The following is a 72,089-nucleotide window of genomic DNA, read 5'->3' as shown; positions in this document are numbered from 1 at the left end:
TTAGGGCAGTGTGCAGTGTGGTTGCGATTGCGTCGTCGCGATTGCGTCGTCTGTGGACCTATTGGGGCGGTAAGCAAATTGGAGTGGGGCTAGGGTGTCAGGTAGGGTGGAGGTGATATGGTCCTTGACTAGTCTCTCAAAGCACTTCATGATGACGGAAGTGAGTGCTACGGGGCGGTAGTCGTTTAGCTCAGTTACCTTAGCTTTCTTGGGAACAGGAACAATGGTGGCCCTCTTGAAGCATGTGGGAACAGCAGACTGGGATAAGGATTGACTGAATATGTCCGTAAACACAACAGCCAGCTAGTCTGCGCATGATCTACGCGGCTGGGGATGTTGTCTGGGCCTGCAGCCTTGCGAGGGTTAACACATTTAAATGTTTTACTCACGTCGGCTGCAGTGGAGGATAGTCCACAGGTTTTGGTAGCGGGCCGTGTCAGTGGCACTGTATTGTCCTCAAAGCGAGCAAAGAAGTTGTTTAGTCTGTCTGGGAGCAAGACATCCTGGTCCGCGACGGGGCTGGTTTTCTTTTTGTAATCCGTGATAGACTGTAGACCCTGCCACATACCTTTTGTGTCTGAGCCGTTGAATTGCGACTCTACTTTGTCTCTATACTGACGCTTAGCTTGTTTGATTGCCTTGCGGAGGGAATAGCTACACTGCTACACAGTCACTAAGTAACTGTATGACTGTGCTCCTTAAGAACAAGGCACACAATGGCTAACAGTCAATGGTATACATAGAAGCCTCAATCATGCTAGTTCATTTTGCTGTGCTGATCATTTGTATCATTGTCATGGGTTTACAAACGATTGAGTTATCACAGGTCGGTTTTCAAAGGTATCAGGATGAATCAACTTCATAAATGTTTTGTGTCCTCGATTGAGGGCATATAGACACTTTCAAGTAAAAACAAACAGGAATGTTTGGAATATACAGTGCTGCGATTACCTTGAAGATGATGCGATTGTGATAACATGACTTCTTTTGTGGTCTTTGTGTGTAAAATGTGAAGCTGACATCATGTTAATGATCATTCAATTGTCAAACATCAAAATATCAGTATTGCATTAACTTTTTTAGGATAGGGGGCAGCATTTTCACTTTTGGATGAATAGCGTGCCCAGAGTGAACTGTCTCCTACTCTGTCCCAGATGGTAATATATGCATATTATTATTACTATTGGATAGAAAACACTCTGACGTTTCTAAAACAGTTTGAATGATGTCTGTGAGTATAACAGAACTCATACGGCAGGTGAAATCCTGAGAAAAATCTAACCAGGAAGTGGGATATCTGAGGTTGGTCGATTTTTCAACTCAGTCCCTATTGAATGCACAGTAGGATATGGATCTGTTTGCACTTCCTACGGCTTCCAGATGTCAACCGTCTTTAGAAACTTGAATGAGGCTTCTACTGTGTTGTGGGGCTCAATAAGAGGGGAATGAGTCAGTGGTCTGGCAGAGAGCCAGGTCCTGGTCACGCGCATTTCACATGATAGCGACTTGCGTTCCATTACTTCTCTAGACACAAAGGAATTCTCCAGTTGGAACGTTATTGAATATTTATGATAACAACATCCTAAAGATTGATTATATGCTTAGTTTGAAATGTTTCTTCGACCTGTAATATAACTTTTTGAAGTTTTTGTCTGAAGTTATGCGGGACCTGCACGAGCGTTTAGATATGTGTACTAAAAGTGCTAAAAAAAGTAGCTACTTGGACATAAATAATGGACATTATCGAACAAAACAACAATTTATTGTGGAACTAGGATTCCTGGGAGGGCATTCTAATGAAGATCATCAAAGGTAAGGGAATATTTATATTATAATTTCTGATTTCTGTTGACTCCAACATGGCGGAGAATTTTCTTTTCTTTCTGAGTGCCGTCTCAGATTATTGCATGGTTTGCTTTTTCCGTAAAGTTCTTTTGAAATCTGACACAGCGGTTGCATTAAGAACAAGTGTATCTTTAATTCTATGTAAAACATGTATCTTTCATCAAAGTTTATGATGAGTATTTCTGTTATTTGATGTGGCTCTCTGCAATTTCTCCGGATATTTTGAAGGCATTTCTGAACATGGCGCCAATGTAAACTGAGATTTTTGGATATAAATATGCACATTATCGAACAAAACATACATGTATTGTGTAACATGATGTCCTATGAGTGTCATCTGAGGAAGATCATCAAAGGTTAGTGATTAATTTTATCTATATTTCTGCTTTTTGTGACTCCTATCTTTGCCTGGAGAAATGGCTGTTTTTTTGACTTGGTGGTGATCTAACAAAATCATATGTTGTGCTTTCGCTGTAAAGCATTTTTTAAATCGGACACGATGGGTAGATTAACAATATGTTTATCTTTCATTTGCCGTATTGGACTTGTTAATGTGTGAAAGTTACATATTTCGGAAAAATATTTTTGAATTTCCCGCGCTGCCTTTTCAGCGGAATGTTGTCGAGGGCTTCCACATGTCCTAGACAGGTTTTAACCGTAATATGATCCTGTGTTCATTATTGTGATGCCACCCACATTCACCTTTTGATTTACTTTCATTCATGAATCTTGAGTGAGAAGTAACCTGGTCCCAGATCTGTTTGTGCTATCATGTCAACTCCTTGTCATCTTTGGCATGACAAAAAGTGGCAAGGAGTGGCATGATGGCAAAAACAGACTGTTACCCAGGCTAAGTGGAAAGGTATTGTAGTGTATTCCAGTTGTGCATATGTGAAATGTATGTATTCGCGTGTAATAACTGGACATTCAATGGAGTCTCTCTTTAAAACTTCTTAAGGCTAGGGGGCAGTATTCGGCAGTTCGGATGAGTGACGTGTCCAAAGTAAACTTTCTCTTACTCAGGCTCAGAAGCTAGGATATGCATATAATTGGTAGCATTGGGTAGAAAACACTCTGACGTTTCTACAACTGTTAAAATAATGTCTGTGAGTATAACAAAACTGATATGGTAGGCGAAAACCTGAGGAGAATCTATCCAGATTTTTTTTTTTGAGGTCACCACCCATTCAATTGCTTGTGTATGGGATATTTAAAGGAATTCCTCTCAGATTGCAGTTCCTATGGCTTACACTAGATGTCAACCGTCTTTAGAAAGGGTTTCAGGCTTGTTTTTTGAAAAATTTGTTAGTAATTGTAGTTTTTCAAGGTGGTTCGTGGATGAGGGCGTGCACTTCGTTATTTATCTCCGGTATTGAACATACTACATTCCGTCTTAAATTGTATAATTTATTTACATATTAGGGTACCTGAGGAATGATTAGAAATGCTGTTTGACTTGTTTGGACGAAGTTTATTGGTAACTTTTGGGATTCCTTTGTATGCATGGAGAAAGGGTGGATTACTGAATCAAACGTGTCAACTAAACTGACTTTTTTCTATATAAAGAAATGGACTTTATCCAACAAACGACCATTTGTTGTGTAGCTGGGACCCTTGGGATTGCAAAAAGAGGAAGATCTTCAAAGGTAAGTGATTTATTTTATCGCTATTTCTGACTTTCGTGATGCCTCTGTAACAGGGTTATATTGGTGATTCCCCTTGCCACTTTATTGTTAAGCCAATGGGTTTTTGGTTTTAGTTTTGTCTTGCCTTCACCTACTCAACATTGCATCTTATTGGCTGGTTTGCGTAGCTTGCTTACGAGGGAGGATGTTTCAGTTAGAATCATCCCAGTGAACAAGTACCAAACCAGCGGTAAGTTGTTGGTTGCAAAGCACTGTACGTCAAAAGTGATTTTTATAATCCCAAGTGATGATTTAAATGTACAATTTATATCAATTTGTTTGTAAATGTTATTCGAACATCACACATAAGATGCAGCGTTTTTTGGTGAATATTTGTTGTGCATTTTGTTGTAGAGAATTCCCGCAAATACTAGCTAGCAACTTACTGTGTCTGGTGGGGTCGTTCGTATATTTTGTACAGTGCGTGAGTGCAGAGTTGGATGGTGAGCCGTGCATTGCATGACGTGCAATTTTGTGCTGTTTCTATCAGAATAAAGCTCCATGACTGGTGATACAAGTTGGAGTTTGTGTCGATGATTGATTGTACACAACGCAAGAAGAGTACTGTTACACCTCTGCTGGTTTGGAAAATGTTTTTAATGCTTTTGCATGCGGGGCGCTGTCCTCAGATAATCGCATGGTATGCTTTCGCTGTAAAGCATTTTTGAAATCTGACAAAGCTGTTGGATTAACAAAAAGTTAAGCTTTTAAACGATGTAAGACACTTGTATTTCCATGAATGTTTAATGTTACGATTTTTGTACTTTCAATTTTGCACTCTGCAATTTCACCAGATGTTGTCGAGGTGGGTCACTAGCGCCCCACCTAGCCCAAAGAGGTTTTATCCGTTTGAATAACAAGCAATGCAACATTACTTTTGGTCATAACCTATAGACAACTTATTGATTGTTGAAAATCCCATTATTAGAAAAACCAGAGTGCACACCCACCCAGAACCTTGAACTGATATCTAAGGCCAGATCACTGCTAGATTCATCAATGTACAATACTTATAAGTAGGCCTATGACGTGAACAGCAGCAATTGTGGAGGTCAAATATTTTTATTGACCCAACAATGGTTGTTGTGATTTTTGTTAGATACTGTATATTAATAGCTGTTTATTATCTGTAAATGTAATTCTCTCATATATTGTCTACATTTGTTGTAAATATAATAATATATCTAATAATTGTTCCAAATTAAGCAGCAGCAGCTGAAAAGATGAGCTCCTACAAATATTGAAATTTAAATGTTTTTTTTAGAGTAAAGTACATCGAAAAAAAATCAAAAGAAAACTGCAAACTGAATAGGAGACCAAACAAGCAGCAAACAAAGAAGAAAGGCTTTTGAAAAAGTAACAATTTTTCATAAAATTATACKGTTTTCTTAGCTAGCTAAGTTGTTTACCTGTTGCTAGGCAGTTGCTAGGGACATTCCTGAAAGAAGCTAGCTAGCTAACAAGGAGTGTCTAGTTGGCAGAAGAGAAGAAGGGACAAAGGACAAAATAAGGACAGAAGAAAAGGGAAAGGGGACATTAAGGTGAAGGCAGTCCTCTAAGACACAAAAGACAATATCAAGAAACAACACTTCTATGTCTCTCCCTCTACGATACGCACTCCCGGTTTGGTTTGGAGCGAGTAGTTGCATTCCGCTTTGCTCCACAGGTAGTATACAGGTAGTAATACATTTAATTTCATTACAGTACAACAGTTTGATTTGTTTGATCTTAGCTGGCTACATAGCCGTCTTTGTATCCAAGATAATTGTGTAGTCTAGAGTAATTGTCGAGGTTACCTAGCCAGTAGAGGTTACCTAGCCAGCCTACACTTTCAAACAAAGTCAACCAGCGCAGCCACGCTAGCTAGCCCATTTCACCAGCCAGCAGTACTATATCATTTTAGTCAAAGATTTTTGCAACGTAAGCTTAACTTTCTGAACATTCGAGACGTGTAGTCCACTTGTCATTCCAATCTCCTTTGCATTAGCGTAGCCCTCTCTGTAGCCTGTCAACTATGTGTCTGTCTATCCCTGTTCTCTCTCTCTGCACAGACCATACAAACGCTTCACACCGCGTGGCCGCTGCTACTCTAACTGGTGGTCCCAGCGCGCACGACCCACGTGGAGTTCCAGGTCTCAGGCAGCCTGGAACTGCCGATCTGCGGCCACACAGGCAGAGGTTCATCTCCAAGGACCTATGCTCTCCGCCTCACTCAGCTCCCCTTGACGTTCCTAGGCACTTTCGGATTAAAAGCAATTGGATGACCTTAGATATCAGTCGTTCTCACTCTTCTTTTCTGCTATCTCTCCTGTTTTCTGGCCCACGTGTATCTGGCACGACCCGAGTAAAGATATCCTGGTCTGTGAAGCTCAAGAGATTTGGGTGGGTGGCCTGAGGGACATACATACATACAATTACTCCCTAAGATGGATTCGATTCTTCCAGCATACATGTATCGTCTCTTAATTCAACTTATCTGTTCTCGTATAGGCTGTGTACCTTTGATGATTCCTAGGCATGTCCAGCTTTACTCATCCCAGTTGTCGAGGCTTATAACATCCTCTACCAATACATTTATCGCCCCTCAGGTTCTCGCGTGTGGTGAGTGTTCGATTCAGAGTGAGCTTGACAGCCACAATGATAAGTTCTCACTCCTTTGCCTGAGTATGGGAAAAGCACTCAACCTCTCACAGTTCTGGCACGTGACTTGTCCACCCGTTGAAGCCCCCAACAGTGTCCCTAAGACCAATATGGTTGGGGACTCGAATTGCAGCCTCCTCTGTACCATACTCAGTCGTTCGTTTTACACTCCTTCCTCATTACTGTGTAGCCTCAGCCCTCCTCAGCCAGTTACCACCCCTACATCACAAGCAGCAATCGCTTGACCTCATCTTTTAACGGCCCCCATGCTGTTCTATCACTACATCTGCATTAGGCGACAAAGAACTCCCCTCCCAAGTCTGCAGGGGGGAGGAGCACCCGGTGGCTCAGAGACACAACTACTACCTCTTGTCATAGACCTTTATCCCAGGGCTCCTAACGCCTCTACGGATAGCCAAAACACATTCCCCCACTGCCCCTGACTCGGATGAGTGTAGAATATCGCGGACCGTACCTAATCCTTCAGCTGCCTCTCTCCCCGCTCATCTTCTCCTCTTCCATCCATTATCTCTTCCCTCATGCTCAACCTTCTCCAACCTATTCCTGATTCTAGCCTCCTCACCCTCTCTCCTCCCTTTCTGCATCCTTTGACTCTCTATGTCCCCTAACTCCTCAGCGCCGCTCGGTCCTCCCCTCTGTCCGTGCTCGACACTCATGCGAGCTCACAGAACAGGGCTCCGGGCAGCAGCGGAAATAGCGAGGAAACTGCTCTCCTGCGGACCTGGCATCTGGTTCACTCTTCCTCTTCTCAATATCTCTTTCGGTGGCTCTCTGCTCGTCTGATAGAGCGCAATTTTCTACCACCGTCTATATAAATATCCACAATGGAGCCCCATATCTGACCTCGGTGAGCCCTGGAAATGAGCCCTCTATTGGCCACCTAGGTCTGCCTCCACTCACTGGAATCTCCAATCCGCCCTCCTACCAACCCCTACGCCTCTTTCTCGCATGGCAGACCCTTCAAGCGAGCCTCACTCCACAGTTGTTGCCAGACCAGAGGAAGCGTCGTACGGGAGCAAACCCGATGGCCCTACGTTTGCTAACGTGCCAGCGACAGCCCTGCTCTGTTCCTCGCACCCTTGCACCACTGCGCGCTGATCACCTTGCTGGGCTATTAACCCATCTCTGTCTCCCATACTCGCTCACACGATGACAATCCCTCCCGCTGTCTTGCTATGGAGGCGGCCGCGCGAGCCCACATGGGGCACCGACAACCCCTGCCCTGGCATTAGCACCTACGTACCCTCCCTCCATCGTCTCTCGCAGACCCCTTTCGCGGAGACCATCTCCTCTTACTCACCTCGCTCGATCAAAGCTCATCCTATGGACCGCTGGCACTCCTTCCTCACGCCACTCAAAGAGACGAGACTTGCCCCCTTCTGAAAAAACCTACACGATCGATCCCTCCGATGTCAACAACTACAGCCAGATATTCCTTCTTTCTTTCTCATCCTAAAACTCTTGAACGTGCCGTCCTTCCGGCAGCTCTCCTGCTATCTCTGTCTCAGATATGACCTTCTTATGCATAAATCAGTCAGGTCAAGACTAGTCATTCAACTGAACTGCTCTCTCTGTGTCACGGAGGCGCTCGCACTGCTAAGCTAAACTCTCTCTCCTCTGTCTCATCCTTCTAAGACCTATCGGCTGCCTTTGATCACTGTGAACCATCAGATCCTCCTCTCCCTCTCCGAGCGCTGGGCATCTCCGGCGCGGCCCACGCTTGGGATTGCGTCCTACTGACAGGTCCTACCACCTACAGGTGGTCGCTGCGAGAATCTGTCTCCGCCACCACGTGCTCTCAACCCACTGGTGTCCCCCAGGGCTCTTGTTCTAGGCCCTCTCCTATTCTCGCTAATACACCAAGTCACTTGGCTCTGTCATATCCTCACATGTCTCTCCTTCATTGCTATGCAGACGACCACACATTAATCTTCTCCTTTCCCCCCTCTGGATAACCAGGTGGTGAATCGCATCTGCATTGTCTGGCAGACATATCAGTGTGGATGACGGATCACCACCTCAAGCGAACCTTCGGCAAGAACGGAGCTGCTCTCTCCCGGGGAAGGACTGCCCGTTCCATGATCTCGCTCACCACGGTTGACAACTCCATTGTGTCCTCCTCCCAGAGTGCTAAGAACCTTGGCGTGATCCTGGACAACACCCTGTCGTTCTCAACTAACATCAAGGCGGTGACCCGTTTCCTGTAGGTTCATGCTTACAACATTCGCAGAGTACGACCCTGCCTCACGCAGGGAGCGGCGCAGGTCCTAATCCAGGCACTTGTCATCTCCCGTCTGGATTACTGCAACTCGCTGTTGGCTGGGCTCGCCCTGCCTGTGCCATTAACCCCTACAACTCATCCAGAACGCCGCAGCCCGTCTGGTGTTCAACTTTCCCAAGTTCTCTCACGTCACCCCGTCCTCCGCTCCCTCCACTGGCTTCCAGTTGAAGCTCGCATCCGTTACAAGACCATGGTGCTTGCCTACGGAGCTGTGAGGGGAACGGCACTCCGTACCTTCAGGCTCTGATCAGGCCCTACACCCAAACAAGGGCACTGCGTTCATCCACCTCTGGCCTGCTCGCCTCCCTACCTCTGAGGAGTACAGTCGTCCCGCTCAGCCCAGTCAAAACTGTTCTGCTCTGGCACCCAATGGTGGAACAAACTCTCACGACGCCAGGTCAGCGGAGTCAATCACACACTTCCGGAGACACCTGAAACCCCACCTCTTTAAGGAATACCTAGGATAGGATAAAGATAACCTTCTAACCCCCCCCCCCCCCTTAAAAGAGTTAGATGCCACTATTGTAAAGTGGTGTTCCACTGGATATCATAAGGTGAATGCACCAATTTGTAAGTCGCTCTGGATAAGAGCGTCTGCTAAATGACTTAAATGTAAATGTAATCTCAATGATTCAAAATTAAAACAATGGTCACATTTATATAACTTATATATGACTAGTAGGCCAGATATTTGTAATTTCTTCTAGGAAAATGTGCTCCTCCTTTTTAAAAGTGCACATTTAATTGAGGAACCACTGTATATATGAATCTGAGAACATGTCTAAAAAACATTTCAAAATCAACCAAAATATGATGTCTTTACAACCGACCTGTGCCTGTTGGGATACAGTCTAACGTGAGGTATGGGGGGGTGTTAAGTGCCAGAATTAAGCCTTGTGAAGCTACTGATACCTCTCACCAAGTCACCTAATGTCTTCCTAGCGCCATAAAATACCGCTATGAATTACCATGGACTGTCAATGGAGACTCGTTTTTTTCTAAGGCGTCAAACTGCCGATGCGTTCACGTCACGTGATTGTTTAGTTTATTATTAAAGATCTCACCATGAACGCCTTACAAACGTCTACATGTAGATTTTTTTTTTCATTGCCAGAGTAATCTAATCAATTTCATTTGTCAATTTAGTTAAAATAGGCATATCACCTAAATACAAAAATTATTAGGCTAGTTGATATTTCAGCCAGCCACCATTACTGTGTAGATATGCCTATTTCTCACATCAATACAGACACAAGGGCTTCTTTGTTGGAGGTAGCCCTATTCAGAAATAAGGGATAGCCAAGGTCTCTAGTTGCACATTCAAAACAACTCGGAAATCGTCAATCTCTGACTTCCGACTTCTGTGGTTCAAGACAACAGGGAACTCTGAAAAAAACGAGCTCAGACTGGGATTTTATTTTTTGGAATGGTCATCCAACTCAGAATTACAATCCAGAAACTCTGGCATCTTTCTCTGACCTGAAAATCACTGATATCATGATTTGACCTCGTCCCCCCCCCCCCCCCAGAGTTCCCAGTTTACCGGATTAACAGCCACAATCACTGTCACCATGCAATCCTTAGGCTATACATTGCGGTGGAGATGTCTTATGGTTAAAAGCAGGGCTCGAATTGAGGGTGTATGTGAAGATATAGGCCTAACCCTTGTTATAGAGATGGGCAAAAAGCATGTTTGCTTAGCCTTAGAAAAAACAACGGTCCAGATTATATAATGCGATCTAGGCTATAATAATTATTTCCACATAGTCTACTAGCCTATCGAAGGTCTTGCTCAGCCTCAACATCACAGTAAAATGTGGTTGGTTTATTAAATGCTCCGCAATTGAGGAATATTAGTGGTAGGCTGTGCCTACCGCAAAATACCAAAAAGATAGAATCGTATGGGTCTATGCATAGACCAAACAGCTTAACAGATAAATACTTTTTTGCATTGAATCAGGCTATTCATTTCAGTGTAGTTGCATTCTTACGCATAACTTTAGCCTAAACAGAACCTAAAACACCCCAGCCTGTTTTGATCACAGATCACGATGAAGCTTGAACACTTCAGCTGTTTGTCATCGATTTAGCCTACAATTGCCTACAGATTTGATACACATGAAGACCTATATTTAATCTGGATTTGACAAACAACAGCCTGACTAGGATCCAGGGCCCTCATTTATCAATGTTGCTTAGAAAAGCTTCTAAATGAACTCGTATGAACATTTTGAGTGTTCGCAAGTACAAAAGTTAGTATTTATCAATTGCTCATAAATCTGTCTGATAAATCAGACACGTTCTGAAACACTGTGCTAGTGCACGTGAAGTCTCATTTACATAAAGAACTGCCCTAAATGACTATTTATGGTCACAAACCTTCCCTTTAAAGCTGCAAGAAATGTCACTAATTCCTATCCGCCAACATGGAGAAATCAAAGAAGACAAAGAAAAAAAAATTGGACGCAAAAATAGAACTTTTGATCACTAAAGTGGAAGCAAACACAAGCCATACTTTCTGCAGTCCTCAGCAATGGATTGACAAATAAGATAAAAATTATATTGCTTGGGAGCAGGTTAGAGCTGTCGTAAATTAACAGTTAATGAAATTAAAAAGAAATAGTTTGATTTGAAAACATATGCAAAAAAAATATATGATCCACAAAAGGAACATAAGTGCAACAGGAAGAGGGCAGAGTGACTCTTCACTGTCTGCTGTGGACCAGCCCATTGGCAGCATAATTGGAGAGACCTCAGTGTCTGGCATCATTTGTGTTGGTGATACTGAGGACCCTGTCCAATACCCTGACGGAATACCAGACACACCAACTGATGGTAAGTCAAGCTTTATTTTTGCAACCATATTCAGACATGCACCACATCTAAATATTTTTATATGTAACAAAATAAATATAACAAAACATGAAGTCTTCACAGAGATGTTTGATTTGCCTGACCCCTCAGCCATCTCCAGGCCTACAAGAAGGGTGTCCTCGTTGGTGAGCGCTTCAGCTGCTTTGGCTGACGCAGTCCTGAAACAACAAGAGATCAACACATCAATTCTCAGATTCAAACAGCAACTGGTGGATGTTCGCAACAGCCTGAGAGAGGAATCAATAATTGAAAGAACTTGTTGATTGTGTCAAACGTGAGAGAAATTCTGGTGCAATGTAAATGTGTTTTCCTTGTCGATTTGATTATATTTGGAAGAACAGATACCTAAAACTGTTGTATGATATTGACTCTTGTCCTCTTGTGGAGCGCACTGCAAGCCTTGACAATGTAGCAAACCTAAAAAGGAATTTGCACATTCTATTACATTCACGTAATGGCATTTGAAGGAATGTCATTTGAGGCAAACCTTGCTAGGCTGGTATTGCTGTCCCAGACAAGCACAGCCAACGCCATTTTAGCAGGCCTATGGTGCGCTCCAGTGTTATTATGCGTGCGTGGGCTTGGTTGTACGTTGCCTCTTGTTGGTTTGAGGGGTTTGTGAGGGGAGTCATCAGCCATGTTTTTAATGGGTAGCCCCGGTCTCCTGCAGTTATGAACACAACATTCAGATAGTTTCCCAGCAGAGGTCTAACATGGCAAATAAAACCTTGCAAATGAAATGTGTTGCTTACCAATAAGCCATCCATCCTCAACAGCTCCTTCCTGGAGGTTAAGGCCAACTGAACTGTTCTGCACAATGAATGAATTATGTGTCCCACCTGGCCGTTTGGCCACTACATTCAACAAAGCCAAATGTGAATCACAAATGACCTGCACATTGACAGAATGGAAACCTTTTCTGTTGACGAAGTTGAATTTGTTCAATGATGGTGCTTTTATTGTGATGTGGTTGCAGTCAATTTCTCCAATGACAATGGGAATTCCAGCTATGGTATGGAAATCCCTTTTCACTCTGGCCTGTTGCACGGAAACTGTATGTATTGTGGGGTCAATTAAATAATGCCATGAGGACTGCAGGCAATAATCGGCTCATGGTTGGTTGTGAAATGCCAGACCGATCCGCATTCTCCCGTTGGAATGTTCCAGTGGCCAAAAATCCCAGTGTGGAGAGGACTTCGGTATGCACTGGGATGGCATTGGTGTGTTTCATCTGCCTTTCTAAAATGCCTTGAAAACGAAATCTAATAGGTCAAGCGTCGCACTCAGCAAAAAAATCTGCACGCTCATTGAAAATACGCTCCCTGCATAATGCAGCTTGTGCCAGATCCTCCAGCAATGCACGATTTGCCATTTTGGACAAGTCACAATGCCTCAGTGTTTCCTTTTATATTATTTAACTGGTTTAACTAAATTGCCTCCAACCTTACATTCCATTCTCTTTCTAATTAACTTTATTATTCAATTAGGCTTAAATGGTTTCATGTTTATGAATTCGATAGCACCCCATCGATAGCTGATCACAAAGTCGTCTAATTTCCACTCCATTCATATGCAAATACATTCGATTCATATACTGGCTTGTCTGGCTGGCATGTTTTCATTTTAAACAGGCCTTCCCTTATCTACACAGAAATAATATTATGATTTTTTACAAATCATAGCTACAACAATGAATAATATTGAACTAACAAATACCAAAGGATACATTACAATTTACAATAATAAACACCTTATGAAACACCTGTGAAAACCGATCTGGCAATATTTGAAATTTAAATATATAAACATTTATATTTTTTTGGTACGTGTGTACACTCACATGGCAATCAGACTGAAATACTGAATTCTGGTGTGTGGAATGGAGAGGAGGTGGGTGCTGTGTGGATGGGAGATTCAGCCTGTCACTTATTTTCAACAGGCAGTCAGTCTCGGAAGGGGGACTCGAAGAGGGAAACTGCAAAGTCCAGGCGCTGCTGCTCTCTTTGTTCTAAGTGTTTGCAGTGCTAGTGTTTTTAGCTTATCTGTGCATCTCACATTATGTGCCCAGTATGATAGTTTTCTTGCCCTTTCTTAGCAGATAATGACAACATGACAATAAGAGTAGCTGATGTAATGAAAAGTTGGAGGGTGGTTGGTAATGGAGGGTCAGGTTGATCCATGTCTGGGTTTTAGGTAGAACCCCTAGGTCCTGGACAACAGGAGCAGAGTTAAGGGAACAAGGTAGGAGACAGACGTAAACAAGCAAACACACAGGTTACAGGTTTATCAGGTATGTAAAAATACAGTTATTGAATGATTTAATTTAAATGTTTGATGAGATATGCAATAATGTTAAAGGCAGACAAAAGAAAGGATACCTGTCTGTCATGTTTTTATGTCAGTGGGCTTGATGTGGGAGGTAAGGGATGGTCCCTGGAAAAGATTGAGAGATGAGTTGTGAGAGAAACTCCAGGGTGGTGTCATGACCACTGGAGTCATACACCTTAACAGTACCTACCTGGAAGCGGCAGTTACTTAACGTGACCGAGTGGTTAGCCTTGAGATTGACTGACAGTATGACGATGCCACCCAATACGAGAAGGCAAATGCAAATAGTTATCATCTGAGATTTTTATATTTACCTTAACGGATGGTGACCCCAGCTAGAAGCGAAAGAGCAGCAAGGTTTCCCAGGTCTCGCCTTCCTTTTGTCCTTCTTCCTAGCCAAGTCATTCGCCCAGATGTCGAAGCACTTGGTCCCCTTGATTCTCATCTGGTGGCTTTCCTTCTGTTTCTCCTGCAACTTGTCCCATGTACAGTCTCACCTTGATTGATAATAGAAATAAATGCAATTATATTTCATATTATTACAAATACATCTCTTATATATCTCTTGGAAGGCCAGAAAATAAATAACTGCGGACAATCATTTTTACCTGGTCAAAAATCTCCACATCCTTCTCAGCCCATGCCTGAAGGTGGTCCTCGAAGGCATTCTGATCTGGTTTGACAACTTCCACCACATCAGGTGGAGTTTCAGTGACCTCAAAGTACGTTATACAAAAATAGCAATCGAAAAAACACGAACGCTAAGTCAATCACACAATTTTTATACTACAGTATATACAATAATTGTATATACAATTGCATTGTCTACCTCAGTAAACAGCTGTGGCTCCTGTCCGTACATGAGGTGATAGGGTGAGAACTCTGGAGGCCTGGACGCTACCGTTGTGTGCAAAGATAATTACCTTCAGATTGTCCTCCCACCATTCCTGGTACCCGTCAAGGGACTTGCCCATGGCAGTCCCATTGGTCCGTACATCCAAACCTGGAGTCACCATACATCTACACATTATATATAACTCATTGTACTATCAGTGTCAATTTCAAAAACAAACGCTAAATTATTGGAGGCCTATGCAAAACAATGCTACAACCATTACATTATTAACCACTAACATGTAAGCTAACATTCACTGAAACCAACTAGCCTAGAGCTAACTAATACTTAGCCAAGCTCAATTTGGTTAGCATCAAGCTAGCGAACTGTTAAACTCTATTTTTGTACAAATATTGACACTAACACATTTTATCGTCACATCACATATTTACATATTACCTAAAGTAAACTGAGCCTTTGTTCATAGAAAATAAAACTTTGGTGAAAAAAAGTACAGAAAGTTCTGACGCCATCTTAATCCCTTCTCTTACATGTAAACCATTAGCAACCTAGGAAACCCCATTAACGTAAACTCACCCCATTCCGTACAAATGTGCGTAACCGCGACATTCAAACGAGGCTACAAAGAAAACTAACGGGACTGTAGCGACTGTGTTGACTTCAAAATCGGGGTGTGAACTAGGTTTCTATTCAAGCGTTGATCGACATGGTAATGGCTCTATAGTATTGGAGAAAAGTTGAAAAAACTTACCCTCCGTTACATCTTGACGTGTCATGTCGTAACGTACAGCACGCATAAAGCAACTATTTCTGTCTTACAATCTCTCTCCACCAGGTGTAGCACTTCTCTCATCGTTTAAAAACAAGAAATGGACAGTGACGGGGGTAAGGGGGGATACCTAGTCATTTTTTCCGTCATCATTGCATGCGATCATCATTCTCAAAGCCGCTGTTTACTTCTAAGATCACTTTAGCACCGCCCTAAAAACCCGATTCAAATTCGACACAAACCTTCAAATAGGTATGTAATGACACATTATATAAACTCTTTATAGTCTTTTATTTGCATTTTAGAAGCGATAAGTTGATAAGTTGGACAGATCGAGTGAAAAAAGCAATTGTCCCACACGACATCTGTCCTTCTCACTACCACGCATTAGTTTCGCTTCCCCACCCGCCATTTATAAAAAGACCCGACGTGGCTCATTGCCTGCTTGAATTATGCAGAAACGGGCAGTGTTTAGGTCATGTAATCTATTTTGTTGGAAAGGGGAGAAATTGTGTTTTACAATGGTATTGACATTACAGTTTATCTGGAAGTATTACGTTTTTGGGGCGCTAAAATAAGGGCAATTGTACGGACCAAGGCGATGTACGAGTTTACGTTACTTACAATGGGAAAAATACCAACCAGTTTTTCACTCTGTGAAAACTCCCTTTAATTGCCTTCAAACATCACAAACTCATGGTCTATCTAATTAACCATGTTACCTCAATATTTTGAGTCATATGGCACTTTTGCACATTACATACCTGAATTAATAGGGTAAAATGATGAGACGGAGAAATTTTCATTTTCAGTAGTAGTCATTCTCCAAGATTGAAGAAGAAATCTCTAAGATCTCACTAACTCACTCCATTGACGTCACAGCTCCCCCTAGCGGAAGTAATCATATACATACATTAAATGTAAACACCTGGGAGGCCTAGAAAATGATACAAGGATGGCTTCATAAAATAACAAACAAAATAAAACATAAAAAATATGACCATACATATTTGTGTGTGTCACATACACATGGCATATGCTTGGGTACCACCTTGACATCTCTGATCTGCTTGCCTCAATAAATGAAAGCTAGAACATTGGTAGCCAGGATCAGCTATTTTTATGTAGTCTCCTAATAATTGCATAACGGTGCAAGTTAAACACATGTTATCTTTTGTTTGCATGTGAGCATGTCTTTTTTTGTCAGTCCTGTCAATGTTAAGTGATCACACATGCCTCAACACACATAGGTTACTTTGCCCGCTTGCAAATGTGTGCTAAAAGTGGGGATGTTTCATAGTAATTCTGATTATCTAAACTCCCGCCAACACCAATGACATTTGTATATATCTTTTTTAAAGAAAACCACAGAACCACCACTGCAATATAGGCCTACACTCAGAAAAAAAAGTGCTATCTACAAACTAAATGATTCTTCCACTGTCCCCATAGGAGAACCCTTTTTGGTTACAGGTAGAACCCCTTCTGTGTCTAGGTAGAACCCTTTTGGGCTCCATTCCACAGAGGGTTCTACATGGAACCAAAAAGTGTTCTCCTTTGGTGACAGCCAAAGAACCATGTTGGAACCCCTTTCTCAAAGCGGGTACTCAACAAGTTTAACCTGTTAAGTTTACACCATTTAATTCTGTACTCAAACATCTGCCTGGTATTCAAGATAATCCCAAGGGGTCTTTATTTTCATACTGTATGCTCTCACTCTCATCACTATCTCCTTTGTCATCTTCTCGTGTCTTTTCTTGGAACGCCATCCATACACAACACACACTACTGTAGCATCTTGTTTACATTTCTCACATTTTAGGCTTCCAGCTTTGACCTTGGATGGATCATGTTGCAATGAGATGGGCACAGAGGTATGTATGTACAGTCCTTTTCAGTGTGGCGGCAAATTAATTGAACAGGAGAAGAGGATGTGGTTGCTTGTAGAGGGAGAGCTGTGTGGGTGGTGGGTAGAACAGCTACAGTGACACTGATTGGTTGCTATGGCTCATCACTTCTTGGCTAAAAGAAAGATAGATTTAGAAATTTGTTTGATCTTGCCATAGTTCAACAGCTGAAAAGCCTTCATTAACATACTCCCAGAGATAGCAAGACATTCAATATTCACTGAATGAAGTAGCCTACCCATCCCCATTTACAATTTCATTCATCAATGAAAAAAGTTATACTATAGCACATTCAATTACATTATTATTGGAGACTATAGGCTACTCCTGTATCTTTATTTATTTTTTATTTTACCTTTATTTAACAACGCAAGCTCAGTTAAGAACAATTTCTTATTTTGAATGACGGCCTAGGAACAGTGGGTTAACTGCCTTGTTCAGGGGCAGAACAACAGATTTTTACCTTGTCAGCTCGGGGATTCGATCTTGCAACCTTTTGGTTGCTAGTCCAACACTCTAACGACTAGGCTAGCTGCCGCCCCTACCTTGTACAATACCGTAATAATTGAATGAAGTAGGGTACCCATCCACATTTCCAATTAAATTCATAATTTAGATGAATAATACAAGCACATACAGTTACATTATTGTAGAATAGGCTACTCTTGCATCCACACTATATTAGGACACTGTTATGATTTCATTGGTCTTGTCAGGCATGATTTTAAGGTCTTCGATCGAAGTTGTATATCGTACCTTGTTCCAATCTTCAGTGAAAAGTAGTTATGCATCCCCCATTCAATATAGTTTGAGTGTGAATGTGTAGGCCTAGTGACAATTGAAAAATAAACCCATAGCTCCAGCACACAATGACTTGTAGGGGTAGTGTATTACAATGTAAAATATGTATATATCCTATTGCACCACGTCTGTATATGTCTTATGTAGCAACGTTTGAAAGTGTGTTTTTTACATTAGATAAAAGTAGAGACTCAGAGCTATAAAATTGTAAATCATACAGTTGAGGAACAATGAGAACATAATTTTGCTTTGAAAGTTGATAAACTTAATCTCACTTTTGAGGAAATGGCCTTTGAATAGTTTGGTACTACTACTGGAGAGAGCTTCTTTGTCTACACCCATCCATTGTTCACACCTCATAAGGATCGGACCCTTTAAAAAACATTTTTGCCTAAGATTACATACGTACTCAAATCTAACTGCCTGTAGCTAGGACCTGAAGCAAGGATATGCATAGTCTTGATACCACTTGAAAGGAAACACTTTGAAGTTCGTGGAAATGTGAAATCAATGTAGGAGAATATAACACATTAGATATGGTAAAAGATAATACAACATTTTCTTCCCCCATCGTCTTTGAAATGCAAGAGAAAGGCCATAACATCACATAGTAGATTAGGTGCAATTTAGATGTTGGCCACTAGAACAGCAGTGTGTGTGCAAAGTTTCAGACTGATTCAGTGGAGCATTACATTACTGCACAACATTTCGAATCAAGTCTGCTCAAATGTGCCGAATTGGTCAATTGATACATTTCCAAGTACATAACTATAGAGAACATACAAAAATCTTATGGTAATAAAACATGTACATTTACACACTCCCAGGATGTGGGGCCATAAAAGAAGGGGCTTCAAACTGTAGAACCCAGTTCCTACATTTGAATATAAAAATGGATTTTATCAAACAAAACTAGGCCACTTTTTATCTCTGGGACCCTCAGGATGACAAATCAGAGCAAGATTACTGAATGTAAGTACATTATTTACCTTTAGAGGTGAACGTATCAAACCAGTTACAGTGATAAAAGTTTGTTGTTGTGCACTCTCCTCAAACAATAGCATGGTATTTTTTCACTATAATAGCTACTGTAAATTGGACAGTGCAGTTAGATTAACAAGAATTTAAGCTTTCTGCACATTTAAGACATGTCTGTCCTGGGATTTTGTCCTGGAAAATAGGCTGTTACTTACAACGTCATTCTAGTCACATTAGCAACAACCGTCCTTTAAAACATTTAAAAGTGTCCCATACAATAAGGGGATCTGCTATACCTATGTTGTCTGAAAAAGTCAGTTATAAATTCTTCTGTCCTAGTTCTAAACAATTTATAATCTAGTAGGCTTTGATTAAATTTCCAATATCCTCGCCCACGTGGAAATTCTGTAAGAGTAATATATATGCCAATTATGTAATGATCCGACCACATTCTGTCCCCTATCAACACTTTTTAAACTTTTGGTGCCAGAGAGAATGGCATAAGAAAGTAGTCAAGACGACTAGCTTGATTAAGCCTTCGCCATGTATATCTCACTAGGTCAGGGTATTTAAGTCTCCATATAGCCACTAACTACAATATATCCATGACATTCATGATTTCCTTAAGTGCCTGAGGGTGATAGTTAGTTGTAGTGTGATTTCACTTCCCTGTTCATAGAGGTATTTAAGACCGTATTAAAATCTCCCACCATAATAATAGAGTCTAGTGTTGCTTGTAGAGTTGATCAATTCTTATATATATTTTCAAAGAAGCTTGGATCATCATTATTTGGACCGTATAGGTTAATAAGCCATATCTGTTTTTTGTCCAATAACATATTTAAATTAATCCATCTACCTTGATGATGTTTGGACAATTTGTACATTTGGATCAAATTTACTGTTAATTAAAACCATCACTCACCCCTTTTGAATTTCCTTTCCCATGAGAGAAATATTTTTCGCCCCCCAGTCCTTTTTCAACAAAACATCATCTAAAATTGTTGAATGAGTTTCCTGTAAACAATAGATATTATAATTCCTTCTCTTTTAGCCAGGTAAATACTGATCTTCTGTTCTTATTATCTGCTAAGCCATTACAATTGTAACTGGCTATACTTATTTCACCACTTACCATAATGAGACACAACTTTCAATTCTATTTATCAAAATATATATTTGTAAACATATCATTAAAAAGTAAGATGATGATTGAGTGTCTATATAGCTGTACCATGATATTTGATTTGCTACTAAGTAAACCTCCAATTGGTCCCCACTATTCCACCCACTAAAAGCCCTCCTCATCCCGAGTTGGGTTGTCATCCCAATGCCCGGTAGACCACCCCGACCCCCCGACCCCCCGTATCCCATAGCCCTGAAAAGACTGGGATCCATCCTTCGAAAAGAGCACACAGTGCCATTTACAGAACAGAAGTATATCAACTGCCAAATGCATTTCCATTGCCCTCACTTCGATTTGTATTTTTTTATAGCCATCAAAAATATATATACATATTTTTTAAATCCTGTTTCTTATTTTCCATAATTAGCTATTAATATTTGTAGTAATGTGGGCAATTTATGCAAAGGATTTTTACCTCTCACCATTATTGCAAGCAATTATTATATTAGCAAACAATTATTGTGAATCATCCTATATTGTCCATAACATCTTTCACTCCTTCGCAACAATTGTGGGATACGCACATACACTCACACACTCATACACACTCAACCCTTTCCCCCCACACAGCCATAGGCTCACATTCTCAACAGTTGCACCATCCAAGAGCCCAACTCAAGAAAGGTCTTGATTTACGAATGCATATACAGTTGCAGCTGTATGAGAAGGCCTGCAAGACCGTGCAAAAAAAATGGGCAGAAATGGAGAGATTTTATTAACCAATGTCACGTACTAGATGATGGAGGTCAAATATACACCTTTCCCTGAAACATCCACAACACAGTCCCCCGTATTGACCATATTCCCAAGCATCTCCATGCAGTCAGACTTTTGATTTTGTGCCACCAGGACCACAATAATATACTCCTCTCTGAATGTCCGAGTGTGACCCCCTCCCCATGGGTTACTGCAGCTAGTGTTGCCAGCACTGCCACTGCCTGGGTGGGGGCACCACACCGGAATCCCCACCGGCTAGGTACAAGGTCGTCAAGGTTCTTATTAGCAGCTTTGAGAATTTCCTTTTCCTTCTATGCTCTCCCTTTAGGGGGCTTTGGCTTTGCAGGACCAACCATGCTAAGAATCTTGAGGGGGTGGTGCTGCTCTCGGTCTCTGACTGCATTTTGGCTGCATACAGATCGCTTACAGCAGGCCCAAAAAACAGTTAGGGACATCTCCTTAGTATCTGGGTCATTCAGGTGGGTATTTAAGGTATAGGGTTGTGGACCATTCCATCAATATAGGATCATAAATAAATAAATTAGATATCATCATCATACCCATGATAGGACAATAAATAAATTAAATGTATAATTTATTTTAAAACACTGTTCCACCATAATAGGACAATAAATAAATAAGACATAATTCATTATAAAAAGTATATCCATCATCTGAACAACATTGAAAGCTCTCTCACCCCTGCTCACAGCAATACATTGGTTCTGGGATATGCAACCATTTCCTTTCTCACTCAATGCTACACTTTCCCAAACATAAAAAACACACACCACACCATCCACACATACTGTGCCTTCTGTTAAGTTTTTATCTTTACCAATTTGAATTAGTGCTTTTGTGTTCCAATTAGTTATATTTGAAGAACTTTGTAATTTTTTTAATAGCTATGGAGTAGCCTTTGTGTCTCTGAACAACTGGTTATCAATATATAGTTTATCGACGACGAGAGCTACTCATTTCCCTTTTAATCTATTTTCCTTGAAAAATGGATACAGAACTTTACGCCGTTCTGCAATTTCCTTCGGGAACTGGTCATTCATGACAATTTTGGTCCCAGCAAGTCTTTTACACAGGCTTTTAACCATTATTTTATATTTAAAGGAAGCAAATTTTGCAACGATTGGGCGTTTATACCTCTGCCCTCTCTGTCCGAAGCGGTGTACACGTTCGAGTTGGATTTTGTTGATAGCTTTGCGTGGAATCTGAAGCGCTGTAAGGAGGAACTCTCTAACTACAGATTCAGGAACTTGTCCTTCTTTCTCTTGGATACATGTAAGTACCAGATTCTCTCTCATGGATCTAGTCTGTATGTCAAGTAAGGCTTCTCTCAGAACGGTGTTCTCCTTTTTTAAGTTCATTCACTTCGGTTTCAATCTTATTGACTGTCCCTTTTAGCTTGTTTGTTTCCTTCTCCAATGTCGCAGCTTTTTCATCACTTATCTCGAGGCTTGCCTTCAACTCTTTTATATCCTTACTGACTAATTCAAGTATACCCAGTTTGTCATTTATTGATTTTAACAGAACGGTTTCGACCTTTACCATTCCCGGTGGTGAAAATATGAAATCGCTTGTGTCTGTAGAAGAGTCACATTTTCGTTTTGAAATCGGTTCCCCTGTCTTACTCTCCGTCATGTTTGGGTGTTGCTTGTTTTTGTAATATTTGTCGATAAATTTCTCTAGTCTTAAGATTTGTTTTGTGTTATTATCCAGATTGAAGGTTATCACCCACCATATTGTGTAGTGCTAATATTTAGTCTAACTTGCCGATATTGAATATTACGTTTTTATCTTGAGGTGCTCTACATAACTACGTTCAGTCCGCCATTACCTGTCTCAGTCCCGCCAGTTCTGAATAATGAATAATGACAACCTTCTGTTTGTTTGTTAACTTGCTAGCTACTTCCAGACACAAATGAGAGAACAGCTCACTGAACATTACTCGCCCTAGCAGAACTGGTTAGGCTGTTACGTTAACCAGAGCGTTGGTGACTGCCACTGTGCTGTCAGATTGTCCATTCGAAAATTCAGAGCATTTCGCTCTCAGAGCGTACACTGGACACTCTGGCCGATGAGTAGGGTTGATCCGAACGTTCTGACCATAACAGTAGTCAAGCACCCAAGCTAACCGGCTAACATTGGCTAGCTACTTCCAGACCCAAATCAGAAAACACCCCACTCTGACCATTTTACTCGCCCTAGCAGAGCTAGTTAGGCTGTTTTCACAATTTAATTGAGCTTTTTGCTGACATTTACTGACACCGACCATATTCAATGGGTGTTGTGCGTTCGTAAATTCATCAGTTATTCTGCACTCTGGCACACTCAGATGAGAGTATTTTGTTAAGACATGTAGCTAGCTAAACAATGAACCATAATCCCAGCTCATGACGTTATTACGCTGCATGAATCTGCAGGGAGCTAACCAATCAGGTTCAATGTTAGCTAGCTGGGGCAGAGGTATGAACGCCCAATCGTTGCCAAAGTTGCTTCTTTTAAAGATAAAATAATGGTTAAAAGCCTGTGTAAAAGACTTGCTGGGACCAAAATTGGCATGAATGACCAGTTCTTGAAGGAAATTGCAGAACGGCGTAAAATTTTGTATCCATTTTTTCAAGGAAAATAGATTAAAAGGGAAACGAGTAGCTCTGAGATATGAATAATAAGATCATACACGTAATGTTAGCTAGCGAGCCAGCCAACACTTTAACTTGAAATGAAACCACTTTCTTTCAAAATTTTAAACATGTCATATCTGAAAATGTAACTCGCTAGACTATCTTACCCATATACATCATGGATGGACGCGTCTCCTGTTGGATGCCATGGTTGCCCTTAGTTTGAAGATGTAATCCGGAGACAGGTTTTTTCTCCATCTCCTTAGCCATCATACTCGAATTTCACTGATTTCAAAACTCGGTCCTCCAGAATGTGGAGAGCATACACGTAACGTTAGCTAGCTAACTGTACACTCTAACTTGACATTAGGTTTATCCAGTTTTACTATGTGATACATAAAACAGCTGCGTTAGACAGGATTACCTAGACACACAGACCAGCTCAAATAGATAAATGGGTGCTATATAGCAGACCAATCCAAACTCATCTCTGGGCATGTCCAGCCCACTCATTATTTCAGCCAATCATGGCTAGCGGGAAGGTTGCTGGCTTTTTCTGTGGCTAAACCAACTAGGCTAATTTTGATTTAAAAAAAACATATGTTCAAACAGCTCTCTGTGAAGTAGTGACCTGTGACATACGCCTAGTTTCCTGAAACAGGCCACATATTTTCTGTTACAATTTAATTAATCCATGAAATAAATAATACTAGCACATCAAATTATTGCATTATTATTGTACACTAGCCTACTCCCCTATCGACACAGTAAATAATATTGCCTAAGTGCTTTCGACAATAGGTTATAAACTCGTTTTCAACAAAAAGTAATTATTTTCAAATTAACCAAAATTGCCTTATCAACACAGTAGGCCTAAATATCAACACAGTAGGCCTATATTTCCTATCGATATCACAACTTAAATATAGCCTACTTACTACTCAATTGGATCAGGGAGATCTTGATAGTTTCCTTAGAGACGTTGAAAATAATTATCTGGGGCAGACACTTTCGAAAATCGCTTCTGCCCGCTTGTAAAAAAACAAACAAATGAATGTCTGTGTCGCCGCCGAGCTCTCAAATAACATGCCCTTCTCTCACTCTATGAACGGTCACTGCAATCCAGATTCCTTTGGACGTCCCTACCCTGAATGCTAAACCCTAAACTATAACTCTTAACTAACATTAAACTTAACCATTTTATATGTATAGCTGATTGAGGGAGGGATATCCCAACAATCCTGAATAGCACGGACCCTCTGGGAACACCTATGAACACCTCTATTTGACTGAAAGCCATGGACACAACTCTTATTGGTTATCTGATGTAGGTTACTGGGAACTGGTAACAACAGAGTCTGTGATTGGCTAACAACATTTAGATCGGTATACAGCGAGATAAGATAACATACCATGAGGTGTTAGACAGATTACCTATAGATTGGACATCATCTTTTCTAGGCAATTAGCGATAACAGGATAGCGATAACAGGAAATACACAAGCCGTAGGCTACACTATAGCTCAAGGTGGCTACTTCGGAATGTCGGAATGCACGGGAAAAACTGTAAATGTCTAACATTTATGGTTGAGATTTAATTAATATGCATGTTAGTTGCACACAGATGTTAGTAAGGCGTTGGTATCATGTCAAGTCAGTCAGAAGTTCAATGGACAGCCACGTGGTTGTATGGTTGACTAGGCTTAATTCTGGCACATATCACCCCCCATAGTGCAGGTTACGTTTTTAATGTCATTACTGGCAGCTCCACAACCTGCTGAAGCGATGCGCTCCATTTCAACCACCAATTTCACGGCACCGTTTGTTTGCGCATGGCCAGTTGCTCTCGAAGTCTTTCGGTCCCCCTCGAAACAACCGGCATCTTTGCACTACAACATCTTATCACTGGAGCGTCAACGCTTGGGGGTAGGTCCATTTTTGTGTTTAATATTGATATATCAATAGAGTAGGCTGTCTTTTTTTGGATAGGATGTTTGTTGTAATATTATTGTAGGGTATGCGGTTCTTGTTGAATAGTCCTCTTTAATTGATTGATACTTAGATATAGATATGCTACCGGTCAAAATACCTAATTTAATCCAATACATAGGCTACGTTTTTGTGATGGGAATGAAGGTCATGCCAGGGTTGATTTTGCGCTGTTTTTAAAAACGATTAAACCCCTATCATGGGCTGAAATAGAAGGTATTTCATGAAATGTAAATCATATAAAAATGTGTCAGTAGCCCACTGTTCTAGGTATATGTAGCATATATTGTCACAGCTAGACCCTTATCAAACTGGTAGATAATCTGCTAATTGTAGGCTGAGCTGATAATGAAAAGGCTGTTCTTGTTAACATATCAACGTTTTTTGAAGCCTTGACTCTCTCCACCCAGTTTAATGATAATCGGAGCAGCTGTGTTACCAGTCGCACTACATGGTCTTCCTTCTAGGTTAGAGGGTGGGAGTGATGCATTCATTCCCATAAATAGCCTACAATCAGTGACTTGAGTGAAGTGTTTAAGATGCATAATGTCAGTATAAGGATAGCCTCTATATGAATTTGAGAACATATTTTGGTAAGACTTTTAATAACGCTGCTAGTTTAACTCCAAGCACAGAAATGAATTTGCTTAGAATTAATCATGCAAACACTTATTTGTTGTGGTACAGAGTCAGTGAGATTCAAAGCTATGATCTTATGTCCTCTATCCATGGAATTAATCCACTGAGACACCAGGATGGAGCTAGCATGCCATATTTTTGTAACTCATACAAAGCTGTTCATTTTAGTCTATTAAAACAGACCCCATTTCAAAGGGAAAAAGCGCTCATTAAAATCAGGTGTGGCTAATTAATGGGTGTGGCCAGCACACCTGAACACACTCAACAGGATAGAGGATAGAGTTTTGTTGACACTGAGAATGGAATGTATATGTTTTTAAATAACATTCTTATAACATTCAAATGTTTTTATGGAAACTTTTCTTAATTTTCTGAGAACATTACTTTAAATAGAACCATGAGGAACCCTGCTGAAAATGTTATGCCGAAGTACTGAAATTCCTACAGAAGAACGTTGTTTCTAAATGTTCTATAAACATTTTGAGATCATTACTTTAAACATGAGAAAACATTGTGCTGAAATTCCCACTTAAGGTTCTCAGAAGGTCATGTACTAGTTGGGATGTCTCACTCCATGACCAAGGTTGACACACTTCATCGCTTTGTTGTTTTGTTTTGGCTACATGTTATTTTATCGCTTTTGAATAAAGATATATATATGGCTTAAAATTTGATTTAAAATTGTATTTATATTTCACAAAATATTTCGGACTATTCAAATTTGAGCGGCAGACACCGCATGCATGATGCCTATGCAGCTTGTTAATGCTATTTCATAATTTAAAATATTCCTGCAGGTATTTGGCTAAATAAAGAAGGGTGGCCGAATCATGACATGAGCAGATCGACTGAATTTCAATGGAGTCTTTGAATGCCGTAGAGCTCTGTGAATTGGGGGATGGCGACAAGCCCGCTGCCTGCGAGGTCACTACAACTCCTCGAAAAGCTACCCAGTCAAGACCTCGGACAGTAGCTAGCACTGGAATCGAGAACACGTCATATCAGGACGAGGAGCACGAGACGAGGTTCAGTCACCAGGGAGCAGACAGCTCGAGTGTTCATCGGTCCACGTCTAATGACAGGGGCTATCAGTCACAACCCCAGCCTTTCCAGCGAGATGAGCTGTCACACCGCTCTGAGGGACATGAGACTGACTTTAAAAACCATTCACTCGACTACGGGTTCATATTTGCCATGGTGTTCTTGGTGAGTGGAATTGTACTGGTGGTCATTGCCTACACCATTCCCCGAGAGGCTAAGGTCAACCCAGATCTGGTGTCAGCCCGTCAGATGGAGAAACTGGAGATGTACTACACACAACTGGGCTCGCACCTCGACAAGTGTATCATAGCAGGCCTGGGACTGTTAACTCTAGGGGGAATGCTCTTGTCCATCTTGCTAATGGTGTCCATATGCAAAGGTGAGCTGTACCACCGGAGGACATTTTTCCAACCCAGGAAAACATACGGGTCGATTCACCTCCAGATGAGACAGTTTGGCAAGGTGGAAGAATCTCTGTTTGAATGTGAACTTAGCCACACTGGCACCACAGCTCTAGCCACTAGGCCTACAGATGGATCACAGGTGCATAGTGGCACCCAACAGGAGTAGCACAATATGAGCACATTTCTATCCACAGACCTATGTCAAGGGTTGTAATCATTGCTTAACGGGCTTTGTAAAAAAGTGAAGCCAGCAAGGTAAGCCGACTGTGGTTAAGACTATATGAGCACATTTGGAAATACACATCATGTATTGTTAGATGTAGGATCAAATCAGAGACTGAAATAGATAGGCTATAAAAAGCACAATGGGCACCCTTGAGGAATGCATAGAATAGGCTAACTTGACATGCTGCAAATAGATGGCTATCAGACTCTTAAGAATTGAATATACAGTATGTCTGGATATCATATCATTAATGAACAAAACATGTACAATATGTATAGGCCTACAAATCTTATTCACATTACATTTTAGTCATTTAGCAGACACTCTTATCCAGAGTGCATACATTTTTGTATTTGTTCGTACTGGTCCCCCGTGGAAATCAAACCCACAACCCTGGCGTTGCAAGTGCCATGCCCTACCAACTGAGCCACATGGGACATTATTATCATGTAAGGATACAATATGCCTTAAACTTAGTCACTGTAAACATACCAAGCTCCTGTGAGCAAATAAGCCAAGGTAAATATGTAGCAACTCAATGGAACCACTTAATCTGTTGGTTTTTATTATAACATGATATTGGTAAGAATATACAGCAGCACAAACAAAAAAATCCAAGCAAGTGAAATGTTTAGATGTGCATTAGAGGCTTTTTAAAACCGATGATTTTATTTCATAATGATGTAGAAATATATACCAAATTTGGAAAACTAGAAACAACACATTTTGATGTAAAAGTTAAGGGGAGGATGTCTGCACAATCATCCCAGTTGTTTGGACAAAAATAGCCTTTATCTTTATAAAGACATCAGAGTCATTCGGTAAAACAGTCATCTAAAGCTAATAATGGAAGTGTAGGTGTGAATTTCTCTCTCTCGCGCTCTTGCTCTCATGCTTTCTTTTTTTAAATCAGCGAGTGAAACACCAGCACATAAGTCCTTTATGTATTATAAATATTAAATCAAATCAAAGTTTGTCACTTGCGCCGAATACAACAGGTGTAGACTTGACAGTGAAATGCTTACTAACCAACAGTGCAATTTTTAAGTAAAAAATAGGTATTAGGTGAACAATAGATAAGTAAAGAAATAAAAAGACTGTGAAAAATAACAGTAGCGAGGCTATATACAGGCACTCGTTAGTCAGGCTAATTGAGGTAGTATGTACATGAAGGTATGGTTAAAGTGACTGCATATATGATAAACGGAGAGTAGCAGTAGCGTAAAAGAGGGGGTGGCGGGACACAATGCAGAGTCTGAGAGTCCTTTAGTTGCCTTTTGGCAAACTCCAAGCAGGCTGTCATGTGCCTTTACTGAGGAGTGGCTTCCATCTGGCCACTCTACCATAAAGGCCTGATTGGTGGAGTGCTGCAGAGATGGTTGTCCTTCTGGAAGGTTCTCCCATCTCCACAGAGGAACTCTGGAGCTCTGTCAGAGTGACCATTGGGTTCTTGGTCACCTCCCTGACCAAGGCCCTTTTGCCCCGATTGCTCAGTTTGGCCGGGCAGTCAGCTCTAGGAAAAGTCTTGGTGGTTCCAAACTTCTTCCATTTAAGAATGAAGGATGAACAATGGAAACCGGATGCACCTGAGCTCAATTTCGAGTGTAATAGCAAAGGTTCTGAATACTTATGTAAATAAGTTATTTCTGTTTTTTATTTTTTATACATTTGCCAAAAACTCTAAAAACCTGTTTTCGCTTTGTCATTATGTAGGTTGATGAAGAGTTTGTATTTATTTAATTCCTTTTAGAATAAGCCTGTAATGTAACAACATTTTGATAAAGTCGAAATGGGCCTGAATAATTTCTGAGTGCATGTGGTGGTACAAGAGTAACAAAGAGGACGCTGTTGAAACTGCATATGTATTTTGTGAGATAATGTCAAAATCCAATGCCTCAAAATCAAATGGCTCATGACAATTTTTAAGAATAATTTCAATGTGACAAACATTTGTTTCTTCTCTCTCGACTTTACATCTCTTGTGTCCTCTTTATTTTTCCTCTGTGGTTGACTCTGTTTTTGTTGCTTATCAGCACAATATCAACATTCAGAGCCATCTGTAGATTTAAATAAGACTGTCCTGTGATAGAATTGGTTATCTGATTGATAGAGGCAGTGGAACACGGGTAGGGTCTTTCTACAGTGTATTGAATACTTCTTGTATCCTTTTGAATACTTCAATTTTTCAATGTAGGTGCAGTGCCATTATGTGGCTAGTTCAGGGTTGGGGTCAATTCCATTGACTGATTTGAAATGGAATTGACCGACCCCAACTTAGGGCTGGTCTATTCCTTTAATGAACTTATTGAGCACATCTCATGTAAGATGGTATCAAGGGTCAGGATGTCAGAAGACATTGAGATGAGTGGGCAGGTATAGGCTACTTTTAGTTTTCCACTTGCCAATATGATGACCAGTTAAATCCCAATGGCATTAGAAGGCACATATGCCTGGGGTTTAGCATGTCTGACAAGTTAAACTCCCTGATCCTATTATTGTAGGCTGCAGATAAAGGGACATTTGCTGAAATGCAGGACACACAAATACTATAGTGGTAACAGAAAACATGAATGGAAAATGTGGGATAACTACTGAAAAAGACCACTATTGAGTTAATGTGAATGCAGAGTGCAATCCATAATGGATTCTGTACACAGAGTATGTCTGCCTGTTATTCCAGTTTAATTCAGACAGATGCCTTGGGTCAGATCCCCATGGTTTTCCTTTGGGTGTTTTCACCATAGAAATAGAATTACTAAAACGTTGAGTGTATACCCATGAGTGATCCAGTCAAATTGCTGTGGTCTAAAGGGGTTTTGTCCATTCTAGGAATTATATTTCTATGGTTTTTACTGTAATTCCTTCTGTTCACATTGTTATGGGTCTGTGATAATACATAGAAACCCTAGAACTGACCATTGAGGTGAATTGATTGATAGATTTAGATTCAAATTAAAGAATTTTATGAATTAGATAGAGAAGCTAACTATTCTCGCCAACTATCATAGAATCAAGAACTGTGTCCACTCCATATGCTCAATTTCTACTGGGGCAAGCTCTTAGAATGCATCTGCACAACAGGACAGAACATCATAATTGGAAACAACCTCTGCCACTGGTAGTAGACAATGCATAGATTTTTTGTGCTAGCGACTGCATGCGCAGTGGATGTTTAGCTGACTAACATGCTGCTGTCCAAGACCTTTGCTTTTCCCTACAGTAACATGCATAGTAAACATATCTGACAGAGAAGAGTAATGAATGTCTCTCCCTGTGTCTTGTCCCTCTGAGGCTATGTCCCACATGGCACCCTAGTGCATCTGATTAAATCAGATCGAGCTTTAACATGCGTTGGCCGACATCCGCGTAGCGGATGGTTTAGAGGTATAGCTGTGGTATGAGCTGACAAATCGGTGAGTGGCTACTCTTGTGTGTCACCAACCACTCCCTTTCTTATTATCGCTTCCATGTTAGAAGTTCACACGGCGATATAAAGTGTAGGCTCTTGATAGAAATAATGACAGCCATGTTTTCACGTTAATTTTAGATGTGTGTGTGTGTGGGGGGGGGGGGGGGTTAAAAGTGCCTTCAGAAAGTAATCACATCCCCTTGACTTTTTCCACATTGTTGTTTTCCAGCCTGAATTAAAAATGTATGAAATTCCGAATTGTTTTTGTCGCTGGCCTACACACATTTTTACAAATTAAGTTATTGACTACACTTTGGATGGTGTATCAATACACCCAGGCACTACAAAGATACAGGCGTCCTTCCTAACTCAGTTGCCGGAGAGGAGGAAAAACGCTCAGGGATTTTACCACGAGGCCAATGGTGACTTTAAAACAGTTACATAGTTTAATGGCTGTGAAAGGAGAAATCTGAGGATGGATTAACAACATTGTAGTTATTCCACAACACTAACCTAATTTAGAGTGAAAAGAATGAAGCCTGCACATAATACAAATATTCCAAAACATGCATGCTGTTTGAAACAAGGCACTAAAGTAATACTGCAAAAAATGTGGCATTGCATTTAACCTTTTGTCCTGAAAATTATAAGTGTTATGTTTGAGGCAAACCCAATACAACACATTACCTCCATATTTTCAAGGATAGTGGTGGCTGCATCATGTTATGGGTATGCTTGTAATCGTTAGTGACTTGGGAGTTTTTCAACATAAAAAAGAAATGGAATGGAGCCAAGCACATGCAAAATCCTAGAGGAAAACCTGGACCAGTTCAGTCTGCTTTCCAGTACACACTGGGAGAATTCACCTTTCAGCACCCAGGAGGTTGGTGGCACCTTAATTGAGGAGGACAGGGCTCATGGTAATGGCTGGAGCAGCATCAGCGGAATGGAATCAAATACAAACACATGGTTTGTTGCCATTCTACAGTCGTGGCCAAAAGTTTTGAGAATGACACAAATATACATTTTCACAAAGTCTGCTGCCTCAGTTTGTATGATGGCAATTTGCATATACTCCAGAAAGTTATGAAGAATGATCAGATGAATTGCAATTAATTGCAAAGTCCCTCTTTGCCATGCAAATGAACTGAATCCCCCAAAAACATTTCCACTGCATTTCAGCCCTGCCACAAAAGGACCAGCTGACATGTCAGTGATTCTCTCGTTAACACAGGTGTGAGTGTTGCGGAGCACAAGGCTGGAGATCACTCTGTCATGCTGATTGAGTTCGAATAACAGACTGGAAGCTTCAAAAGTAGGGTGGTGCTCGGAATCATTGTTCTTCCTCTGTCAATCATGATTAACTGCAAGGAAACATGTGCCGTCATCATTGCTTTGCACAAAAAGGGCTTCACAGGCAAGGATATTGCTGCCAGTAAGATTGCACCTAAATCAACCATTTATCGGATCATAAAGAACTTCAAGGAGAGCGGTTCAATTGTTGTGAAGAAGGCTTCAGGGTGCCCAAGAAAGTCCAGCAAGCGCCAGGACCGTCTCCTAAAGTTGATTCAGCTGCGGGATCGGGGCACCACCAGTACAGAGCTTGCTCAGAAATGGCAGCAGGCAGGTGTGAGTGCATCTGCACGCACAGTGAGGTGAAGACTTTTGGAGGATGGCCTGGTGTCAAGAAGGGCAGCAAAGAAGCCACGTCTCTCCAGGAAAAACTTCAGGGACAGACTGATATTCTGCAAAAGGTACAGGGATTGGATCGCTGAGGATTGGGGTAAAGTAATTTTCTCTGATGAATCCCCTTTACGATTGTTTGGGGCATCCGGAAAAAAGCTTGTCCGGAGAAGACAAGTTGAGCGCTACCATTAGTTCTGTGTCATGCCAACAGTAAAGCATCCTGAGACCATTCATGTGTGGGGTTGCGTCTCAGCCAAGGGAGTGTGCTCACTCACAATTTTGCCTAAGAACACAGCCATGAATAAAGAATGGTACCAACACATCCTCCGAGAGCAACTTCTCCCAACCATCCCGGAACAGTTTGGTGACGAACAATGCCTTTTCCAGCATGATGGAGCACCTTGCCATAAGGCAAAAGTGATAACTAAGTGGCTCCTCCGCCTCAAGAGGCGGGTGAGCAAACAAAAACCCACACATTCTGACAAACTCCAAGCATTGATTATGCAAGAATGGGCTGCCATCAGTCAGGATGTGGCCCAAAAGTTAATTGACCGCATGCCAGGGCAGATTGCAGAGGTCTTGAAAAGAAGGGTCAACACTGCAAATGTTGACTCATTGCTTCAACTTCATGTAATTGTCAATAAAAGCCTTTGACACTTATGAAATGCTTGTAATTATGCTTCAGTATTCCATAGTAACATTGACAAAAATATCTAGACACTGAAGCAGCAAACTTTGGAAATTAATATTTGTGTCATTATCAAAACTTTTGGCTACGACTGTATTCGCTCCATTCCTGCCATTATTATGAGCCGTCCTCACCTGTTTCAGCAGGACAATAACCTAAAACACAAGGCCTAATCTACATTGGAGTTGCTTACCAAGAAGAGAGTGAATGTGACTGAGTGGCCGAGTTACAGTTTTGACTTAAATCTGCTTGTAAATCTATGCCAAGACCTGAATGGTTGTCTACAAATGATCAACAACCAATTTGACAGATCTTGAAAAAAAAAAATCTGAAAAGAAAAATTGTCAAATGTTGCACAATCCAGGTGTGGAAAGCTCTTAGCGATTTACCCTAGAAAGACTCACGGCTGTAATCGCTGCCAAAGGTGATTATTACATGTATTGACTCTGGGTTGGATACATAATCCGGATACATACAGTATTAGTGTTTATTTTTCATAGAATATTTCTTCCACTTTGACATTAAAGTATTTTGTGTAGTCAAAAAATTACAATTAAATCCATTTCACTCCTACTTTGTAACACAACAAAATGTTGAAAAAGTCAAGGGGTGTGATTACTTTCTGAGGTATAAACAATAGAACATCACGCATTCGAGTGTTGGAACTTGTAACACGGTTGCATGAACTTCTAATGGGGCTGCATGGAATTTGTCAGATATAATGTTGGGTGTGGTTTCATTTCATCCAATAGCAGTGTGTGTGACAAGGTAACGCAAGGAGCCGCATGTGATTTTGACAGCTCTAATGCAGTTCCGACACCGCCAAAACAACCGCTATGCAGATGTTGCTAGCACGGATCTGTTACAATCTAGCCCTTAGTGTAGTGGAATTAGGAATTGCTCATCTTATGTTAGGGTCCAGCCAAAGAGCATTCATATCTGCTTACATCATGAATACCATTACAGATGTAGGATCTTAATTTGAGTCAGTTTGCTACAGCAGGAAAATAATTCTGCAGCAACAGGACACGTGCATTATGTGGATTATAATTAAAGGATATTTTTGTAGGGGTATATCCATTTTTCGTTAGGGAAAATCAAGTCGGAGAAATTTCCGCTTAAATGTCTAACTCTAGAACAGTGAAGAGGTGACTCGGGGATCCTGGCCTCCTAGGCAGAGTTACAAAGAAAAAGCCATATCTCAGACTGGCCAATAAAAAGAAAAGATTAAGATGGGCAAAAGAACACAGACACTGGACAGAGGAACTCTGCCTAGAAGGCCAGCATCCCGGAGTCGTCTCTTCGCTGTTGACGTTGAGACTGGTGTTTTGCGGGTACTATTTAATAAAGCTGACAGTTGAGGACTTGTGAGGCGTCTGTTTCTCAAACTAGACACTCTAATGTACTTGTCCTCTTTCTCAGTTGTGCACCGGGGCCTCCCACTCCTCTTTCTATTCTGGTTAGAGCCAGTTTGCGCTGTTCTGTGAAGGGAGTAGTACACAGCGTTGTACGAGATGTTCAGTTTCTTGGCAACTTCTCGCATGGAATAGCCTTCATTTCTCAGAACAAGAAAAGACTGACGAGTTTCGGAAGAAAGTGCTTTGTTTCTGACCAATTTGAGGCTATAATCGAACCCACAAATGCTGACGCTCCAGATACTCAACTAGTCTAAAGAAGACCAGTTTTATTGCTTCTTTAATCAGCAAAATAGTTTTCAGCTGTGCTAACATAATTGCAAAAGGGTTTTCAATTGATCAATTAGCCTTTTATGATAAACTTGGATTAGCTAGCACAACTTGCCATTGTAACACAGGAGTGATAGTTGCTGATAATGGCCCTCTGTACGCCTATGTATATATTCCATAAAAAGATCTGCCGTTTCCAGCTACAATAGTCATTTACAACATTAACAATGTTAACACTGTATATCTGATCAATTTGATGTTATTTTAATGGACAAGAAATGTGCTTTTCTTTCAAAAACAAGAGCATTTCTAAGTGACCCCAAACTTTTGAACGACAGTGTGTAAACAGTTGAAGTCGGAAGTTTACATAAACTTAGGTTGGAGTCAAACTTTTTTTCCACTCCACAAATTTCTTGTTAACAAACTATAGTTTATGCAAGTCGGTTAGGACATCTACTTTGCATGACACCAGTAATTTTTCCAACAATTGTTTACAGAAAGATTATTTCACTTATAACTCACTGTATTACAATTCCAATGGGTCAGAAGTTTACATACACTAAGTTGACTGTGCCTTCACACAAAATTCCAGAAAATGATGTCATTGCTTTAGAAGCTTCTGATAGATTAATTGACATTGTTTGAGTCAATTGGATGTGTACCTGTGGATATATTTCAGCGCCTCTTTGCTTGACATCATGGGAAAATCAAAGGAAACCAGCCAAGACCTCATAAAAAAAATGGTAGACCTCCACAAGTCTGGTTAATCCTTGGGAGCAATTTCCAAACACCTGAAGGTACCACGTTCATCTGTACAAACAATAGTACGCAAGTGTAAACACCATGGAACCATGGTGTTTACACTTCCTGAGCCTTCATATCGCTCAGGAAGGAGACGTGTTCTGTCTCATAGAGGTGAATGGACTCTGGTGCGAAAAGTTTAAATCAATCCCAGAACAACAGCAAAGGACCTTGTGAAGATGCTGGAGGAAACAGGTACAAAAGTATCTATATCCACCGTAAAATGAGTCCTATATCAACACAACCTGAAAGGCCGCTCAGCAAGGAAGAAGCCACTGCTCCAAATCCTCCATAAAAAAGCCAGACTATGGTTTACAACTGCACATGGTGACAAAGATTGTACTTTTTGGAGAAATGTCCTCTGGTCTGATGAYACAAAAATAGAACTGTTTGGCCATAATGACCATCGTTATGTTTGGAGGAAAAAGGGTGAGGCTTGCAAGCCGAAGAACACCATCCCAACCGTGAAGCACGGGGGTAGCAGCATCAGGTTGTGGGGGTGCTTTTCTGCAGGAGGAACTGGTACATTTCACAAAATAGATGGCATGATGAGGGAGGGAAATGTTGTGGATATATTGAATCTCAAGACATCAGTCAGGAAGTTAACGCTTGGTTGCAAATGGGTCTTCCAAATGGACAATGACCCCAAGAATACTTCCAAAGTTGTGGCAAAATGGCTGAAGGAAAACAAAGTCCAGGTATTGGAGTGGCCATCACAAAGCCCTGACCTCAATCCTATAGAAAATATGTGGGCAGAACTGAAAAAGCGTGTGCGAGCAAGGAGGCCTACAAACCCGACTCGGATACACCAGCTCTGTCAGGAGGAATGGGCCAAAATTCACCCAACTTATTGTGGGAAACTTGTGGAAGGCTACCCAAAAACTTTGACCCAAGTTAAACAATTTAAAGGCAATGCTACCAAATACTAATTGAGTGTATGTAAACTTCTGACCCACTGGGAATGTGATGAAAAATATAAAAGCTGAAATAAATCATTCTCTCTACTGTCATTCTGACATTTCACATTCTTAAAATAAAGTGGTGATCCTAACTGACCTAAAACAGGGAATTTTTACTTGGATTAAATCAGGAATTGTGAAACTGAGTTTAAATGTATTTGGCTAAGGTGTATGTAAACTTCTGACTTCAACTGTATGTAGTGCATTCGGAAAGTATTCAGACCCCTTGACTTTTTCCACATTATGTTACGTTACAGCATTTTTTCTTTTCACTCATCAATGTACTCACAATACCCCATAATCACAAAGCAAATCTAATTTTTGCAATAAATAAAAAAGCTGAAATATCACGTATTCAATCCTTTTACTCAGTACTTTGTTGAAGTACCTTTGGCAGCGATTACAGCCTTAAGTCTTCTTGTGTATGACGCTACAAGCTTGGCACACCTGTATTTTGGGAGTTTCTCCCATTTCTTCTCTGCAAATTCTTTCAAGCTCTGTCAGGTTGTATGGGGAGCCTCGCTCCACAGCTATTTTCAGGTCTCTCCAGAGATGTTAGGTTAAAGTCTGGGCTTTGGCTGGTCCACTCAAGGACATTCAGAGACTAGTCTCGAAGCCATTCCTGTCTTGGCTGTGTGCTTAGGGTCGTTGTCCTGTTGGAAGGTGAACCTTTTGTCCCAGTCTGAGATCCTGAGCGCTTTGGAGCAGGTTTTCATCAAGGATCTCTCTTTGCTCCGTTCATATTTCCCTCGATCCTGACTAGTCTCCCAGTCACTGCCGCTGAATAACATCCCCACAGTATGATGTTGCCTCCACCATCTTTCACCGTATGGATGGTGCCAGGTTTCCTCCAGACGTGACGCTTGGCCAGAGAGTTCCATCTTGGTTTCAGACCAGAGTATCTTGTTTCTGCTGTGAGAGTCCATTAAGTACCTTTTGGCAAGCTCCAAGCGGGCTGTCGTGACCTTTTACTAAGGAGTGGCTTCCATCTGGCCAGTGCCATAAAGGCCTGATTGGTGGAGTGCTGCGGAAATGGTTGTCCTTCTGGAATGTTTTGCCATCTCCACAGAGCTCTGTCAGTGACCAATGGGTTATTGGTCACCTATCTGACCAAGGCCTTTCTCCCCCGATTGCTCAGTTTGGCGGGGCGGCCAGCTCTAGGAAGAGTCTTGGCCTCCATCATTTTAAGAATGATGGAGGCCACTGTGTTCTTGGGAACCTTCAATGCTAAAGAAATGTTTTGGTACAATTCCCCAGATCTGTGCCTCAACAGAATCCTGTCTCTGAGCTCTGTGGACAATTCCTTCGACCTCATGGCTTGGTTGTTGCTCTGACATGCACTGTCAACTGTGGGACCTTATATAGACAGGTGTGTGCCTTTTTCAAAGTAATATCCAATCAATTGAATTTACCACAGGTGGACTCTTATCAAATTGTAGAAACATCTCAAGGATGATCAATGGAAACAGGATGCACCTGACCTCAATTTCGAGTCTCATAGCAAAGGGTCTAAATACTTCTGCAAATAAGGTACTTAAAAAAAAATGTTTTTATACATTTGCAAACATTTCTAAACCTGTTTTCGCTTAGTCATTATGGATTATTGTGTGTAGATTGAGGGGGGAAAATGATTTAATAAATTTTAGAATAAGGCTCTAATGCAACCAAATGTGGAAAAAGGTGTCTGAATACTTTCCGAATGGACTGTATATTACAACATAATATTCAGTGCTGTCTAATTTGAGTATAATGCAGCCTGATTCTTTGTAATGTTTTCTGTCCTCAGATACAGAGACTTGTGAAACACTGTCTGTGGATGAAGAGGATTATGGGGACCTACTGTATATTAGCAAATTCTATACAAAAATACAGTTTAAAAATCAATATGTATAAAGCTATTTCAACTAGAGCAGGCCAACCCTGCTGGGTGTGCAGGCTTCTGTTCCAGCCCAGCACTAACACACCTGATTCAATTTATCAGAACTAAGTAGTTGATAATCAAGTGTGCTATCGCTTGAACAGAAGTCTGCTCACCCAATAGATCAGGGATCAGTGGAAGGAGGTTGGCCACCTCTGGTATTGACTTTCTTTTGTTCACCTGAAATTATGCTTTAGTAATAATAGCCTACTTGTTACTAAGATGTCCAACCTTTACATATGAGTTTGATCACTTTCATATTTCAAAGTATAAAAGTAAGCTTTCTTTGAAGTGAAGTGCTTAAACTTGTTTTTCGTGATGAAGTACTGTCAATGTTAATTAATCACAGATCACAATTGTGCTAGAAAGAGAGGAAGAGAATATGTCTCTAATTTGTCTGTTTCTGTGGTGTATTCTCAAATGAACAAACGGTACCTCTTTGTTTAGTCTGAAGCTCTCCAATTAGTTTTATCCTGAAAAAAAGAGTGACAATCAAATATCAGCCATGTGAAGCCATTTTGCAGCTTGTTATGGTATGCAACACCAATGTAGCCATAGGCCTACAGCAGTGGTCCCCAACTCCAGTCCTTGAGTACTCCCAACAGTACACACAATTCTTCAACTCATTGAGGGCCTGATGATTAGTTCACAAGTTGAATCAGGTTTGTTTGCCCGGGGCTTCAATAGAACTGAACTGTTGGGGGTACCTGAGGACCAGAGTTAGGAACCATTGACCTACAGTATGATGGCATTAGTCTTATGGTTGTTTGCAAGGCACCCAATTGACATTCTGCATCTGACCCGAGAATAGATTAACTCACATATTGTTGAGCTAGATGTTCTCAATTTAAAAATGATACCACAAGACAAAGTATGAGGCTAATCGTTATACTAGAGTTTGTACATGCCTTGTGCTGACATTTTACATTGTTTAGTGCAAGTCCAACCTTTGCAATCTAGGTGTTAAGATGTCTGGAAGCAGGAGATGATGGAATCCTTATCTTAAAACATACACACAACTACTACCAAGTTCAATGCTCGACACTTTTCTCCCAGAAGGTCTGAGTGGCACTTGGAGGTGCCACTGTGATAATGAAGATGGTTTGCCTTAGAACATGTCATTTTTGTGATAGTCTATGTTAAATGTGTCTGAATTGTAAAATGAAGAAAAGTTAGGCAATAAGAAATACATTTTATTCAATGGCGCAAGGAAAAGCAGACACAAAATATTTTGAATGTCACCCATACAACAATATAGCCTATTATTAAAGTACACTATGTTTACATAAACAATAGTATTTTACATGTTCTAAATTACATATTATATTATTATATATGTTATATATTCATACGGTTTAAGGGGGCACATGTGTCATGTCGACAAGGTGAAGGTGCCCTCTACTCAAATGGCACAACAGAATCATTCAGATTGACCAAAGCACAGCACATGACAACCATCTTGTACAACTGCGGGATGTCTCCTTTCATATCTGGATAAGGATGAAGTAATAGAAGTAGAAACTGATGCTGCTGCACCATTGCTCATTTTCACAGGGGGAATCCAGTCAACATGGGTGTCTTGATAGAGGTCTGCTGGTGAACCTACAGTACATAACAAATTAAAAGCCACCTGATGTTAGATTATCACTTTTTCAGGTCACCTATACCATCAGGGCTCATAATTGTTTGGTTGTGTTTAATTCATTCAGCTGTTTTGGTGTCAAATAAAGAGTAAATATATTGTTGGGCTGGAACAACCAATATTCAAAACAGCAGGTTGTCTTATCCTGAGGCCTTTGCTGTAATGTCCATACCTTTTCCGTCTTAAGAATAAAGTTCTCAACAAATTATCATTGGATCAGTGCCACTGGACTTTTTTTTGACAATAATGTCCTCCTCCAGGCTATATGGACTTCATATTGTACAATTTGGTTCTCCCCTTTTCATGGTCATGTCTAGAAGGTTTTGTCATAGCAGATTGGGATAATTAAAGTAGCCGGTTAGGAGAATTAGGTTAAGGTTAGGAAAAGGGTTAGGGTTAGCTAAAATGCAAAAAATAACTTTTGAGGTTAATTTGACAAAAGCTGGATTCCTTCTAGTCATGAACCCTTTACATAGGTCTTCGTTACATGGTTGCATTCAAGACAAGTTTGTTTTTATTGATCTGTTGTCATTGTCAGCAGAGTAGGCCTAGGTTACCATATAAAAAGTATGCTAATGTCTCCAGACATATAAAGTGTAGTAGAATTGCATGAAATGTTTGTCAAAAGGCCACATTTTTTCCCGTGCAAAGGAAAGAAACGTCTCTGATATATCCTATAGGCCTATGCCACTACGTGCTCATTGGATAGTCAATTTAGGCTATTAATATACCCATTACATTATGAATAGTAGGCTTGCATTAGTCTGCAAATGCAATGATAGATGCATGTAATTCTTTGTTTATGAGGGTGAATTTTTATGGTTAAAAATAGCTTCCCCAAAATGCAACACATGCAAATTGCTAGACTAAGCTAGCTAATTTAGTGTTGTTGTTAACACCTAGTTAATATAACCACTAAACTCGCAATCAGACTTGATTTACGAGTGATGAAATTATCGCAAAAGACCCGTTACTGACAGCTGTCTGGGTTCCGGTCTTGACGGGCAAAAAGGTTTATTCGCTTTTCTGACAGTTTTTGAGTCTCATCTCATTGGTTTCACCAATGGTGTTTCCCGTTGTCTTTCCTGCCTTGTTAGAGCAGCCGAATACGCTACAGAAACGCTACAGAAAATGACCGTAGTGATGAATCAACTAGTTTTAGGCACTGTTATCATGCAGTTTGGGGTAGCCACTTGGCTGTTGTTGTCAGAAGAATAATGCGGTGGTCTTCCAACATGGCCAACTATCTTCACTCAGGTCGTCACTAGTTCCCACAGCCACAAAGTCTTAAACCCCACCTATTTCTACAATTCTATTCTTAAAATGTGATTTTAAAATATCCCTAACCTTAACCACACTGTTAATGAATTGTTACAATATAGCCAACCAGGTTATCATAGGTCATCTAAGCAAAACAATTGTCAATTGCTGTATTTGTCTGCACTGACCCAATAATTGTTATTTTGAATGATGATGTTGGAGGTCCCTTAAAGTGCAGGAAGTACATCTTTACCTGATACTGCCTCAGATCAACAGTTTAAACAAGCAGCCTTGCACGAGCTAAATAGAACAGCTCATAGGAGCTTAACTCCTGTAGTGGACAGCTTGATTCAAAAAGCAGACCGGATACTAGTCTGTTGCAGGGCCTGGCCCCCAGTCTATCTCCTTAAGGTTGTGGTGGCTCCAAGCAGAGCCGTATCAGATCCCATTTTTACTGTCTTTATTATGACTCGGCTGGGAATCAAACTATCAACCTTCCAATCTCAGGGCAAACACTCTAACCACAAGGCCACTGAGTTGGTTCTACACTAAACTGTGATATGGCCTTTTAATTTGTTCAATTTGCAGCTGGAATTAGAAAAACTAGTGTCATACGTTTTGTTCATGGTTTGGCGGGTCATGTTTTGGAGGATGCATGACCCGACCTTCGCCTCTCCCGAGCCTGATGGGAAGTTGCAGCGATGAGACAAGATCGTAATTGGATCGCAATTGGATATCACGAAATTGGGGAGAAAGGTTTTGGTTTATCCCCAGCACTACACAGCTGATTCAAATAACATTTTACATCAAATAACCAACTCATTATCAAGCTTTGATTATTTGAATCAGCTGTGTAGTGCTTGGGGAAAAAACTAAACCTGCACCCATGGGGGCCCCAGGACCGAGTTTGGGAGACCATGTGCAAAATGACTAAAATGTAAAGATTTACATGAATCTATATAAGTGCCAAATTTGGTGCTTTTATCACAAAATGCACGATTGTTCCAGATTTTTCAATTTAGAAGCTTGATGAGAAGATTCATGGCCATGCACAGATCTTTTGGGGTGCATGTGCTCCCCCCCAAAAAAATGCCACCCCGAAAACTGTGGTCACAGACTCTGAGAAACTATCTTACAATCTGATGAGTAAAGTATTTTGCAAAGCTATTTTGAAATGGAATAAATTCTGCCCTTATTAGCAATAACCAACACGATTCCAGTAAAAATGTAAGATTGTAAGAAATACTGTAGCCTACCATTACTATATCCAACCCAATTTACAAATGTTGCCTGTCATTACAGCTATATAGGTGATGCATTTTCAAAACTCAAGATAGGCTACAGAAATAAACTGCGTTTTACACCTGCATTTGGAGCTGAAAGTCATTCATGTTAGCAGCCAATATCAAGTAGGGATACACATATCTGGAGTCCAGAGAAAGATGAATCATACAACCATATGACCTACTTGTAGAAGAGGTTGCAGGATCGGATGGAAAGCATGTCATGTCTGGAACGTGCCATCACGTTGGAGGGCAGCCTGCCTACCGAGTGCTCGTTGCCAGCCGGGTAGCCATTTTCTTCCTCACAAATATCTTAATAAATTATTCTTCCCATAATATTGAAGACAGTGTAATGTTACAGCTACTTATCATTAAACATATAGCAGGTAGTCACCCTAACTAGGCCTATCTGAAATACAAAAATTATCAATGAAATCGTCAGGTAGCCTATTGAGTCAGTAGTAGATTGCTAAATTGTATTTTATATGGATGATAAACGTAGTTGATAATGATAATCTGTTTTTGTCAGGCAAAATTGGAGGAAATGAAACGAGTTCTTTCTGGTCACTAATCTGGTATTCGCGTCAGCCTTTGTATGGAACACCGTTTGGGTCTTTGCGTGTCTGTAAAGATACACGTCAAATAACACTATTTGACATGTCAAATAAGCTTGTTGACCAATCAGGACCTGAATATGACTGTACATAATAATTTAACACGTTCATACATTTTTTACGTTATTACATATTGATTATATTCTCATGAGTCATAGATTTTGTCACTGATGATCCTCATTTGCATGAGGTCGTTTGGACTCCTCAATTCTCAGGTACTGATGAAAGACATTCACTCAACTTTCTGTTCTTCTGAGGTTAAGTTAGCTAACTGTTCTTCTGAGGTAAAATTAGCTAGCTACAGTAGTTAATGGCCTTATCGAGCACATCTCATGTAAGACGGAATCAAGGGTCAGGGGTCACTATGTCAGAAGACATTGAGATGAGTGGGCAGGTATAGGCTACTTTTAGCTTTCCACTTGCCAATATGACGACCAGTTAAATCCCAATGGCATTAGAAGGGGTTTAGCATGTCTGACAAGTTAAACTCCCTGATCCTATTATTGTAGGCTGCGGAGCTGCAGATAAAGGGACATTCGCTGAAATGCAGGACACACAAATACTAGAGGTAACAGAAAACATGAATGGAAAACGTGGGACAACTACTGTACTAGGCTACTATTGAGTTGATGTGAATGCAGAGTGCAATCCAGATCGGATACTGTACACAGAGTATGTCTGCCTGTTACTCCAGTTTAATTCAGACAGATGCCTTGAGTCAGATCCCCATGGTTTTCTTTTGGGTGTTTTCACCATAGAAATATAATTACTAAAACATTGAGTGTATACCCATGAGTGATCCAGTTAAATTGCTGTGGTCTAAATGGGTTTTGTCCATTTCTAGGAATTATATTTCTATGGTTTTTACTGTAATTCCTTCTGTTCACATTGTTATGGGTCTGTGATAATACATATAAATCCTAGAACTGACCAATGAAGTGAATTGATTGATAGTTTTAGAGTGTACGAGTATTGTGGTGGGCTTTCCAGTACTTTAAGACATTAACTTTGGAGTTCCTTAACAGAGTTACTCCATCATACGGTGCTGTTTTTACTGCTTGGATATTAAACCGGAGATAATATTGCAGTTGGCGTAAAACAAAAACAATAAAACGAATAAATCAAATCAATTACCTGGTTGCTGTTTTTTTTGTCTGCCTGCTTTTCCCACATGGATCTTCCCCATTTTTTTGCAGAGGTACTGGGTAATTTATCCCTCACTTATCCCTCCACATCTATTCCTCCAGGCGGGTCACGACATAAGCTCTCCCAGGGAGTCGGACCCCTGCTCCATGGCCTTGTTGGCTTGGCTGAGCTTATGGCTTCCCTTTGTGACAGGTGTGATGGTGGCATCCCCCCTGGGGATCCACATACCTCGTGTATGCACTGCCTGGGCTTGAGCCACACGGATAGGGTGGTGGAGCACCCTACTAGATGCCTGTTTTGTTGGCTCAGAACGCCTGCGCCTGGCACGATTGGAGGCCATGTGCAAGTGGGTCAGCCAGGCTCGGGATCAGGCTGAGGACTAGCTCCCTCCCTCAGGAGTGATGCGCCAGCGAGCTGTTCCTCTACTGGGCCCAGTACTCCTCCCAGGAAGCATGGTCGGAGCCACCGCAGGAAGAAACCATCTGCTGCCAGTCCTGGACGGGGGCAGGAGTCGGACTGCTGGACCACCTTGAATGGAGGGCGCATGCCCTGCATCGGAAGGTTGATGGCTTCGATGGCAACGACAGCTATTCCCTGTTGGCCAGTGATTCCCTGTTGGCCCTGTTGGCCTCGTTTCCTGAGGGACGATGCTGGCACTGTTCACCACCGTGAGCGGGGCTACCAGGCTGACGGTCCATCAGAAGCCGGCAGCGGGGCTTCAGTGCCCCCAGCAGCTTGAGAGGTTATGAGGAGCCTACTCACTCGGGCAGCCACTGCACTGGACATCAAACTGTGACTCTCCATCTGTCCACATCTTTGCTGAGTTCCGCGAGGCCTTGCAAGAGAGCTGGGCCTCTGCAAGGGGGCGCTTCCGACTCACAGCAGAGACTTTACCTCCAGGCGCCATCTCAGGCTGGCCCAATCCCGTCTGCCAGCTGCTCTCCAGAGCACATTTTCCACTCTCGTCATCACCCCAGGGCTCATGATTGGCCCAGGGGTTGATGACGTTCTGAAGCAGACCGATTCGTAGGGACCGGGAGACCCTGAGACGGTTCATGCTGCCTCCTCAGGCCCCGGGTTCAAGACAGAAGGACCGTCGCCACCCACCCACACCCAAACGATGGTGGGGTCCTTCTCCTGCCCCATCACCTCGTGCTGAGGGATGACAGCGGTGAGGGGCAACAACGTGCAATGGAGCAACAACCTGTCAACCATCACTGCCATAGGGACGTGCCTGGGGTCCCAGGCGCTCGGGGCGCCAGAGGAGAGGTGGGCCCAAGCAGGACCCCTGACACACCCTTCCCCGGCCACTTCTTACGATCTCAAAGGGCAAAGTGGGAGAAGTATGTGGAGTACCCCTGGGTGTTGTCCACAATGCTTGAGGGGTACCGACTCCACTTATTCTGTGGTCCCTAAAAGAGACGGAGGGTTTCGACTGATTCTGGACCTCCGCAACCTCAATGGGTACTGAGGTTCCACATGCTGTCCCCAGCCCGCGTGTTGCAGGCTGTGTCCAGGGACCAGTGGTTTGTGACGCTGGACCTGAGGGATGCGTATTTCCATGTTCCCGTTCACCCAGCTCATTGGCAGTACCTCCGATTCGCTTTCGAAGGGACGGCTTACGAATTCATGGTTCTTCCTTTTGGCCTCTCCTTTGCACCCCACACTTTCACAAAGTGCATGGATACTGTCCTGGCACCTCTCACGTCCTGAGGATTGTTTGGCCTAATTACCTGGATGATTGGCTGATTTGTGCCCCGACCAGGACCCAGGGCCTGTCAGACAGAGACATGCTCCTGACCCACATTGACGGGCTGGGCATTACTGTAAACGACAAGAAGAGTCGTCTGACAGTGAGGGTGGCCTTCATTGGTATGGAACTGGACTGCCCAACAGAAGGTTTCAAGTGATCTTATCTTGTCTCGACCACTTTCGGCAGGGGCGGGTGTTATCTGCACTGACCTGCCAACGCTTGTTGGGCTTGCTGACGGCGGCCTCGTTACTGATTCCCCTGGACCTGCTCCATCTCCGGCCTCTTCAACGGTGGTTCAACTCCCACCGGCTGCACCTGAAGCGCCACCGTCACCGCACAGTGTCTCAGGGCATTGTTGAGGTGGCACTGTTGCTCCTTTCTCTCAGGTGGGGTGGAGATGCTGAGGATGTGCCGCCGGGAGCTGGTCAGCACAGACACCTCCCAGATCGGCAGGCCGGGGGGGCAGGCCGGCCAGCGGCTGTTGGCTACCCCCTTGGAGCAGCAGTTGCACTAGAGCTCCGAGCAGTACTGCTGGCCCTGCGGTCTTTCCTCCCACATCTGAAGGGAACACATGTCCTGGTCAGGACAACAACGGACAACACCACAGTGGTGGCTTACATCAACCATCAGGGTAGACTAAGGTCTCACTGCCTCCATCTTATAGCACGGGAGCTCCTTCTCTGGGCTCAGGGACATCTAGGATCTCTACGCGCAGCGCACATACCTGGCTTCCTGAATGTGGCAGCGGATATGCTCTTGAGGGAGGGCCCTACACACCTTGGGACTGGAGCCTACATCCCCAGGTAGTGCAGCACCTGTGGGACAATTTCGAGAGGGCTCAGGTGGAACTGTTTGCCTCCCTGGACAATGCACACTGCCCCTGTGGTACTCCATGTCGGAGCCACCAAGGCCTCTGGGCTTGGATGCTCTGGCTCACGATTGGCCAGGGCTGGAGCTTTACGCATTCCCCCTTTTTCCCCTGATCCAGGCTGTGCAGGACAGAACCAGGACGGTGGAGCATCTGTCTCAGGCCGGGGGAACTCTGTGGCATCCGAGACTGCACCGCCTCAGTCTGTGGGCTTGGCATCTGAACGGCACCAATGGTCCATGTTAGGACTACAGGACGGTGTAATGTACTCCAGGCAGACCTCAAGTGCACCGGCTACCACGGCGGCATACCAGTTGCGCTGGTGGTTGTTCTGCTCTTGGTGCAGTGGTATTGAGGTTGTGCCCGAGTCATGCGGGGTACAGTAAGTCCTCCAATACCTGCAGTCTCGCTTGGATGAGGGCTTGGCAGCCTCTACACTGAGAGGGTATTTGGCCGCTATATCTGCCTGCCATGTGGGGTGGATGGACAGGCCAGCGGGGCGCCATCCCTTAGTCTCCAGGTTTATGAATGGGGTTCGTTACCTGAGTCCAGCTAGGACCCGCTCAATGGTGAGCTGGGAATTGGATGTGGTCTTGGCAGCTTTGGCAAAGCCGCCATTTGAACCGTTGGAGTCTGCCTCCCTGAAACACCTCTCTATGAAGGTGACTTTCTTGGTAGCGATTACTTCCATGAAGAGGGTGTTTGAGCTCCATGCTCTTTCAATAAGTTCTGAGTGCTACCGGATGGACCCCGGTGGGAGGAGTATATCTCTCCTCCCCAATCCTTCCTTCCTCCCAAAGGTTCTGTCAGACAGGCATGTGAACATCCTTTTTATCCTGTCTGCTTACGACCCCCCGGCAGTGGCGGCGGAGTCTGGGCCTCCCTCCGACATGCTGTGCCCTGTGTGGGCACTGGCTGCCTATGTGGAGCGGACACGGTCAGTGAGAACAACAGACCAGCTCTTTGTCTGCTGTGGTGAGCGAGTCCTGGGAGCTGGGTTATCAAAGCAGAGGCTCTCTCACTGGATCGTGGATATGATTTCGACAGCATACCGCCTGGCAGGCAGGACAGGGCTGGGATCTGTGGTGGCACATTCAACACGAGGTGTGGCTGCGTCCTGGGCTCTACTGAGAGGAGTGCCCCTCGTTGATATCTGTGCTGCGACCAGCTGGGCTTCCTCTTGCACCTTTGCTAGGTACTATCGGGTAAATGTGGCACCTCCCTCTGCGGTTTGTTGAGCAGTCCTGGGCATCGCCTCCCCTTCCGGGGACTGTGCCGGGACCCCCCTTTCACATTGACGGCCCCTGCGTCTCCATTCAGCACTGGAATTTCGCCGCTGGCTGGCCAGGTCCCTTTAGCACCGACTACATCTGGTACAGGTGTACCAATATATTGAAGTGATACATAACCTTCGTTATGTTTCACTATATTGTATGTAACCACGGTTATGTGAGCTATATGGATCACTCCAATGTGATGTCGCGGCCATGGGGTCTATATATAGGGGAGAACCCCAGCCGTGACACAGGTGTACACGGGAGTAAATCTGTAAATCCTCACCTCGGATGTATCCCTCCGTCGCGGAGTGATACCAATATATTGGAGTGATCCATGTAGCTCACATAACCGTGGTTACATATGTAACCTATGTTCTATTTGTGATGCTCAACGCGCTGCAAGTTAACAAACAGGTGAGCATATATTACCATTGGACAGTTAACGTTCGCATGTTGATTGAGTTTTAGTTATTAGTGAGTTCTATGGAGATATCGTGCAATTCAGTTTACCTAACGTTAGTCTAGGTTATGTTAACGCACTGCTTGACAATTGCATGCTATGACCGTGTGTACAGTACGGCGACGGCATGGGTTTAACGTTATGCCAAGGGTGCACGCGCTGAAGAGATGCAGCAGCACGTAGTTGGTTCCATTGGTGTTAGCATAACCCTAATCTTCTGCTGCAGCGTGGTGGTTATAGTTTATTGAGCCCCCTGATCTGGGGAGTTATAAATTATCAACACATTTGAATTCCTTGCTGTGTAAAATGTATTCAAACAAATCTGTGCGATTTGACTTGTTAACTCTAATAGCTAGTTTGCTAAACTAACGTACATCGTGCTTGCTAAATAGATAATTGCAAAGCATTGATACATAGCATGTGGGCTAGTTAACATTAACCATCAATCGAAGTCCTGTTGATTAAGTACATTAAGTGCTCTATTTTCTGATTCAGATGCATTTGTTGCATCGACCTGTGACTTTGTCTGGTTGTTTTATTTTGTGTTACTCAGTTAAGAGGTTTTGGTTAAATGGTAATGTACTTATAAGTAACGTAAACTCACCCCATTCCGTACAAATGTGCGTAACCGCGGCATTCAAACGAGGCTGCAATGAAAACGAATGGGACTGTAGTGACGGTGTTGGCATCAAAATCCGGGGTGTGAAACTACGTTTCGATTCAGCGTTGATTGACATGGTAAGGGGCTAACAGTATTGGAGAAAAGATGAAAAAACGAACCCCTCTGATGATGTACGTTACATCGTGACGTGTCACTACGTAACGTACAGCGTGCATTTGCAACTCATTTTGTGCCATACAGCCTCTTTTCACCAAGGGTAGCCCTTCTCTCGCAGATTAAAATCATGCTTAACCATATACACTTGTAAGAAAACTTCATTATTTTTGTCTAAATTAATATAATTATTGCTAATATTAGACTAATATTTCATGACTAGTGTGCCAATTGCATTTCTTTGCGTCATTGCTGCGAGCCATCATGACACTCAAAAGCCGGAACAGCTGCAGTTCACTTGTGAGGCTAACGTTAGCGCAGCCCTAAACCCCTCTTCAAATTTGACACAAACCTTCAAACAGGTATGTGATGAGACATTACATAAACTCTTTACGTTTTATTTACATTTTAAAGTTGATTAGTTGGACAAATCGGGTGAAAAAAATAAAAATTCTTCATACAACATATTTCCCCCTTTCAAGATCACTTCCTAGCCTTCGCTCCCCACCCGCCATTTTTAAAAAGACCCGACGGAGCTCATTGCCTTGTTGAATTATGCAGAGATGGGCATCATGAAGGTCTCGTCATTAATTTAGTTGGAAAGGGGAGAAATTGTGCTTTACATTGGTATTGATATTACAGTTGATCTGGAAGTATTACATTTTTTGGGCGCAAAAATAAGGTAAATTGTACGGACCAAGGCGATGTACAAAAGTGAGTGAGTTTACGTTATCCATTAGCTAAGTTCCAGTGAGATACTGAATGCAATCTCAAATGTCTGTCTTGACTCTTGGTTATATTTTAGGTGAAGTTTAAAAAGCCAAATATTTTCTTCCTCCCTTAAGCACAAGCTCAGAATGGTGAGTGACAGTCCTTAGTTAATGCCGTACTTAAAGGTATGTTTCAATGGAAGGCTATACCTTTTGAGTATCCATGAAAATCTGTCCAGTGATGCCATAAGATATAGGAATTAGCCTAAACGGGAGTCTATTTAGATAAATCTAAGTGACTAAGGAATGAACACCATTTTAGTTTGACTTTCAGATTTTTCATTCAATGGAGTGGAAATGTAAGTTGTCTGCTGCTAAATTGCTTAAACATTACCGTTTGAAGCACAGTTTTTACTCAAGAATAAGCCCACTGCCATGTCTTTATCATGATTGCCTGTGCACATTTCAATCCATCTCTGCACTCAAAATTTATTTATCTCGATTCCATCACGTGACAGCGAGAGATTTAGGTCAGGCAAAATGTATGTATTTTACCCGTCCTATGTGTGGATTCAAACAACCCTTCTCAGAGGTAACACTCTTACGTCATTTAAGGGGACATTTAAAAAGCCATGAGATGGTAACATGCCCGTTTAAGAATTGTGACTATCGCACTAATGTATAGTCCTCATTTAATGCACACAACAGTAGGAAACATGCAGTTGCTGTTAGTTCTGACTTCTGTGAAGATGTTGTATGTGTGGAAAGTGATAGTCTCCCAGTCACTAGGTCAGTTCACCCTGATGAAGAGTGTCCCACTCAGAGTGCAAACTCTTTTGACCTCCCTGAGTGTCAGTTTGACACAAACGAGTTGAGAGCTCAGTTAAATAAACATTTGGCGCCTCTATTCTTAAAAATGCTAAGTGTTCTCCATGTTTCTGACTACACAACACAGGAAATAGTTGAGCACTTGGGGCAGATATTTTCTCTCTCAATCTCTAGTCAAGGAAGCAATAAAATATGTATTACTGAAAAATGAACACACCATTAGTGATGCTACCCTTGACGAAGTAGTCAAGCCAGTCATGGACAGCAATGTTTTTGCCAGTGCCACTGCTTAAGTTGCAGAGATGTCAACTTCTAAGCGCAGGAAAACCTTTGTTGAAAAGAACTACCCTTTAGTCATGTCAGTGCAGTATGTAATAGAGCTTCCTGGACACACCGCAGTGTATTTTCCTCTTCTTCAAATGCTTCAGGAAATGTTTAAACACACTGATATCAGGAACAAAATCCAAGAATCTAATGTTGCTCAGCCAGGTCTTTACATGTCTCATAGAGATGGCTCATATTTTCAGAAAAATTAATTGTCCTCGGGAGGAGAACTTAAATTGTCATTGCTTTTGTATATTGATGACATAGAACTAGCAAATCCACTGGGCACTTCCAGGAAAATACACAAACTCTGTGCAGTATACTGGCTGCTTGCCAATCTGCCAAGTAATCATGGCACATGATTCAGCTGGCAGTATTATGTAAGGTGCCTGATCTCCATAGGTGCAGTTATGAATGTGTGTTAGGCCCTTTGTTACAAGACATTCACACTCTAGAACAGGATGGGGTTTTCATCGAGTCCATCGGCCGGTGCGTCCAAGGTACTGTCCTGTGTGTTGCAGCTGGCAATCTTGCAGCCCATGGGTTAGCAGGCTTTTTACAATCCTTTAGTGCTGACTTTGTGTGTAGATTCTGTACAGCCACTCGAGACCAATTTCAAACCCATGAAGTTGGTGAGGGAGAATTTAGTAGGAGAACAAGAGCCACCCATGACCTTAACCTGCAAGATGTTTTGAATGGTCAGAGTCAGTATGGTGTGAAGCGTGACTGTGTTTTGAGCCAGACCTTGCAATATTTTCATGCAATTACTGGTTTCCGACCTAATATACTGCATGATCTGCATGAAGTTATTTTGCCTGTTGACTTGGCCCTTTGCATCAGCGAAATTATAGGTCTTAAGTGTTTTAAGTGTTTGAGTATTTAAACCAGAAAATGGTTTCATTCCCATATCAGTATGCAGACAAAATAAACAGACCACATCCAATCCCAAAGACAATTGCAACCAAAGGAACTATTGGTGGAAATAGGCATGAAAATGCAACCTTGCTCAGACTGCTTCCTTTAATGGTTGGTAGTGATGTGCCAGAGGGAGATCAAATCAAAATCAAATTTTATTTGTCACATACACATGGTTAGCAGATGTTAATGCGAGTGTAGCGAAATGTTTGTGCTTCTAGTTCCGACAATGCAGTAATAACCAACGAGTAATCTAACCTAACAATTCCACAACTACTACCTTATACACACAAGTGTAAAGGGATAAAGAATATGTACATAAAGATATATGAATGAGTGATGGTACAGAATGGCATAGGCAAGATGCAGTAGATGGTATAGAGTACAGTATATACATATGAGATGAGTAATGTAGGGTATATAAACATTATATTAAGTGGCATTGTTTAAAGTGGCTAGTGATACATTTTTACATACATTTCCATCAATTCCCATTATTAAAGTGGCTGGAGTTGAGTCAGTATGTTGGCAGCAGCCACTAAATGTTAGTGGTGGCTGTTTAACACTCTGATGGCCTTGAGATAGAAGCTGTGTTTCAGTCTCTCGGTCCCTGCTTTGATGCACCTGTACTGACCTCGCCTTCTGGATGATAGCGGGCTGAACAGGCAGTGGCTCGGGTGGTTGTTGTCCTTGATGATCTTTATGGCCTTCCTGTGACATCGGGTGGTGTAGGTGTCCTGGAGGGCAGGTAGTTTGCCTCCGGAGCTTGGGCAGTGTTAATGGATTTGAAAGACATCGTCGAGCTTGTGTTGTCACCAACATTTACAGCTGAAACTGTTCAGTATTTGCAATCTAAAATCAGTGATCATAGACAGACTCTGCAAGAGGTCTTTCCTGGGTTTAGGCTTCGTCCCAAACACCAGTATGTTGAGCATTACCCTGAGCTCATTAAGTATTATGGGGCTCTTGTACACCTTTGGACCATGAGGTTTCAGGGTAAACACCGCTTTTTCAAAAGGGTTGTGCACTCAGAACTTCAAGAATGTCCTGGAAACTGTCAACCAACACATGATGGCATATTACCTCAGTGCACCATCATTTTTGTCACCTCTGCCATTGTTTCAACACTACCGAAGTAGCTAAGCACTAGATTGAACAAGAGACAGAAAGCAACACTGTTTACTGCTCATCAAAAGTCACTATTGATAGCACTGATTATGCCAATGGCATGTTTGTATCAGTGGGAATGGATGGAGGACTCCCTCAGTTCTGCAGAATTGAACAGATCTTCCTTGTGAATAATAATGTTTCCTTTCTCTGTAGAAAGTAAGAGTCCTGCTACGTGGAACATCTTCGATCCTATGAACTGTCCTCAGGCAACTCAATATCAGAGTTCAACGATACATCCACCCTCTCAGCATACAACACAGGAGGCGGATTGCTACTGAGGCTCAAGAGATTCATACAACTATACTGAAAAGGTGACTGATATTTTCCCTTACTCATGAAAAAGGAATTGTTAAATAAAAGAATATGCTATGGAAAAATGGATCATAAAATTCAGTGTATCTATATTTTTTCTTCCCTCAGATGGCAGAACCTACATACCAGACCTTACTTTGTCTCCATATAGCAACGCATATGGTGAGGAAGATGACCCTCTCCTCCCGTCCACAGTCGGTGGATGTCCTGAAGATCATCATGTAAAACAAATTTAATTTGGACTATGACTTCACCCTTCAATACGAAGATCCTGACTTCGATGGACAATTGTGCTGTCTAGTGGACATTGAGGAGTTTCCTGAGGAAGCTGTCCTGAAGGTAATCAGATCAGAGAGTAATGTCAACTCAACCGGATCTGGAGACACAGATATACTGCCCCACGCCAGAGAATCTCCAGAGTGCCTAGAGAAGTGGCCTGACGGTTTTCCGGGTGCCATCTTTTTCTTATGATATTGAGCACATACTTAGAGAGGAAAATACTTGCCATGAGAAAACTGTAAAGACTCTTAAATTAACAAGAGCCCAGAAGCATGACGTTCTTGAGAACATAGCTAAAGCAATACACAGCTTCAAGGCCTATCCAAGTGGGGGAGAATTAGGCAAGGCTACCAACGCGCTTGTTACCAAGCACCCATGTCTCAAAGAAGCAGGGAGTCAGTCTGGATGGTATGCATGGATGACTAGTCTGAAGTTCAAGATGGGGAACTATCGGACCAAGTTGAGCAGAGCTGGAGTTCCTGAGGTCTATCTGAATGCAGGCAAGAGGAGCAGAAACAACCTAGAGAGAGAGTCACCCCACTCAAACATCAAGAGACCCAGATGAGCTGAGGTAAACTTCCTGCCATGCTTCCCGAAAGGGGAAGACCAAGAGTCTCTCAAGCAGCTGAGACAGCAAATCATCAACAAAGTTTCAAAGACTGAGAGAAACCTGCCATTAATAGACAAACTGATGCAGACAACTTTTGCCCTTTGACGAAATGAGATCGTAAATGACGGACCGCCAGTGAAATGGTTCCCGAGAGAACTGGCCAGCCCTTCACCTGGAGTCTCAGGTAAAACAGCTGATATCCCTCTCTCTTTCTCTTATTTTGTCTCTGTCTCCCTCTTGCTCCCTTTAACCCTCTTCCCCTTTGTAAGATCTTTCTTTCAGTCAACATTGTGTTCAATGGGGCTTTTGTTTGTGGTTGATGCAGGAGTGTGCAGAGTTCCACCGCATAACAAACATACATTTGAAGAGCCCGATTCTATGCCTAGCTTACATTTATGCATGTTTCAGGTGGAGGAAACTGAAAAGCCAGACATTAGACACACCTGTCGCTCTCCTCACTGTTGTCAGCGATAACTGAACTGATCATGTCCAGTTAAACCCAGCCAGGATTGCTGTTGTGCTAGAAGGTGACATTGCAATGAATGATCTCCCCAGGTTGGCTGATGCAATTATGTTGTTATTTGGTTTGATTTACGTCTTGCATCTGAGTTATCCCAAGCAGCTGATCCATACTTCTGACTTTATACAAAAAGTCCTAATGGGCTTGGATGATGGGAAAATGCTTAAACCCAAGCTTTTGTCTCTGAAAAATGACCTATTGGACCAAGACTAATGATGTATGGGTCTGTGTGGGTATTTGCTTTTAGAGGTATTTGTCATCATTGAGGTTGTAGATGTTGTCTCCAACTCATGCCCTTACACAGCTGCAAGGCCTTTCTCGTAGATATGTCTTTAATGTGTGGGTCCACATTGTCCCATCATTGCCTTGTTAATCGCAGTATAGCCTCAAACAGCCAGTGTTTCCAATCAAGAACCATACATTCTTTCGAAGTTCTAAATGTTTTCCTTTCATTGTCATTGATGTTTGACATAAACCACGTCCAGTGGGTGTTATTTTTGACCTCACAAATGTTTTAGCTGTTCTGCTCTTCAGTAGAACTCAATAGAAACAGAGATATCTCTTTTTGTACTGCCGCAGTCAATCAACCTGTAAACAATGTGAAGTGCTTGATGAGATAAGCGAGAGTTGAGATTTGATTTCCACTCCAAATAAAGTTGCAACATACACTATGTTCTGAATGTAATGGAGGTAAGCAAGAGAGTTAATTTGCACTAAAATAAAGCTGGAACATATTTTCTAAAATGTATGTATTACAACGGTTATAACAGTTAATGGTTTTTGATCATGGCTGCAGCTTTAATGTGTTGCTCCTCATTTTCCCATTTTTGTCAAATCACTGCAGCCTCATACGGACAATGTTTACAATAGAAAATTCAGTATTTGGATAGTCCATCTGTAGATAGTTAATTGAGCATCCAAAGACCATCAACAAATGTTAAATTGCTATCAACTAACCCTAACATATCAGCAGAGATACAGGGACTATCCAAATGGAGTTACAGAAAATTCTAAGTTCTTTAGAATTTCTAAATGTTTTAACCAGGTTTCCATCCAACCATTTCATGCTCGAGCGCACGTAAAGCCTACATGATGAGATTGGACAAAAAAGCGAGATTATTTTTTTATTTGTCAAACTGCAACCAAGCATCAATGATCATATCACATTGCACTTTCACCACCCTGTGAAGTTTATCACAACTTATTTCATCTGTAGTCTAATAAACTGCATGCTTTCCCGACAAGTCGTAGTGGGAGGACCACACATGTCATTGTGTAACTCCAAGTTTACTTCAATATAATGGTTATTATCTAAAAATGTCCTCATAAAAGCGTTTGCACTTGTCTTTACTCGCATAAAAAGGTTAGATGGAAACTTGGTTAGTGTCACATTTGGTTATTGTGTTGGAGGCAGGCGTTTTGTTAAGTTGAATACACAGGCATTGGAATATTAAAGTTTGCGTTGCATTTTAAATTGTTTACTTTATTTGATTCATAATTTTATTTTGTACAGTATATTTATAGTAATCTATATGATTGTTTTTTATATTATTCAAGCCTTATAATAAAGATTCCTTGAATGCCTGAAAATTGATTGACTGAGTTGTGTGTACTAAGAATATAGTATGGTTTGGTAAGTTTTGAGTTAATAGTACCTACCTAAATCGAGGTAATCGGTTTCCAAAAATGGTTTGAGCAAGGTCATAAGAATTTGAGTTGGTACAACTATTGCAATACTCAATGAAGTTGAGTACAGACAAAGCATAGCAATTAAATATGCAGCAATTAAATGTATGAAATTATTTAAACAATATTTTTAAGTTAAGTACAGTTAAAAAATAGAGTTTGCATAAAACCTTTAGGTTAAGTACAAGTAATTCAAAATAATTAGGTGTGACCTTACTTTTTACTTTTGAGTTTATCTAAAAACTAAGTTTCCTAAAAAAGATGTGAGTTCACGGACCTTTTACAGTGCGACTTCAAAACAGTTTAATGGCTGTGATAGGAGAAAACAGAGGATTGATCAATAACATTGTAGTTACTGCACAATACTAACCTAATTGACAGAGTGAAAAGAATGAAGCCTGTACATAATACAAGTATTCCAAAACATGCATCCTGTTTGCAACAAGGCACTAAAGTAATACTGCAAAAAATGTGGCAATGCAATTCATTTTTTGTCCTGAATATTATCTATTATGTTTGAGACTAATCCAATTCAACACATCACTGAGTACCAGTCTCGATATTTTCAAGAATAGTGGTGGCAGCGTAATGTTATGCATATGCTTGTAATCGTTAGTGACTGGGGACTTTTTAAGTAAAAAAACAAGTAAAGGAATTAAGCTAAGCACAGGACAAATCCTAGAGGAAAACCTGGTCCAGATCAGTCTGCTTTCCAGCACACACTGGGAGAATTCACCTTTCAGCACACAGGAGGTTAGTGGCACCTTAATTGAGGAGGACGGGTTCATGGTAATGGCTGGAGTGGAATCAGTGGAATGGAATCAAATACAAACACATGGTTTGATGCCATTCCATTCCCTCCGTTCCAGCCATTATTATGAGCCATCCTCCCCTCAGCAGCCGCCACTGTTTCAGCAGGACAATAACCTAAAACACAAGGCCAAATCTGCACTGGAGTTGCTTACCAAGAAGAAAGTGAATGTTCCTGAGTGGCCCGAGTTGCAGTTTTGACTTAAACCTGCTTGGAAATCTATGGCAAGAACTAAAAAGGGTTGTCTACAAATGATCAACATCCAATATGAGAGTTTGAAGAATTATGAAAAGAATAATGAGCAAATGTTGTACAATCCAGGTTTGGAAAGCTCTTAGCGACTTACCCAGAAAGACTCAAAATAATTATTACATTTATTGACTCGGGGGGTTGAATACATATATTAGTGTTTTATTTTTCATTTAAAAAAAACTATACTTTTTTGGGGATAATTTTTATTCCACTGACATTACAGACTATTTTGTGTAGATTGTTGTTGATATGACAGTGAGAGTGTAGACTGTGAAAGGAGAGCACTGAAGTTGCACTCGTTTCCACTGACAGTAGCGGTGGAGAACAAGAAACAGAGAACTGCACACACTCAGAATGACAATGGGGGTAAACTCCAGTACAAAGGAGCACAGCACTGAGCACAGGCTCCCAGACAGAAGACAGGCTTTTAGATCACAGGCTATTATCAGAACACAGGCAGAGCATCAGCTAGCTAGATCATCACTCAACCACAGACTGATTAATAAGATTTCGCTATGAAAACATAAGCACTGTGTATGATCTATCATGATTCATAAGGCAATCTTTTCAGTTCTTATCTTATTTCATCTTGCAGAAACTTAGACGAAAATATATAAATGTATTTGTGTATCCCCAATATATTTTTAAGATACATTTATGGGAATCATGTCATCGATTGTCCATTCAAATTCCATTATTCCATTATTATTTTTATATTCACTCAGATTACATGTGCTCTTGTTAAGTTCAGCTGTGGAGGGCAAGATTTTTTGGGCACACTGTTGCTTGTTCAAATGAAGGATTTGACAGCTTCTAAAGGAACCTGTTCATTCTACAGGGTTTTGCCTTTGAGTTTTCGCTTTCTCTTATAAAAAAAATAATAAAATATTAATATCACAAACTGTAGTAGTTATAAACCAGTAAAATCTGAAAAATGTAAGACATCTAAAAAGCATCTTATGACCTTGTAATAAAAGCATATAATTTTAAGTTGGGTAGCAGGCATAATAATGTTTTAATCAATCATTCATTTCTATTGCTGCAGGTGTGTATATGAACAACTTTGTCTGGAAAAAATTAATTGACAGGTATTTTCACATTACATTTTGGGGAGGTGAGTGGCAAAATCCAGCATTTGAAAGCAGCATTTGAAAATCAAACAAATGTTAACTGCTTGAACATTCCCGACAGATTTGTACTCTAGGAACTCCCAAATTGGGTACAATTAAATTACCTCCAGGTACGTCCCCCAAAAAGGGAGTGCAATGTAACTTTATTCCTCACACTGAACAAATGAGTCCGTCAGTTTTATTAAGTGTGTATTCTTCTTGCATTGCGCAGACAGGAAGTGGTCCAGGAAGTGTGTGGAGTGAAGCAGGAGATGCCTTCTCTTCTACATTAACATGTCATCATAGCCTGGCAGCGGGACGTGATCTGGGTCTGGCCTGGAAACCAAAGATCATAATACATCATTAATACACTCATAAATAGTACTCTTCCACAAAAGCCAGATTCAAGACACAAATCTGGTGGTCAATTTTGTGTTTTGAGGGCCCACCATGCCAGCTATTTATTAACTCTTAAATGATGACATAGGCCTATCTCAGATATGATTCAAGAAAGACTCTGACCTTAGCTTCAGTTATGTAGAAGTGAGTGACGCATTGTATCGCAAATACCTACAGTGCCTAGCGTAAGTCTACACACCCCTTGCACAGTCTTCATATTTGTCTTCCTTAAAATACATCTAAAAATATATTTTTTCCCGACAGATCTACACAACCTGCTCCACATTTTCAAAGTGAAAGAAAACTATAGGAAATTGTCTAAATAAATAAAATATTTAACAAAGATGTCTTTATTGCATACCTGTATGTTTTCACACCCCAGAGTTAATGCTTTGTGGAAGCACCTTTTTCTCCCCAATTTCGTGGTATCTAATTGGTAGTTACAGTCTTGTCACATCGCTGCAACTCCCGTACGGACTCGGGAGAGGCGAAGGTCGAGAGCCGTGCGTCCTCCGAAACACAACCCAACCAAGCTGCGCTGCTTCTTGATACAATGCCCACTTAACCCGGAAGCCAGCCGCACCAATGTGTCGGAGGAAACACTGTACACCTGGCGACTGTGTCAGCGTGCACTGCGCCCGGCCCGCCACAGGAGTCGCTAGTGCGCGATGGGACAAGGACATCCCCGGCCGGCCAAAACCTTAGACCACTGCGCCACTCGGGAGGCCCATGTCAGACACATTTACATGGATTTAACCTCTCTTGGGTACGTGAGACGTTAGCGTCCCACCTCTTCAACAGCCAGTGAAACTGCTGGGCGCCAAATTCAAATACAGAAATACTCATTATAAAAATTCAGAAAACAAAACATATTTTACATAGGTTTAAAGATGAACTTCTTGTGAATCCAACCACGGTGTCAGATTTAAAAAATGCTTTACGGCGAAAGCATACCTTACGATTATTTGAGAACATAGCCCAGTAGACAAATCATTACAAACAGTAACCAGCCAAGTAGAAGAGTTACACAAGTCAGAAATAGAGATAAAATGAATCCCTTACCTTTGATGATCTTCATATGGTTGCACTCAGCAGACATTCACTTACTCAATAAATGTTCCTTTTGTTCGATAAAGTCTCTTTATATCCAAAAACCTCAGTTTTGTTTGCGCATTTTCTTCAGTAATCCACAGGCTCAAACGCAGTCAAAACAGGCAGACAAAAAAATGCAAATAGTAAGTTCAAGTTCATAGAAACATGTCAAACGATGTTTATATTCAATCCTCAGGTTGTTTTCAGCCTAAATAATCGATACTATTTAAACCGGACAATAACGTCGTCAATATAAAAGGTAAACAAGAAAGGCACTCTCTCGGTCTCGCGCATGAAAAAACTCTGTGACACTTTAGGGTCCACTCATTCAGACTGCTCTTACTTCCTCATTTTTCAGAATACAAGCCTGAAACAATTTCTAAAGACTTGACATCTAGTGGAAGGCATAGGAACTGCAATTTGAGTCCTAAGTCAATGGATACTGTAATGGCAGTGAATAGAAAACTACAAAACCAACAAACAAAAACGACTTCCTGAATGGGTTTTTCTCAGGTTTTAGCCTGCCAAATCAGTTCTGTTATACTCACAGACACTATTTTAACAGTTTCGGAAACTTTAGAGTGTTTTCTATCCAAATCTACCAGTTATATGCATATCATATCTTCTGGGCCCGAGAAGCAGGCAGAGAAGTTAAACACTGAAATTGTAATTATTGTGCACTTATCCATTACAAATCAATTCCATGATAAAAGCGAGGTAACACTTTATAATAACGTCCAGTAATAAATCATTTCTAAGGCATTTATAAATAGTTTGCTCACCATTTCTTAATCATTAGTCCTACATTTGTAAATGTCAGCTAGTACTGTAACGCTCGTCGGAAGGATGAGACCAAGGTGCAGCGTCGTACATGTTCATGCTTCTTTATTAAAACCGAACACCAAACAAAACAACAAAAGAACAACGAACGCCACGTCTTGAAGGCTACACAGAGCTAACAAAAAACAACATCCCACAACCTAAAGAGGCAAAACAGGCTGCCTAAGTATGATTCCCAATCAGAGACAACGATAGACAGCTGTCCCTGATTGAGAACCATACCTGGCCAAAACATAGAATCACCCCAAATCACACACTGACCAAACCAAATAGAGACATAAAAAGGCTCTCTAAGGTCAGGGCGTGACAAGTACGCTATAAATACAGTGCCTTCGGAAAGCATTCAGACTCCTTTACTTTTCCACATTTTGTTACGTTACAGCCTTATTCTAAAATGGATTAAACAAAAACAGTTCCTCAGCAATCTACACACAATACCCCATAATGACAAAGCGAAATAGGTTTTTAGAAATGTTTGCAAATGTATTAAATATAGAAAACAGAAATATATTCTTTACATAAGTATTCAGACCCTTTGCTATTAGACTCGAAATTAAGCTCAGGTGCATCCTGTTTCCATTGATCATAGTTGAGATGTTTCTACAACTTGGAGACCACCTGTGGTAAATTGAATTGATTGAATTGCCTAGGAGGCCAGCATCCCGGAGTCGCCTCTTCACTGTTGACGTTGATACGGGTGTTTTGCGGGTACTATTTAATGAAGCTGCCAGTTGAGGACGTGAGGCGTCTGTTTCTCAAACTAAACACTCTAATGTACTTGTCCTATTGCTCAGTTGTGCACCGGGGCCTCCCACTCCTCTTTCTATTCTGGTTAGAGACAGTTTGCACTGTTCTGTGAAGGGAGTAGTACACAGCATTGTACGAGATCTTCAGTTTCTTGGCAATTTCTCGCATGGAATAGCCTTCATTTCTCAGAACAGGAATAGACTGACGAGTTTCAGAAGAAAGTTCTTTGTTTCTGGCCATTTTGAGCCTGTAATTGAACCCACAAATGCTGATGTTCCAGATATTCAACTAGTCTAAAGAAGGCCAGTTTTATTGCTTCTTTAATTAGAACAACAGTTTTCAGCTGTGCTAACATAATTGCAAAAGGGTTTTCTAATGATCAATTAGCTTTTAAAATTATAAACTTGGATTAGCAGCGTGCCATTGGAACACATGAGTGATGGTTGCTGATAATGGACCTCTGTACGCCTATGTAGATATTCCATAAAAAATCTGCCGTTTCCAGCTACAATAGTCATTTACGACATTAACAATGTCTACACTGTATTTTGGATCAATTTGATGTTATTTTAATGGACAAAAAAAGTGCTTTTCTTTCAAATACAAGGACATTTCTAAGTGACCCCAAACTTTTGAACGATAGTGTAAGTGTGTGAATTGGATCATTTTCCTGTCAAAATGTAACGAGTACTTTTGGCTGTCAGGGAAAATGTATGGAGTAAAAAGTACATTATTTTCTTTAGGAATGTTGTGAAGTAAAAGTTGGCAAAAATATAAACAGTAAAGTACAGATATCCTGTCTAGCCCCAGCGTTCCGCTAGCGGAACTCCTCCCACATTCCACTGAAAAGGCAGAGCGCGAAATTCAAAAAATATTTTTGAGAAATATTTAACTTTCACACATTAACAAGTCCAATACAGCAAATGAAAGATACACATCTTGTGAATTCAGTCAACATGTCCGATTTTTAAAATGTTTTACAGCGAAAACACCACATATATTTATGTTAGCTCACCACCAAATACAAAAAAGGACAGACATTTTTCACAGCACAGGTAGCATGCACAAAGCCAACCTAACTAACCAAGAACCAACCAAACTAACCAAGAAACAACTTCATCAGATGACAGTCTTATAACATGTTATACAATAAATCTATGTTTTGTTCGAAAAATGTGGCATATTTGAGGTATAAATAGTTTTACATTGCAGCTACCATCACAGCTACCGTCAGAAATAGCACCGAAGCAGCCAGAGTAATTACAGACACCAACCTGAAATACCTAAATACTCATCATAAAACTTTCTGAAAAATACATGGTGTACAGCAAATTAAAGACAGGCATCTTGTGATTCCACCACATATTTCCGATTTCTTAAGTGTTTTACAGCGAAAACACAATATAGCATTATATTAGCTTACCACAATAGCCAGAAACACAAGCCATTTACCAGCAGCAAAAGTTAGCGATCGTAACAAACCAGCAAAAGATATATAATGTTTGACTAACCTTGATAAGCTTCATCAGATGACAGTCCTTACAATCAGGTTATACTACACTTATGTTTTGTTCGAAAATGTGCATATTTAGAGCTGAAATCAGTGGTTATCATTGTGCTAACGTAGCATCTTTTTCCCACACACGTCGGATATTTTTCTGACACTCACATATTCTGACCAAATAACTATTCATAAACATTACTAAAAAATACATGTTGTATAGGAAATGAAAGATACACTAGTTCTTAATGCAATCGCCGTGTTAGAATTCTAAAAATAACTTCATTACGACATGCAGTTTACGTTATGGCGAGAGCGTGCCCAAAATCTGGGCGCAAACTACTAGTTCACATGTTCGACAGATATATGAAATAGCATCATAAAATGGGTCCTACTTTTGATGATCTTCCATCAGAATGTTGTCCAAGGGGTCCTTTTTCCAGAACAATCGTTGTTTGGATTTAGAATGTCCTCTTCTCCAGTCAATTAGCACGGAAAGCTAGCAAAGTGGCGCGAAGCTCTCCTTCCTGAACATACGCAGACAGCAACACGCCTAACGTCCCGAAAATTTTTTTCAATAATCTAATAAAACTATATTGAAAAAACATACTTTACGATGATATTGTCACATGTATCAAATAAAATCAAAGCCGGAGATATTAGTTGTCTATAACGACAGCTTTACAGAAGGCAATACCAGGTCACTTCTCGCGCGTTCCAGAAAACAGGAAATTGGGGTCACGTCATGCCAAGAGCTTTTATTCGACCTCAGATCATGTTATACACTCCATTTCTTCTCTCACTGCCTGTTGACATCTAGTGGAAGGCGTATGAAGTGCATGTATACTAATAAATATCAAGCACATTTATAGGCAGGCCCTAGAACAGAGCATCGATTTCAGATTTTCCACTTCCTGTCAGGAAGTTTGCTGCAAAATGAGTTCTGTTTTACTCACAGATATAATTCAAACGGTTTTAGAAACTAGAGAGTGTTTTCTATCCAATAGTAATAATAATATGCATATTGTACGAGCAAGAATAGAGTACGAGGCCGTTTAAATTGGGCACGATTTTCCCCCAAAGTGTAAATAGCGCCCTCTATCCTCAACAGGATATACCACTGCTTCATAACCAAGAAGACTCAAGGTGCTTCAACAAAGTACTGATTGGTGGGTATGAATACTTATGTAATGGTGATATCAGTTTTTTTTATTTATACACTTTCCTAAAAACCTGTTTTTGCTTTGTCATTATGGGATATTGTGTGTAGATTGATTAGGGGTATGAATACTTCCCGAATGCACTGTAAATATAATATTTACAACATTTTAAAGGCAATTGTTTTTAATAATTATCTATTTATAGCTTACTAAAATGTACTAATTTAGGAATAATGATTCACAAATGGTGAGCAAACTACTTATGAATGCCTTATAATTGGTGGACGTTATTAATACCTAAATTAAAATTCTCAATAGAAACATAACTTGTACCCTGGTCTGTGTCTTCCAACGGGCCCAAAGGGGTCAAAGTGGGCTCCAGGTGGCACAGCTCCCGGGGGGATTTAGGTATTTCAGGCAGGATGCCCACGAGAGGGGTCGAACCCTGAGCGGTTATAACCAGCTCTCAAAGGGTCCACGACCACTGTGGGACAAACACAGAAACAGAGCTGGCATTGGTCTTTAGCATTTTTGTATTATTTTACCCCATTTTTTGTGATATCCAGTTGACATTGCCTCATCGCTGCGACTCCCCAATGGGCTCGGGAGAGGTGAAGGTCGAGACATGCATCCTCCAAAACATGACCTGCCAAGCCGCGCTTCTTCTCACACACTGCTCGCTTAACCCGGAAGTCAGCCGTACCAATGTGTCGGAAGAAACACCGTCTGACTGACGACAGAAGTCAGCTTGCAGGCACCCGACCTGCCATAAGGAGTCGCTAGAGCACGATGAGCCAAGGAAAGCCCCGCTGGCCAAACCCTCCCCTAATCCAGACTGTGCTGGGCCAATTGTGCACCGCCGGTCAAACCCAGGTTGTAACGGCGCCTCAGCGCTGTGATGCAATGCCTTAAACCGCTGCGCCACTCGGGAGGCCAACTGGCATTGGTCTTTTGAATTAGGATGAATAATGATCATGTTGTGCTATTTGCGGTGTTAGTGGCTCAGATAGAGTAATCCCTTTCATAATACTTGGGCCTGATCTTCATTGATCTTCAATTTTGAATGGTCTGCCACATTGTCTGTTGTTCTATCCTTGCTGAGTGCAGTAGGGAAACTCACCCAAAGAGATCCAGATTGGCTCCTCCTGTAGTGAATGGAGCCATGGGGTCTGGCCTGAAAAATACACAATACACATGCACACAATCAGACAGGCTGGGGGCAAATTAGAGACTGCACATAGTTTAGTTTTGCAAGGTATTGTCAGATGTAAACTAAGTCTCACAGTTGATACAATGGTTGATTGGTTGTTGTTGTTGGATGTACAATCAATTCACGTCTGTTGACAACAATACAATATCAAATGTACATTAAACGTTGTGTGATGTTGTTCGCCCACAGGGGTATTTACTTATAAATGCTCTGTGCAGGTGAGTGAATACAGTATCAACACTATATATAAACTCAGCATAAACTTATTTCAGAAGACACATGACATAGCTTTCACCTCATCGGTCTATGATCCGTTAGTGTATGTATTCATTGTGTACTATTACCCTAATATTACCCTATGCATAGGATTAGGTATTAGAATAGCTTCTGGTAATTTATACTGAACAAAAATAGAAACACAACATGTAAAGTGTTGATCCTATGTTTCATGAGCAGAAATAAAATAAAAAAGTTTATTGCACAAAAAGTGTATTTCTCTCAAATTTTGAGCACAAATTTGTTTACATCCGTTACTGAGAATTTTTCCTTTGCCAAGATAATCCATCCACCTGACAGGTGTGGCATATCAAGAAGCAGACTAAACAATGCCACAGATTGCAATTGGCATGCTGACTGCAGGAATGTCCGCCAGAGAATTGAATGTTAATTTCTCTAAGTCATCTCCAACGTCGTTTTAGAGAACAACCACAGACCACGTGTAACCACGCTCCCCCAGGATCTCCAGATCCGGCTTCTTCACCTGTGGGTTCGTCTGAGGCGGGGGTGTTGAGTATTTCTGCCTCATCCCGATTGGCTGGGCCTGGCTCCCCAGTGAGTGGGCCTATGCCTTCCCAGGCCCATCCATGGCTGGACCCTGCCCAGTTATATGAAATCCATAGATTAGGCCTAATGAATTTATTTATACTGACTGATTTCCTCAGCATGTCAGAGCATTTTGTGAAAAATGTGTCCCTTTGCCCTTTCCTAACCATTGTATACTTCACACAGACAATGTAAATCTGCTGTATCATTCTGCTCCCTCTCCCTCGTAGACAAGGGCATGACAACACCAAGATCGATAAATTGCTGACATCACGAGACAAATCTGATAGGGTCAGAGGAAGCAGAGGGAGTGAGAGAGAGAGAAAAGGAGTAGGTGGACGCCAAGTGACAGGCTCCATCTTTGGACCGGTGCCATTTCCTAAGGATCCTCTTCTTCTTTCTCTCCTGCACCGCACACTATGCCCTGTCCCCATATGTCTGCAGTGCGGGACACTGAGAATACTCCAAATACCCTGTCTACTCTTAGTCTCTGTATCCATTTCACTTTCTCTCCTGTGTGAAGCCGAGGCAAAAAACCTATGCTGTAAATGTTGGCTAAGATGGATATGAGCTGAGATGATGCCCTCCAATACAAGATATTTATATTTTTTATTTAACCTTTCTTTTGACAGGGAGTCATGCGGAGACCATGGTCTCTTTTAAAGATGAGCCTTGTATCAAACATACACATCAATATACACATGAATACACAAAAATTATTCTCCATATTCTCCATACACAGAAATTATTCTCCATGGCAGGAGCCTTCCTCTGCGCCGGTGTCCAGTCCAGGTACGGCGTCCAGTCCCGCTCCAAGGCCTTCCTCTGCGCCGGTGCCCAGTCCAGGCACGGCGTCCAGTCCCGCTCCAAGGCCGGAGCCTTCCTCTGCGCCGATGTCCAGGCACGGTGTCCAGTCCAGCTCCAAGGCCTTCCTCTGCGCCGGTGCCCAGTCCAGGCACGGCGTCCAGTCCCGCTCCAAGGCCGTAGCCTTCCTTTGCGCCGGTGCCCAATCCAGGCACGGTGTCCAATCCCGCTCCAAGGCCGGAGCCTTCCTCTGCGCCGATGTCCAGGCACAGCGTCCAGTCCCGCTCCAAGCCTGGAGCCTTCCTTTGCGCCGGTGCCCAATCCAGGCACGGCGTCCAGTCCCGCTCCAAGGTCAGAGTCTTCCTCTGCACCGGTGCCCGGTCCAGGCACGGCGTCCAGTCCCGCTCCATGGCAGGAGCCTTCCTCTGCACCGATGTCCAATCCAGGCACGGCGTCCAGTCCCGCTCCAAGGTCAGAGTCTTCCTCTGCACCGATGTCCAGTCCATGCATGGCGTTCAGTCCCGCTCCAAGGCCGGAGCCTTCCTCTGCGCCGAGGCCCAGTCCGGGCACGGCGTTCTACCCGGCTCCATGGCCGGACCCGTGGTCTGGGCGGGGGCAAAGTCCCGCACCAGAGCCGCCACCGATGCTGGCGGATCTGCGAGCGGAGTGGGTACTTCGCCCCGCACTGGAGCCGCCACCGACGCTAGATGCCCACCGTGACCCTCCCCTATAGAGTCAGGTTTTGCGGCCGGAGTCCGCACCTTTGGGGGGGTTCTGTCACGCCCTGACCATAGAGAGCCTTTTTATTCTCTATGTTGGTTAGGTCGGGTGTGACTAGGGTGGGTAATCTAGGTTGTTTTTTTCTATGTTGGCCTGGTATGGTTCCCAATCAGAGGCAGCTGTTTATCGTTGTCTCTGATTGGGGATCATATTTAGGCAGCCATTTCCCCACTGTGTTTTGTGGGATCTTGTTTTTGTGTTGTTGCCTGTGAGCACTCCAGAGCTTCATGTATCGTTTGCTCGTATCGTTTTTGTATTGTTTTGTGCGTTTTACGAATAAAAAGATGTGGAACACAGATCACGCTGCGCCATGGCCCAAATGTTATTTAGACGATCGTGACATTAACATTAAAGTCCTAAACTGCCTTAGAGCCACCATAGAGTCAAGATGTAGGGAGTTTTGTCGGCTATTCCAAAAATGGGGGCACTAAAACTGAAGGCGGATTTACCTAGATCTGTGCATACTAGTAGAACCGAGAGTTAACCATCCCTGTGAACGGGTTTAGTGTCTCATATTTTTTTTATTTGAACAGTAAAGTGAGGTAGGTCGGAAGCTTTTGTAGTCGAACTTTGTAAATAAAAAGGGAGTAATTAACTAATCTAAGGAACTTTAATGAGGACCAGCCAACCTTTTGTTACAGGATGCAGTGATGCGTATTAACTGTCACCTGTGATCAAGCGAAGGGCGCTATGGTAGACAGCATCTAAAGGTTTAAGAGTAGTGGCTGCTGCATTCCGATAAATGGTGTCACCATAGTTGAGAGAACTGGCAGAAAAGTTGACTGTACAATCTGCTTCCTGCTGTTTAGGGAGAGGCATAATCTATTTCTATAGAAGAAGCCCACTTTAAATCTCGGCTTCTTAACTAGCTCATCTTCATGTTTTTAAACGCCAAATTGTCAATCCAAAAGCCCAGATACTTGCTAGATGAAAGAACCATTCAATGCATATATTTCTAAATATTTCTATGAGAATTAGAAAACAGCATAGATTACATTTTTCTCGCATTAAATATAAATTCTAAATCAACAAGTACTTTCTGTAAGATTACAAAATCTAATTGCAGCTCCAACATAGCCTGGTCAGCCATAGAGGCAATAACAGTGTCATCTGCATACAGATTAATGCTACAGGTTTTTGCAGACAGACCAATATTATTTATATAAATAGTAAAAAGGACAGGTCCCAAAATTGACCCTTGTGGGACACCTTTAGTAATATCGAGGTAACTTGACACCATCAGAAAGCACACATTGTGTCCTGTCTGACAGATAGTTCCCAAACCACTTGCAAGACGTCTGGTCAAGGTCCAGTTCAGACAACCTTTGAATGAGTAGGGGATGGTTGACGGTATCAAAGGTCTTGGATAGGTCTATAAATATGGCTGCATAGTAATCTAAGCAATTTAGTATATCGCTTAAAACAAGTGTTGCTGCTGAAACAGTGCTATGTCCAGGTCTAAAACCAGACTGGTATACATTAAGAATATAATTTGAAGTTTAAAAAGTTCTTAGCTGAGAGTATGTCAGTGATTCTACTATTTTTGCAAGGATTGATAGTTTAGAAATTGGGTCGGCAGTCATCTAGGTCAGAAGGATCTCCACCTTTGTAAAAGGGAAGGACCTTACAGATCTTAGGGATAGCACCAGAAGCAATTGTTAAATCAAACATGTGGGTCAAAGGTTCTACAATGAGGGGGGCAGAAAGCTGCAGTAGAAAGGGATCAAGCGATTCAGCTATAATTTTTATTATATATATAGATTTTTTACATCTAATTCCAAAATCACGGGCATAAATATGGAGTTGGTCCCCCCTTTGCTGCTATAACAGCCGACACTCTTCTGGGAAGGCTTACCACTACATGTTGGAACATTGCTGTGGGGCCTTGCTTCCATTCAGCCACAAGAGCATTAGTGAGGTCGGGCACTGATACTGGGCGGTTAGGCCTGGCTTGCAGTCAGCGTTCAGATTAAATCACAAAGGTGTTCAATGGGTTGAGGTCAGGGCTCTGTGCAGGCCAGTCTAGTTCTTCCACACCGATTCCGACAAACCATTTCTGTACGGACCTCGATCTGTGCACGGGGGCATTTTCATGTTGAAACAGGAAAAGGCCTTGCCCACACTGTTGCCACAAAGTTGGAAGCACAGAATCGTCTAGAATGTCATTGTATGCTGTAGTGTTAATATTTCCCTTCACTGGAACTAAGAGGCCTAGCCATGAACCATGAAAAACCATGAACCATGAATAACAGCCCCAGACCATTATTCCTCCTCAGCCAAACATTACAGTTGGCACTATGCATTCGGGGAGGTTGCGTTCTCCTGGCATCTGCCAAACCCAGATTCGTTTGTCGGACTGCCAGATGGTGAGGCGTGATTCAGTGTGTTTCCACTGCTCCAGAGTCCAATGGCGGTGAGCTTTACACCACTCCATCCCGACACTTGGCATTGCGAATGGTACTCTTAGGCTTGTGTGCGGCTGCTCGGCCATGGAAACCCATTTCATAAAGCTCCGACTAACAGTTATTGTGCTGACGTTGCTTCCAGAGGCAGTTTGGAACTCGGTAGTGAGTGTTAACATTTTTCTTTTTAACCTTTAATTAACCAGGAAGGGCTCATTGAGATTTGAAATCTCTTTTTCAAGAGAGTCCTGGCCAAGATAGGCAGGGCCAAGTCATCACACAATTACAGACAGACAACATGAAAAACTACAAGAGTATAACAAAATCATTAAACAGCAAATTAAAAACATTGACAGGTCAAGGAATCAGCCTCAAAATCAATGATTTTAAAACACCAATCGGGACAAGTTCTTCCATTTAGAAGTATTTTGTAAGGCGCCCCATGCCGATAGCGCAGAGTACATAAAAGCCCTTTTACCAAATTCAGTTCGGACATTTGGAACAGTTATCAGGATAAAGTCCTGCGAATAAAGAGAGTACCCACTATATTTCTGAACAATAAAAATGCCCAAATAAAATGGTAGTAAACTCAAAATGGCTTGGTAAATAAAAGTGTTGCAACCGAGGACAGACGATTTTTACGCGCTACACGCTTCAGCACTCAGCGGTCCCGTTCTGTGAGCTTGTGTGGCCTACCACTTCGCGGCTGAGACGTTGTTGCTCCTAGACATTTTCACTTCCCAATAACAGCACTTACAG

At 41.8% G+C, this 72,089-nt stretch overlaps 1 protein-coding gene and 1 long non-coding RNA gene across 3 annotated transcripts; both read left to right on the top strand.

The window, feature by feature from the left end:
- The first annotated feature begins 25,326 nt into the window (after positions 1 to 25,326).
- On the top strand, positions 25,327 to 40,785 carry tmem74b (transmembrane protein 74B). 2 transcript variants are annotated; one of them, XR_002877609.1, is made up of 3 exons: positions 25,327 to 25,450; positions 26,950 to 27,852; positions 38,838 to 40,785. XR_002877609.1 is itself a non-coding variant. In XM_023990449.1 (2 exons), exon 2 carries the CDS (start codon positions 27,011 to 27,013, stop codon positions 27,761 to 27,763), a length of 753 nt encoding a protein of 250 aa, XP_023846217.1. In that variant the 5' UTR covers positions 25,327 to 25,450; positions 26,950 to 27,010; the 3' UTR covers positions 27,764 to 27,880. The 2 variants fall into 2 exon arrangements, 1 of the variants encoding a protein (XP_023846217.1); XM_023990449.1 differs by lacking the exon at positions 38,838 to 40,785 and having other exon boundaries at positions 26,950 to 27,880.
- A 13,377-nt stretch (positions 40,786 to 54,162) lies between these two features.
- On the top strand, positions 54,163 to 57,215 carry LOC111965918 (uncharacterized). Its single transcript, XR_002877580.2, has 3 exons — positions 54,163 to 54,305; positions 54,415 to 55,379; positions 55,604 to 57,215. It is a non-coding gene; the product is annotated as an uncharacterized lncRNA (long non-coding RNA).
- The last annotated feature ends 14,874 nt before the right edge of the window (positions 57,216 to 72,089 follow it).

This window comes from Salvelinus sp. IW2-2015, linkage group LG1, assembly GCF_002910315.2.
Source record: "Salvelinus sp. IW2-2015 linkage group LG1, ASM291031v2, whole genome shotgun sequence".
Lineage (NCBI taxonomy): Eukaryota > Metazoa > Chordata > Actinopteri > Salmoniformes > Salmonidae > Salvelinus > Salvelinus sp. IW2-2015.
The sequence above is the reverse complement of the archived record's forward strand: the minus strand, read 5'-3'. Positions and strand labels throughout refer to the sequence as shown.

What these genes read in the sequence shown, in the direction of transcription:
- tmem74b (XM_023990449.1), top strand. Translation starts at nt 27,011, where the DNA reads ATGGAGTCTTTGAATGCCGTAGAGCTCTGTGAATTGGGGGATGGCGAC.